The following is a 72,089-nucleotide window of genomic DNA, read 5'->3' as shown; positions in this document are numbered from 1 at the left end:
CACACCACAATTCCACGCATCTGTCCGCCATCGACTCGGCAGCGGTATTCCGGTTAATTTCTTGAATCATTAGTCGCTGAGCAGTCATAACAATTGCCATCCGTCAGTATTCCAGTTCTTCATCGTAACCGTTAAAATTGAATCACCATCGTTCATTCTTCGTCAGAACCGTTTTGAATCAATATCAGCTTCGAACGCTGACGTCGATATTTTCCGTCCAATAAGACAAAGGCGTCTTTCGTTTCCAGAAGTCTGACGGCGACACTTCTCCTCTTACTGAAACAAAAGTTTCACCATCCGCCCGGTTCACATATGTTTATCATCGGCACGAGCATCAAAATATAACCGCCGGATGTCGCTTCTAATACACGCGTTAGCGTGATAATTTTCACCAATCAGCCACGCGTCAAAAGAATAGCAATATCGCCTTATCGATCGTCAGTCTCCGCATCGATCTATTTACAGTCGACAATGTTATCGCAGCCTTGATACGTTTAAAGTTCTTTCAGCGAAGTCATCAGCAACATCACGAATGACAGCGGGGAAAACGACAACATCTCCAGCTTCATCATCAACCTGATTTTTCGCTTTTAAAAGTTTTTCGGCAGCTATCATAACAGCCCGAAACCGATGAACAAGCTTTTGCAAGCGCATTTTGTTTATTCAACTGATAACGTCGTTAGAAATACCTCGGAGATATCGTTAAACAAACAATGACGCTGAAGTTGCCGACGATGACTTCATCACCTAGTCCCCGCCGTAGAATATCGAAATTTCGTCGGTTGTAACATATCTTCGCGTATCTATGACGCATTTATCGCGCATGTACAGCCAGTCAGTGAATTCTCCGTCGCTAAACCGCAGCCGCAACAAATAATGGTAGATATTTCAGTTCTTTCGAATCGAATCTTTACGTCATATCTCCGGCGCTTCGCCATAGCTTTGCGCGAAAGAAACATTACGCATCAAACCATTCAGTTCACCAGCCAACATTTTGTTAGCGATAATCGTCCGCCGTTCCACGCCAGTAGAGAAGATGCGCCAGCGGTTCGTTCAGCCTTCATAACACATTCAATGTCGGGGATGCTCACCTTGTTCCATCTGCCAGAAAGCCGATACATTGAGATGTGACATGCTCATCACAAATGAACGACAAACACGTCCTTTCGAGAAAGATAGCGTATTCAGCCCCCAGTAGTTGTTCGTTCGGTATCGTTGAAATGATACGCAGCATTTGCCTGCTCGATCGTTTAACGCAAGTTATTTCCGTCGGTTCAAAAGGATTTTTCGTTTCGAACGACTCAGCCAGCGTCGAACGGTTCGTTAATTGCGCCCTTTATCGTGACCCATTATTAAATGTCACCATCAGTTCAGAATAAACGTCGTAGCCACCGGCTGGTTGATATTTCATGCATGCCGCACAAACCTTCAATATGGTTGTCTTCAATAGCTGGTGCCGCCGCCAGCCCGACATGAACGCCTATAGCGGCGTCATCGGCAGCGGTGAAATGGTTCGCGGGAAGCGTAACATAGAGTTACCGTTACGTATCAATTCGATTTTTAGCAGTATTCGTCGATGACGGCTGCATGAACAACAGAAAGCGTAATTTTTCCAACGAAAAGCCAATATTTTTATCGCCGCCAAGAATGTACCTTTACAAAGTTGTTGAACACTCGCTCATACGAAATTTCCAGTATCAATAACCAGAACCATTAAAAGATTTACTGCGTTTCAGCAAGTTTACGCAATGCCTGTCGGGTATGTACCAAACCGTTCGTTGACTTCTAAAGACCGTTGATAGTTTTCACCGAATCGAAGTTTTGTTAACGGGTGCCATCATCACCATACGCCTGTCGCCTTCATCATTATCACATATGCGTACAATACTGTACACCTTAATATCCGTCGCAGTTTAAATCGATACACTGTAGTGGAACATTAAAAGCCCGCACTTATAGGTTACGATATCAAACTCCAGTGACGTTGTCAACAGGTGCTCGTGGACGGGAAGTTGGTATTCAGTACCAGTTATCGCGGAACATAATGCGGTCGCACGATATGCCGCAGTTCATATTCGCCGATTATCGCGGGATGGATGCCATGATATTCTGCCAGCCGATAAACGCTTCAGACTTTTCCCTATCGCTTTCGCTCGGAAATTCAATGTCGAATTTTCTTCTTACGCTTATTATAGTGCTGAAAGCACTGCATGGTCTGTTCAATGGCCTCTTCATCGCAAGCTAGTTTTTCCCGCCACAATGTCGCTTTACGCCAAATACCGTCGTCACGTTAACAACACCGGCAGCAAGCCTGCCCTCCTCAATACTACCGCTGAGGCATCGCTATCTCTACCTATAAAGCTCAATGAAGTTCACATCACTCAACATAATGCCACGACGTACAAGTGTGATTCGCATATCTCTTTACAGATGACTCCACGCGCGACCGCTTTTAAATGGAGTAATATCGACCGCTGTATGGGGTCGCCACGGAAATGTCTGGCGACGTTCCAAGAATAGGTTACAGAACGCACGTCAGTTCTTTAAAGATATTGAATAAGCTCGCCAACACGCATACCGTTGTCTTTGAACATTTTCTTTGACGGCATCAATGTCAACATAGTTATTGCAGACCGTCTGATCGGTCGCCTATATCGTCGGCACGCATGTTACCTTTGAGAAATTGAACATTTAGTTGCTCGTTGATACATTATGGTACCGAAGCATTACGTTGCAGACACGTCGACCAGCCGGGTCGCCTAAACATGTTCATCTTCGAAGACGCCCTCAAAATAAAGCTTTCCAATAAAATTCGAGGTTACACAAATGTCTCGTATACAATATATTTACTGGCCGCGCATGCCATCGCTTCATATCTATTTCAATAATACCTTCGGACGCCATGTTTACATTTTTTCATCATTCGCGCGATGAACTATTCATGGCATTCCGCAGATGTCACGACAATTTTTGATATAACATTATCTGTTCCGAAATTTGCTTAAACGTATTCAAATTTTCGCCGCCCTCTTATAATACGGGATGTGGAGAACGCACCGTGAAAGCGTTATGAGGAACGGTAATTGTTACGTCGGTCGTTTTCGCGTCATACCACGCCGGCTCATTTTCGTCACTGCGGGGCATGGTAAATTGTCGCGGCGTGTTGCACATATTTGGCATCGGATTGGAGACGCTCGGTAGGCAATGTATCTAAAACGCCGCTATCGCTGGTCGGCCTTATTATTAAGGCCTTCGACGTTATCGCGATTCCAGGTTGCTGCGCCGGAGGTATCAACCCAGCCGCCGAGACAGCTTACACAGTACTTCAAACAACCAGCTCTTTCAACCTTTGCTGGGGACGACGATGCGGTATTTTCAGTTTACTATTGAAGAATGATCAGCACTATGAAAGCAGTGATGGTGTAAGTGGTGTTTTCATGTAATGTCGGTTTCTTTTTGAGAAATTCGTTTTCGGTAGCCATTGTCGGTTGTCGGCAGTCTTTCCGGAATCAGCATTTTCTACCCGTAGTCTATTGACTTTTCGTTTTCGGGCCGAATATCATTGTTCATCCTCTAAAAATGTCTTTTTGATGCTGGTACCCGCCAAGAGTTTGAGCAGACGCTGGTTTCCCTATACGCCTGACCCTTTAGCTGACTGACGCGCAAAATATTTTCGGTCTGGTTCACCGGCAACTTTAACAAAATTCCTCTTTACTATCGAAATTGTACCGGTGTTTCGGCGGCACGGTAAGTGGTTTCACGCTTAGCACCGCAGCGCCGGGCAGAAGATTACGCGTTCATCGGTATCACGCCGCTAGTTTACGCCCTATGATGGGTGGCGCGTTACGTGGAAGCCGTTTTGCCACTCCTGGTTACGGCTGAAGATGTTAGCATTACGGTTCGTTTTCTCGAAATTACGACGAACATTACGCCGGTCGCTTCGACCAGGCGTTATTTCAGCAACGTTCTCTGGTTATCATGCTTAAACAACTGCCGATACCGCCATCTTTTGTCGCCGGGTTGCTGTCGTTTATAAGACGGCCCAGAATTCCTGAAATCGCCGTCACGTTATTTTTATTCAAAGCAGCCCGGCAAACGCATTTACGAATGCCTATAACGATGGTCACTTGTAATTATCGTAAGCGATTCCTTGTTGACGCCGAGCTGTCCGTTATTAACCGACTTTCAGCGAATAGTCGTAAACAGAGCGTTAATGGCGACTATGGCCGTTCATCAAACCATCGAATCTTTAGCGAGCAGGTTTGACGAGAACTCCTTTTTCGTTGCCCAATTCCCGCCAATTTTCTAATAACCGGGTGAATCAAACCCCCCATTGTTATCATAATACGTAATTTCAACCATTTCAGCCGCTATATTAGTTATTGTCGATATTAACGACTTAAGTCGAACAAATTCAATATCGTTTTCCTGCGCCGGTATAGTCTGCTAATAATTGAAGTTTCAATCAGTGTTCATTCGACGACAGAAAGCAGTCCGCCGTATATACAATTTCGTCAGTTCCGGTACGTCATAAAGTTCTTTCATCAGTTCGACGCTTTGTCGTCGCATTATCTTTATCCGTCTGCGCTTAGTAACGTACCCAGTATGTTAACCGATGTTAGCCATCGCATCACGGGGAAAGGTCATTAATTGTTTGTAGCCGACCGCCACCGGTCGACCGGGTTCAGGGCCGCCTTCCATCAGAAGAGACAACATTTTCCGGCAGTTGAACGCTAACGACGACGTCCACGTCGTCGTCACAGTCACCGGTCATTACCATTCAAATGTTCGTTCGTTAAAGATATTTCGGGAGTTATGCATATGAACGCAGACGAAACGGGAATATGCCGTCGATATCCATCAATCCAGTAAAGAGACACCGCTGCGAAGAATGGTTTCGTAATAACCACCGTCGATAGTTTATGTTTCAGTCACTACCGAAGCGAAAGAACAATTTGCAACAATTTCGTCAATAACTCCGCCCGGCATAGGTACGAAGACAATCGACGTTATTATCTGCCGTTCAGCAGCGTCTATTAAGTAAACACGAAAGTCACCTGATTGCGGGTGAGGTTTGATATCGTCCGCCATTAACTCCTGCTGACGAACGTTTTGCCTTTTCCGATATCAATAATGCGAAATGAGTAATTTCGTCAGTTAGAATTTATCTACGCCGGTATCGCATCAGCGGTAGGGTAACGCCTGACCGAGGGCGTATCAAATGATACCAAAATCTTCGCCGATTTATTGTTTATTTCGTAGTTCATTCGGCAGAAGACCGACCACATGTTTGATCAATCAAATGCTCGCTATGACCGGTTGTTCGGTATCGTCGCATATCGCCGTCGTCGTTATACAAAGTTATCGTCCTCGATAATTTAGTAATGCAAACTCAACGACGAAGAACGTAGACGTCGTAGACGTTTACGCTAGTAATTACGCACGTCGTGATGACGTCGGTATCAGTCGTCGTCATAAAAGCCGGTTGTTAATATTGTTATCCTTGAAGTTCGTCGTGAAGCCATCTATCGTCGCCGCTCAGCATTATTACCGAACGCAACTCCCTGAAAGCGTTATGGCATCCATTTCATTCACTTTTGCTTAGGTCGGTATCATATTTTCAGTTAACTGGTTTCATCGACTGTCGGCGTTAAAACCGGGTGTTCCATATGATTAGCGCAGTTCTTCTGTTTATCGACCGTAGTTTGTTCAGTTAAATGTTTATCTATCGTCGGGTCAATGCGCGCACACTTATTTATCGTTTCCATACGTCGCTAGTTTTGAAAGTCAACGCAGTTTTCATCGTCAATTATCGCCATCTTCGATCTGCATTTGCTTTTGTTATGCCGCCGGGTAAGCATCCGTTGGCGAATCGCCCGGCAATTTTGTAATACGGACTTTCAGCATGTGCTTCAGCAGCTTTTGTCGACGTTGTACTGAAATTAATTTCGCCAGTACGGTCGATGATAGTCGCCCGATACGCATTGAAACGCTATAAGTTTTCCTCTTCAACACGACGGCAGAAATCTTCTTCCACGCCAGCAGGAGGAAGGGGTAAGAGGCGTAACGGCAGAAGGTTTACTATGTCGCAGCGCGGCAAAAGCGTTGAAAATGGCACGAAGATGATTGTTTTGTTTGTCGAAACACGAAGTAAAGAGACGAGAAAGAGTGCACTGACGCGTTGGGATATTGGTAGTTATCAGTACGCACGCCGATAGTTTTTGTCGGCTTCCATTTCATACGAATAATACCGGAAACATATCGGGAACGGTGTATCTTAACGATACTTATAGGCAACATTTTCGACAATAAAACGTGTCGTTTGAAAGACGATTCATCGTAGATATCAGGCATTTATAGTTGAAGAAGAGTTTTATAGCTTAATTATTGAGATGCATAAGCATGACGTTTTGTTAAAACGTTTATTGAATTCGATGTCCGTAGATTTATCATTGAAATAATGTAGGGGGAGATCAGGATCACCGGAATATTTCAATATGACGCTTTATCAGTATCAATATGCCCTTCAGTTTTACGATTCCATTGTTCATATCGCGTCGTTTCAAAGGCGACGCGCTATTCTAATACCACGCCGTTCCAAAGGACAGACTATGGATTAGCGGGTCCACGAGCTAATGACACGATTTTGGAAGGGTCTGTCATACTTTTGGAACAGCGTGTGTGTAATTATTAGAATAACGCGTCATACTTTTGAAACAGCGCGTCCTTACATTTGGAGCAGTAAGTGGAAATTTGGAAGGACGTGTGACACTTTTAGAATAAAGCCGCTGTCGTAATTTTGGGGGGAACAGTGTGTCATGCCTTCTCGGGTGTGGTTATACATTCTCCTACATTTTATTTCCAGTAGTAAAATCTACGGACACTAGAAAACCCTGGTGACAGTAATATCGCTGCTTTAACAAAGACACGGCGTCCGGTAGCGCTTTGATGAAGATTATTTATACGGCGCAATGTTAGTGGTTAATTTACGCCATTCCTCCATGGAGATAGAAATACCTAAAATTGTCTCTTTACCAGCTATAAATTGCCTGATATCTACTGATGGGTAAATAAATTTTCTTTCAAACAAACGGAAACACGCTTTGTTGTCCAAAGGCGTAGCTGATTGCGCATACACTCGTTATCCGTTAGATTCACACCCGCTCCTCGCGACAAATGACCCGGGGTGTTGTTCCGTATGAGTGGAGTGTAAAGCTATCAGCGTGCAGCACGCGATAGCTACCAATAATCCCAACACCGTCAGACACGCATGCTTCGATACACATCGAGTCTCTTTCTCTCCGCCTCTTGCCGTGGTTTCCATTTTCAAATAAAGACAATCCTCTTCGGGGTATTATCGACATTTTCAACGCATACACGCGCGCACGCAACACAAATACGGCATAAGCGTATTCCTCTCTACTTTCGTACACTCTTACCCCTTTATATACTGGCGGTTGTTGAGAGAGAGAGACTCCCCTTTATATACCGTCGTGTTGAGAGAGAGAAGCCCATAGCGTTGTCACCAACTCCCGAGTAAACATGGACGACTATCGCTGACGGGCAGAAACGCCTAGTCGACAGAATTCATTTCCAATTGCCAAAGATATTCAGACTCTTAATAGGAGGTCCTAGCGGTGCTGGTAAAACCACTTTCGTGAAGCACATGCTAGAAAACGATATAGATGGTCCGTGGCCTTTACTACAAAATTACCAGACGTTATAGTATGGGTCTACAGCGAAAACGCACCCGTATACTGACGCCATAAAAGCCATCTGGCGTCACAGGGAGGTATCGACATTCATTTCGTGCAAAAGATTAGTGACGACGTAGAAGGCCACGCTGACGCTACCAAGTATAACTGGCTAGTCCGTAATTGACGCCGCAGTATGATTTGACAAAGGAGGACGAAAGCAAGAGTTACTTAGATGGTTCTGTTAAGAGATCGCATCACAGACAGACCAGCATACCATAATTTACAACAGAATATTTTATATACGAACACCGCTCCATAGAACGATCAGCTTAAATTGTACGCACATTGTTGTGTACAAGAATCCCGGATAGAAGCCAGATAGAGCATTTAGCTGAACAAATATTTCCGGTCAGTCGGCTTTATAAGAGAGGCTTACTTCCAAGCTACGTCACAACCGACACTTACTTATATACCGCTAGATTTGAATAATCACCGAACACGTACGACGAGTTTAGAGTGCGTGGAAACCAGTTTAACAGAGAACACGGAGAAATAGGACGATATACCGACCTAAACAAAAGTGAATAGAATGGATTGCCATAACGCCTCAGAGTTGCGTTTCGGGTAATGAAATGCTGAGCAGACGACGGTCGTGGGGAAAGCTACTGACGATCGAAGACCAGGGATAGCAATAGTAGCAGCAGCACCTATGACGACGACTATTCTTCGACGCCATACTGACGACTACAACGATGACTCTAGTAATTAGCATAGACGATAATGACGGCACGCCTACCACCACGAAGTTCTTCTTCTTCGTTAGAGATTCAGCTGACGCGATTGCTAAATTGTCGGACGATGTAGCTTTGTATAATCGACGACGCATGATAGCAGCGACGATACCGAAAGACGACGATACAGCCGGAGAACGTGGTCACATTCGCGGGCGACGAGGGTGGTGCGACGCCCGTTGCACAACAGCAGAGGGTCAGATAATACCTCCTATACCAATACCCAAGATTGTTCTGAAAAGGAAATAAATAACCATAAATACGAAGATCGTGAGTTTTAGTCGCTCATTTTATTGTACACCCTCGGAGTAGAGCGACAATCTCTACCCCTGACACGAGAGTAAATTCACCGAAAATATGCGTCGTTCTAACGGTAAATTACACTCGACCTCGCGCTGTGGCGCGCTGAAGAGAACACCGGGTGGTAAGAGAAAGGTGTCGCCAAAGGCGATTCGGTCAACAGGGTTAAAGCCAACGCTGACATTATACACTACCCATGTAGAGCCCCACCCGCCGTCAGACGCCAATTGTTAATTGTTTTACCCCAAAGAAGTCATAGACGCTTTTTTAGGCCGAGACAGCCGCTAATGTGTATTCCCGCAATTTACCCATGAAGGATGATCAGGAGACTCGGGTTAAATCGCAAGAAAAAGAGCTCTTCATACCCTATGCCAGAGACGCGAGAGTTTCGCGACGCTGGCAAGAGGAAAATATTGGCACAAAGGGGTGGTATATTACCATTGTTGTTGCCTCTTTTAGCTCCAGTCGTAACAAACCCTCATATCGAGTGTGGTAGGGTCTATTACAGGCTCCAAATAACCACGCTGATGTCCCTCCTTTACTTAAGATGGTCGGCATACCTCAGGCAGCCAGATTCTCGACTCAGACATTCTCTCGCGACGAATGGCCAGGGTCTCGGTCAAGATACTCTCCTCCTCTCCAAAGGAAATGCTCTTTAACGAAAGAAAGGCGAGACGATTTAGATGAAATGAGAAATATTGTGTATGACGACGAGCGGTAGTAGGATGTTGCTAATAGGACGCCATCCGTGGCCGGTTAAACTACACGAGAAAATGTATGCGCTTATAACGCCCTCATTGGAAGATGCCCTAGATTTACAGTCGAGAGCCCGGCGTGGAAGGGGTAAACGGAGTCGAGATGATACACATTTTCCCCGGAAGCCATTAAACGACACTAGTAGTAGCAACGACTGTAGCTCCCATGGTTACGGCAGGGAGTAAATAAACATCGGGTTTAGATGCCACGCTTTCTAAGGTTTTGACCGATTTACCTAAAACGCACTAGACGAGATGCTAAAGATATTACCGACTTTATTAAAAGCGATCCAGACTTGGGGTGTCGGACGGCGAACTTTGAGCTATAAGGGTTCGTCTCTTCGGGACCGGGAGACCTTTGGGCGAATGCATTACACTTTAACTGGACGAAAAAAGGGGGTAGTATATACAACGAGGAAGCAAGCTTTCCTGTCAAATTAGAGAATGGCAGACACTGGTGCGCAGCACTGGTTGCTATTAAAACAGGCTATACAATCGAGGTGACTACAATTCTGGGAAGTCGCTAAGGAAGAAGAAACGAAGTAAATGAGGAAGGCTGGAGCTCGGACAATGCCGAGGGAGTGCAAAAGAAAGGGCGAATAACGGTGGGTCGACAATTATCGACAATAGCTGAAAAGCTATTAAGCCTTACTGGCTGAAATGGTTGAAACGCACGTATTATGATGTATCGAGGGGTTTGATTCACGGGTTGGCTTCTTAAGAAAATTATCGGAGGCCAGGGCAACTAAAGGGTTCTGTCAAACCTAATTCATGCTCAGGTGATGGTTTGGTTAAAGAGACAGCCCGCTTACAGTCTACATAGGCCTCGCCCGTAGCGCTTTCCCAGAACACGCCCTATTCCGCTACCATATGTAGAAAGGATCAGTTGTGGCAGGCTGATTTGTCGGACTTTATCATGCGATTAGCAAAGTCAACGATGGTTACAAATTTATATTATGCTATAGACGTGTTCAGTAGATGCCATTTGCCTAACCGCCAAGGATAAAAGGCTAAAAAGCGTGACCGACGGTTTCAAAAAATTCTGAACCGTGCTAAGCCTCGTATTTTCCATAGCTTAATGACCCATAAAGGTAGCTTAATTTGTCAACAGCTGTTTTTAAAACATGATATTAGGAACGTTCTGGGAAATGTTTTATACTAGTCAGAACGATGACGTGAAATGTTCCATCGGGAAAGATTTCAGAGAACTCTAAAGACCCACATGTGGGTAGATATTTCAACACCTGTGTCGCAGAACCTCAGTATGTCGGGTATTACTAAAATATTGAAAAGCCTACAATAACGCATACCACACATCCATAGGACGTAAGCTCCAGCTTATCGCGGATTACTATTCTCTCGACGAGATAGCGGTATGGAACCACACGCGGTAGCAGCAACGCAGAAGTCAAAAGATTCCCCAAACGTGAGAAATACTTATTTGCCGCAAAACACCAGTCAGAATTTCGACGAGTAAAGGGAATTTTGTTAAAGGTTACGAGTACAATTGGACCAGGGAAATATTTTACGTGGTCAACAAAGTTAGATATAGGAAACCGACTGTCTATAAAATACGCTGACTACAATAGAAACGCCATATAAAAGGAACATTTTACCGGGATGAGTTATTAAGTCGTTAGGCCGTGAGCCAGAGGCGCACGAAGGCGAAAAAGTGTTAAAGAGAAGGGTCAATAAGACTACGGGTAAAAGAGAAATACTGGTTCGATGGAAGGGATACCCGAGCAAAGAATTCACCAATGGCTACCAGAAAGTCACATGGTAGGGATTTCTCAAAAGGCTGACGCATGAGGAAGCTACCACTACACACCATCCTGCTATGCGGCTGATCGTGATGCTACCTGTCGCTGAAAGGTACCACATCGTCCGATCTAGCCGAGGATATAAAGAAGGTTGAAGAACCGCTGTTTGAATTACTGAAAGTATCGCTGTCTCACGCTACCGGGTTGATACCCTCCCCGCCCTTTAAGAAGTCGTAATAGCAACAACCCTCGCCTGTCACCGAATCCGCCAGTGTGATGGGAGAACATCACACAGATTATGAATAACGGCACGAAGCTTAATTAGATTTTTACATTACCCTACCAAGCGATGCCAGTCCCGAAACTCGACCGGATAATGTACAAATACACTTACACCGTAGATTTACCATACCCCTGAAGGTAAACAGAAAGGATAATTGAGGGTTGGCGTTAGTACTGTGCAGATACCCGTGACATGGCAATAATTTACCCGTTCCTCATAACGCTTCAGCGCGTTATATGACTGTCCCCGTCACGCAGAGAGTGTATAAGAAGGGCATGGTGAGAAAGGATAGATTCGGTTTAGAAACTAAATTTCTGGGGCAGATAATGTTGCCGCAAAGGAATTATAATGATCGCGAGACTCTTAGATACCATGAATAGTTCCATCAACGCGCCGGTTGGAAGCGTGGCGTGAAGAATATCATAAACATAGCGATGCAGGAGGTGGTGTGGAAATCGATATAGAATTGATAACGCCTAAAAGAGACTAGTAAATATGTGTACCCCAGGACGATTTAGTCTACATGGCCTCGGGCTTTGTGGAAAGCGATTTTGAGGGGTCCGATGCTTGAAGAGGTGAGACATGTTTTAGGCAATTGTGGTCCTAGATTCGACGTGTCTCCTTACTTGGCTTCCATGCTGGTTTCACAAATCAGAGTGCCCGAGGCAAGGGCGACACCGCGGTATGCGTCATCGACCCCAGAACGACCCCCGTAGCCGATAATGTGTTCCAATTTCTCCAAAGAACAACTTTTCCAAAATATGTACGTCTATGCCGACATTATAGACGACCAGATAGTTGGTCACAATAATGGCGCCTCTGTTGACATTGATACCCGCCAAAAGGAAAATGTTAAAAGATGTAGTATACGCGGAGCTTAAAAGAACCCTATTCAATATCTGTCTTTAAAATTTGACGAGATAATGCTCTGTGACTATTCTTATAAGAGACGATCGCGGACGACCCGTGATCATTTGCATAGCGGTCGGTCGGTGGTGATACTTCCATTTTAAAAGCGAGGGATAAACGCGTAAGACGTCTGTAAGGGGATGTACGGGAATCACATACCGCGTACGTGGGCAGGCATTATGGTCAAGGTGGTGCTGGACTTCGGTAATATTTTTAGGCTTATAGGTAGAATAGCCGATGCCCCCTGCTAAAGTCAACGGGTAAAATACTTATTGAGGGAGGGAGCCAAGGCTGCCGCGGGTGTTGTTGGCGACGTGGTGACGGGTAGCAAAAGCCGCCAGAAAGCATAAAAACATCGTAGTAGCAGGGCTTTAAAAGCACGGTGATGAAAGGGAGCGCGTGACTCGCGAGTACTGGGTACTCTGACACCTTCGTGTAAAAAAATACCGCCTAAAAGAGAGAATTCCGGCTGTTGGATCCCTCTCCCGAGCAGAAAGAAGCGAGAGAAAGTCTAAGAGGCGCTTTGGTATTTTAGTAGAGATATCATAGCATCCATCACGATGTCGAGGGATATGGAACACGCGCACGCGTAAAAGCTTAACTGGATTTATTTTCATTACCGGTATGGTTTCCACGATGACGGATTCACACTGGACCAAATATAGCCCCGCTTACAGGCCTCGGGCAGTTGGACGGGCACCATAAGGTTTGATATCAATAACCCTATAAACAGTTACGTAGACTTGGCTGAATGTTACCTGAGAATTGTATAAGAATTTAAGACGACGGATGGTCGTGCTACAGTCGCTGACAATGTGATGAGCGCTTGATGGGGAGACGGTGACTAGACGTGAGACGTGCGCTCCGTGACAAATACTCTACATTCTCTATTTCGGGAGGTGAGAGTAATAGCGGGCTCTAATCAACTAGAATTAACAGACAGTTTGGGTACATACCCGTACAGAGCGTACATAGAAACACTACTGAGCTGCGATAAATCGCAAATAGACAACAATTTGGTAGTACAGAATTTCAGTAAAGATAAGGCAGGGTGTTTTAATAACTTTTCTCTAGGCAATGAAGATTCCAACCCCGCATTTGCGAAACGACGGCAAAAATGTGTGCCCAGTAGGCCCTTAGAACTCGTTGGAAAATTACACTCTGATTTGTTCATGCAGCATAGATACCTCATAGACGGGGTACCTTTAAAAATCGAATTGATACGTAGCCCGAATAACTTCTATATGTTACACTCCACTACGGACGAGGGCCGGTACTCGCATACCCGGTTATGCTTGCCATATACTCTCAGCCGAATTTCATGTCAGACAAGTAAACGTAGCACCAGCTATTAGAGATAGCCATATTAGAGGTTTGACGCGTGGAAGTACCGCGAAATATCCAATAGCCCAGGTGAAAACTACGGCACACGACATTCCCCAAGGCCTGAGAGAATATAATTCCGAACATTTAATAATGGGTCACATTCCTAAAGAATAGTACTTTCGGTCTCGTTGACAACGAATCCTTTGCGCGGGTTTCGAACGAAAATCCTTTTAATTTCCAGCCTTTTGGATTGACGGAAATAGCCGCTAAAGTAAACGGTCAGGAGGTAGGCAAAGATGCCATACCGTCAATTTCGAACCCGACTCTACACGGATGTATCAGACATACCTAGAGCTGTTTAGAAATACAGGGGTTTGGGGAGAAATTCCACGCACACAGTAACTCTCAAAGAGTTTTAGACGGCACTACATTGTTTGTGTTCGATTTAACGCACGATTTAGGTGCTGACATGTCACATGTGGTATCCGGAAGAGCTCTGGTAAGGTCGGCATAGAATTGAAATTTTCGCAGCCAACGCCCGAGCTCTGACGTTAGTGTGTTATAGAGAGCTGGACAGCGTAATAGAATTTGACCACTTTAGAAATGCCGCCATACACCTGACGTAGACGAGGGACGAGTTACATATCCTTCTAAAATGTTGTATGGTCGAGATTTGGAATGGTTTGGTCGTAATGAGCCTTTCCTTAAAACAACTATGGCGGCATAAGTAGCAGAGATACTTTTGGAAGAGGTGTGTGGTAATAAAATAGTCGGGATGAAGAGACTGAAATATCCTATATTGTTTATTTGCAACACGGACAGAAAAAGCGAACCGGGAAGTCACTGGCTCGCTTTTTAAGCCGTGAGGCACCCGGTAGATTACACATGCACGACTCGTACGGTATAGATTACACGCGAATATGGCCCGAATTTCACGATTTTGTGACAAAATACGGTCGTTTGCATTATTCCTACAACAGAGTTCGTGTGCAAAGTCTATCGTCAGTAGCTTGCGGTCACCATTGTTTATATTTCGGTAGCTGGCGATCTCGAGGTATTTCTAACGGCGATATAGTTAGTCATTTCAGTAAAAGTAATACGCTTGCAAACGATTCCATGGTTTTCAGATGGTATGATAATGCCAAGAAGAATATACTCGAGAACTTTAAGAGCTATGGATTTTGACGAGGGAAAAATTAGGTTATTGATAGAGCTGTAGGAATGTTGTCGATTTTTTTCCCACGCCATTTTTCGTCGCGAAAACCCGGTCTTACTAGGCAACCATACAAGGAGGTGTCAAGCCCGGCTTTTAGCGCCACGCCTGTCAGGTACTCGCAGCGATAACGACTGTGTTCGATGTAATAGGTATAATTATGTCCAGGGCCGGATTTGACCCCTTACCGTCCAATGGCAGGACGATGCGCTTTAGGTCACGCCCCTTCTTCTTTGGCACGAACCGCTGATGGTGTCGAGAGTATCACGCACCCCAGCACGCAGTAGCTAGTTAGAAGCCGACTGCCCGAGAGCGAGGTTGTATATTTTGAGTAATTCCGCACTTCACGATGTCCTGCTGCTACGTTCCCGATTCGTATAATGACCAGAGCGATGGAGAAAGATGTAAACTTTTCTTCAATAAGAAGGGGAGAAGTATCGCCATCAAAGGACTCTGAAACGAAGACACCTTTGTCTGTGGACGGGAAATATGGTATCCAACGTTTCAGCGATGATAATGTGGATTCAAAAATTACCGTTTCACAACAGGGAGAATGGAGGAGAAACGGTGATAGACAGTTGCGGGTACACGCGGAGACACGTGGAGGAACCTAGGAGGCTACTGACGGATTTAAGCCAGAACTACTGTTGCGAAGCAATGCTCAGCGGCTACGCCAGGATGGTTTCTTTCCAGGACTGGCCAGAACAAATGGTTCAAAAGGGGAGACAGCTAGCCCGAGAGGATTCTTTATACGGGTGTGGCGGACAAGGTCGTGTGTGCATGGTGTGGATTAAGACTATGGAAATGGTGTGCAGAAGACGACATAGACTTTGAACACAACAGGTTCAGCCCGTCGTGCGCATTTCTCAAAATCACGTGCCCCGTCAGGTTTGATACTGACATGAGAACTGAGTTGCTTTGTGGGTAGAAATGTAGATGTGCATATTTACGAATAAAATTTGTGAGATGTTGTTTTTACTAGTCTCTGTTGTGTTTTATATAAAAGTGTTGACGTTGTCTACCCTCGTGGGTATATTTTGGGGTGGTTTAAACAACGAGGGATACGGTGCTCGCGCGGTCTAGTATTGTAGAGAGCTTTACATAGACTGTCCGACTCAATATCTTCTTTGTTGTATTTGGTAGAATATAACCGCCTTCCGGTGTTGTATTGTAGAGAGCTTTACATAAACTGGAGGGTGTGTTATTTTTTGAGTGTCTTGTTACATTTGTTTTGCTGCCTAGTATTGTAGAGAGCTTTACATTGGCAGTACGACATTTACAGACCTCCTTCAAAATTATTATTCGTTCCCGCTTTGGGTTTACGATACGAGGTAAAGAACGTAACACTCGGTACCACTCTTGCTGCTTTGCCGTTTTCTACCTCACATTTTGTTTCACGTAGAATATCACCGTCTTACCGTCCTGTATTGTAGAGAGCTTTACACAGACGGGGTGGTCGTGTGATTAAGAGTGTCTAGGTGTTTCTTGCGGTCTAGTATTGTAGAGAGCTTTACATAGACAGCACGAGATTCCCTAGCCTCCTTAAAAACTCAAATATTATTGGCACGCTAATGGTGCATTTATGAGGTAAAAACGCGTCTGAGAGTAATTGAGAATTTAGCTTGACGGATGGGATTCTTATGGTCGCCATTTTTGTTTGTGTGACGTCATTAGTAGAGGTCACATACGCGCGCGCGCACACACACACACACACACACGTACATGCACGAACACGTACTAGACGACCATTACCCTTATTTGTGACGGTTCAATGACCACGTGACGTCAATACCGTCGTTGTAGGGCGTGACGTCAGTGTGGTAGTATATTTTCGAGGTTGCGTCACCATCAAGTGACGTCACTACCTTCGTTTGTAGGTCGTGACGTCACGAGACCTATCGTCGTGACACGTCATACGTGTATGACGTCAGTGTGGCCGTATATTTTCGAGGTTGCGTCACGTTACGTCACCTCGGAAATGTGCAGTCACCATACTACTGGAACTCTTTTTCACAGATTGAAATAATTGGGAGATATACTCATGCCAATAATGGTTGTCACCCCCTTCCTTCAATTGTTTAATTGGAGAGGTGTGTGGGGGCTGAGGGAGGGGGTGACAAACCATTATTGGCATGAGTATATATCGCTCTTAAAAGATTATTGGTGCATGACGTGAATTTTTCACGTGTACAATGTTCATTCAGTAGTGTGCTATTCCACCAGACACCAAACACTAACATCTGTGTAATCGACAGATCCAAGATGATTGTCACAAGTAATGGTCTACATTGATTTGTTGAAAACGTCAAAACCAAGAATGACACCCCATGCACGTGTATGGGGCTACTGCGTTGTGCACGTGCATCCCATGCGTTGTGGTTAGGTTTGGTGATAAAGAGAAATGGTGGTGCGTTCATAAGATGTCTGTCTTTGAAAAGTTTGTTAACGCTTATACTTCCTTGAAAGATCAAGTTCCCGTACTTTTTTAAAGGTATAGTTCAAACAACATGGAAGGCAATTTTGAGAAAAGCTTTTTCATATACGCCCTGATTACACATAGAGTACTCAGTTTGAGGATAGGTGTATCTAGGGAAGGTCGTTTAGTTGTATGTTTCCACGTCTGTTCATGATCACAATGTGGAGTAAGGCATGGTATGTGTGCTGATGCAGGGTTGTTTGGTTTTCAGCCTGGGTAATAATACATTATGGTGAGTACGACAGTCAAACATCACAGAATCAAAGTAAGTCAACAAGATAAAATGTGTTTAGGTATCACTAACACATTGATATGAGAGGTATTTAACTATAGAACTGCTCCCGTCACAATATGGCTGAAATACTGACCATGCAATGTTAACTTTTGACTCACTGATAGGGCTGCACGGAATTACCGGTATACCGGTAAACCGCAATACGAAATTGTAACAATTACGTATTGCCATACGTTTACGACGTACCGGTATACCGCCAAATATTTATTTGTTCAATTTTAACCCATTCAATACCGCACATAAGACTTCCGCCCGTATATCCCCTAAATTTTAATGGTGAGGAAAAAGATATATATATGTATATTCAGGTAATATGGGTGGTGGTGGTGGTGGGTGGGGAATGGGAGGAATTTTTCCAAATGATTGGCAAAGTGTCCACTTAAAAATTGTCAAAGAGCAAAGTATGGACGTTTCGAGGGACTCATCAAAATTGAATAAACTAATGAATAAAATCAACAGTTTTCATCAAAGTTGTCAAACGTACATCTAAGTTACTATTTCCATCTTTTCGTGCGATCATGTGATGTAAGTCAAGTGACATCTCGACTTTCTTCACCTTGATCTTCATGCTCGGACACGATGTTTAATGAGAAAACATTTGCATAAAGAATGTTTGTCACGGGTTGCCACCTAGCACGATACGTCCAATAAGTTCCACAATTTACGTATATATGGCGATATGTTGCTTAACACGTTCAGAATAAAATTATTGTACCGAAAACTTTTGTCTTTTTTTCGTTTATGAGGAAATGTAATAACGTTATGTAAATTCAAATCGGGGTACTAATAAATAAAAAAAACAAAACTTAGTAATTTGATTGCTCAGTGGTAGTTTGTCTGCTATTTGCTACATGTAAGTCTCTTGAATCTGCTACTCGTCATCAATATCACTAATATCACTGTCATCAACATCGACGCCAAGTTCGATGACAAGTTTTTCGATTTCATCCTCTAGGGCAATTCTCGATGCCAGTAACGATCCTCAATTTCCACCACATGTCTGCAACAGTCTGACCATTCTTTCTGGCCAATAGATGCAATCGTTCTTCGCAAGCACTTTTCTTCTCATGTTCTTCGCAAGCCATTTTGAAATATAAATTCTGGGACCCAATCCAATTATTCAAATTCGCTTAAATTACGTCTATGGCATTGATATCGGCGTGATACGGAGGTAATCGGAGAACAGGATGCCCATGATGGGTTTTCAGAATTTCATCGACATGATATACGGGGCCGCGCGGACGTGATTTCACAAGTGCAAGCAATTCAGCCTTCACCATTGAATGTGTAAAGGGTATATCATGCCTTTGTAGTCACGATTTGATTTCATCTTTCCGATTGGCAGTTGTTGGAGCTATGTCTATTTGTTTGCTATGGTAAGGGGCATTGTCCATTATAACTACTGAGTTTTGGGGCAGTTTAGGAATAAGTTTTTCTTGCAACCACTTAGAGAAATTGTTGAAAATCATTTCGTCATGGTAATCGCCGCTCTTTTGTTTGGCTTTAAATATCAAAGAAGCATTAGGAATTAACCCCTCACATGTACCAGCATAGACTATAATTAATCTTGGACCTGTCCGCGATGGTACCCGAATACCGCCAACTGCTCCCCCCTCATCAGTTGGCCAACATTTTGATACTGTGTGATGGGCGTGTACCCATGTTTCGTCGATGTACACGATTGGACGGTTTTCATTACGGTACTGGCGTATCATTCTGAGATATCTCAAACGCCATGCAACAATGTCTTTTCGCTCCATTAGGACCTGTCTGTCTGAACGAGTTTTCCGCCATTTGAAACTAATTTTTCTTAAACATTTACGCATTGTTTCTTTACTCCCTGTATATCCCAAATCATCAGTAGCCATTTTCATAATGCTTGTCAGTGTTGGCATTGTCTTGGTTACTGTGTAGCAGTGTTGAATGTACTGGTGAATTGCGCATTTATCAAAATCATCAAATTCAATTTTCCCTTCGGTACGAGTACGCACATTCCCTAGGCTTGTGAACTTACTGGTACACATCGCGGGAACGCAATTACCCTCATCATTTATTTTGCGCAAGGTACTGACAGATATAACAGTAGCATCGCTGGCTTTTGTAGTGCAGTGTGTGTGCTGTCGGAAATAGTACACATGTACTGAATGACATTGTAGGCAACCTCATGTGTTTGTGAATGAATGACTTGACACCGTTTACCCAATTTAGAGTGCGACATGATAAGTTTCCAATACCCGCAGAGTTTAATACTCTTTTAACAGTCCACTTTATAAGAGACTAGTATACAAATGCTCGAGCAGAAACACGACGCTTCCGAATCATTGCGTAGAAAGTGATTACCTCAAGGATCACAAAAATCACATGGGCGAAGTTTTCACACCTGTTCCCCCTTCGAATGGGTAGTGGATCAGTTCACGTCACGCCCCCTCCTTTTCACAAACGCGTCTTTCACGCACCTCATTCTAATCTTGGTTGGACAGTAAAATAGCGGGAGTCTACGTCTCCGTGATTTATATGGACATTTTAATTACTATTAGAAATAAATTTATTTAAGTTGAAGTTTGGTATTTATCAACAGTTGGATTTGACCTAAAAAAATTAAATGGTGTATGACATAGCAATAATGTTTCACGAGCTGATATTTTCCTTGATAAACGTAGGCTTCTGTCTTATTATAAGGTTATGTTTTTCATGTTTCATATTTTTTCATTATTCTATTTAGTCTAAAGAAAGTGTACTTTACCTGATACAGAGTGACTTTTGCCCATCGTGAGTGTTTTGTTAAATCACTTCTTTATGTGGATGTGTACCACGCGTCATTCATGAAATAGGTAATGTTAATACTACTTTTATTCATAGACAAAGGTGCATAAATCATCGTTCCCTCACTCACTCCCTCAATCCACAACCTAGTATTCATGAAGAAGCTCTTGACTGCTGTATCCCTTATCCTACAGGATATTACACACATAGATTTTCTCCCTTACTGTTGAAAACGGTGTGAAACGAAATTCGGTCACTCATTCACTCACTTTTCATTTGCAGGAAGTCCTTTAGTGCAGCCAGACGGGCAAAGTGTGGTGTTGACCAAAGATACTCTCGAAGATACTGAGAATGAAGATTAAGAGACCGAAATAAAGAATTTCGTTCGATGCATTCCTTTCGCGATGCGACGCTTTGATGTGGTATATGGTATATGGTACTACTCCCCTAGTGAGATAATTACATTTTAAGATCACACTGGTTGAGCCATGGTCTCATAAACGTTGTTTTTTTATGATATGAAATATAGTTGTTTCGCTTCAATTCCCAAGTTGAAACTAAAAAGTAAACATGGAATTAGTAGAGCACTATGTTTGAATCTAACAGGCAGCAAAGAAATGTGCTGTAATTAACAATTGTATTCTTAAATGAAAAAAGTTCTCGAACAAACCAATTGATATACCAGCAACAATATAATGATTAAGAAACACTTACGATACTTTCAAATCTGTCTTCACAGATGGATCAAAGGATGGTTGCAGTGTTGCTAGTGCTACTGCCATTGGATCCAGAACAATTTCTTCAAAGTAACTCGAGTGACGGCTCCAGTTGTACAGCAGAGGCTAATGCCATATGAACAGCCCAATAATATATGAGTAGGCAGTCTAAATATACACATACACAGTTGGTCATATATCCACAGGCTATTAAAAACATGTCTTCTAAACATCCACTTTTAATAGTAATTATTGAACTATTTAACGTTCTTGCTATTGGCAAATACGACATCGTTTTTCGTTGGTTACCCAACAGTGTTGGAATTTCTTGTAACAATATGGCTGATGTTGCAGCTAAAGCATTCTCTTCCCACAGAGGTTACTTGTCATATCTTCGTAGGGAGATATGACACATAACCTCTGTGGGAAGAGAATGCAGCCAAAGCAGCACTCAACCAATTTGTGAGACTACCACTACTTCCCTACACTGATTACAACCCGATCAATACAACTTACAACAAATGTGTGACACTTCCCCTACTTCCCTATACTGATTACAAACCGATCAATACAACTTACAACAAATTTGTGACACTACCACTACTTCCCTATACTGATTACAAACCGATCAATACAAAACTTACAACAAATGCCCCAAAAGTGGAACACAAGTAGGTATCAATAATTTACATGAAATGAAACCAACTATTGGTTATACTAATGAAGAAGTTCTACTGTGACGATGCCACATTGGTTATTCTGGATATACTCATGATTACCTGTTGAGAGGCGAGGAATATCCATTATTTATCCCTTGAGACGAAATAATCACGGTAACGTCCTGCTTGACGGAACAGATTTTTCTAAAACATGGGATCAGTATGTCAGTGTAAAACATCAAACAATGGATTTTTAAAACAAACAAGGTTATTATTTATGCCATGTCAGTTATCATCTAATCTTTTTAATATTTACATGCTAGTTTTATATCTATATCTGTGATATTCTAGCTGTTTCTACTGTCCTTCGTTGGCAGGTTTTTATAATTTAACTTTATGTATTATAAATGTATAACTTGTTTTGAGCCATGATATGGCTGAAATACTGCCAATATAACTTTAAAAAATCGTAACTCACTCATTCACTATTCCATTACATTTCAGCACATTTCACCACAAAGATATCACTATAGCAGTAAAACATGTCTGGTACAGTAAAAACTCGTAGGAAGTTTAATACAAGAGCAGTGATTGAGACAATGACAGTTATATTCACCTCTAAGCAACAACAATTCTACTATGGCTACGTGAAATACATGAAGTTGATTGGCCTTAAAATAAAATTAGACATTTTATGTTACTGCATACATACACAACTTGAGATATCGAATAGGTTTGAAGCATTTCCCAAAGAACTGACGTCACACCTTCGACACTTTTTATGCGGAACTTCGCAAGATAACAGTCAGGCGAGACACCAAATCTATGCTTCTCATGTTTGTCCCGTTGCATCGTTCCAACAGTACATGGCAAAAACTGAAAAAAGAGAATTCTGGTTTCTGTCGGCTTCCCCGCAAGACTGTGACTGCTGGTGATCCATCTCCGTACACGTTAAGAAACTCTTGACCACAATCCTGTTTGAAATAATGAAAACAATTTTCAGTAGTGGCGCAGTTAAACAGATACATTGTGCATTTAATGATAAAAGCATAAAACATTTAGTATAGTGCCAATTTTCAGATATGGGTTGGGGTAACCTAGTGGTTAAAGCCTTCGCTCGTCACGCCAAAGACCTGGGTTCGATTCCCCACATGGGTATAATGTGTGAAGCTCATTTCTCGTGTCCCCCGCCGTGATATTGCTGGAGTATTGCTTGGCGTAAAACCCTACTTACTCACTCGGATATGGAGGCACTTGCGCATGCGCAGAAGGTTTTGTTTGTTAACATCCCAGTCAGCAATATTCCTGCTATATGTAAGCAGTCTGTAAATAATCGACTCTGGATCAGACAAGCACGTTATCGACATCACGAGCATCGATCTACGCCGTTGGGACACGATAACATATGTCAACTAAGTCAGCGAGCCTGATCTACCGATGTCTAACCTGTTTTCTAACCCGAATCTTCATGGGTCTAAAGTTTGACATCGGCCTCCCACGCACCCTCGATCGCGAGGTACACACACATACCTGTGGCAAGCCTACAGTAGATGTTACACTCAACATAAGGAAACGGGCTGTATTCGCGGAAGGAGAGAGCGTGTATTGATGTGGAGTGCTTGAAGAATGTCAGCGAGGATGTCGCCTCTTATCACAAGCATGGATTCCAGGGCCTAGATTTTCTCTTTGCGTTACGATAGTCATAAGTTAATGTAAATGTATGGAACTTACGACTATCTTAGCGATAAGGGAGCTTCGAAAATCTAGGTCCTGAAGTCCAATTTAAACTCACACCTTCACGAGCGTGTGCAGAAGGTACATACAACTTTGCCTTTTCTCGCTACTCTTTTAGATTTGGAAAGGCCACCAATACATAACAGGGAATTTTATGTAAAATGATAAACCCACATATTCTGGTCACATGTCTTGAAACTAAAGGAGAGTGAGTTTTATTAACATTTGGTCCTTACATTTGTGAGTCCTGTGCATTTAATAAATGGTACATAACAATTGATCAAAGGGAAGATCTCGTCGTCCTTATGACGTCACAAAAGAAATGGTGGCAATAAGGAATGCCCACTTTGGGGATCGTGTGTGAATGTGCGTGCGTGTGCGCGCACGTGTGTGTAAGTGTGTGTGTGTACGACAGAGAGAGAGAGAGAGAGAGAGAGAGAGAGACCTGACTAGTTCACCCCATGCTTGTTTGGGCCATTCATCTTCCAGAGGATAATATTATGACTATACGAAGTTATATTACTCAGAACCAATAATTCCTTACAGGGTACATGTACAGACTGAATAGGCCAAGCTACTCATTATTACAACCGTGATTTAACGTTATCTTCTACAAATCCAAAATCGTTGTATTCCGTAGAGGTGGATATTTACGTTCATATGAAAAATGGTACTACAGAGGATCCCAAATAGAATCTGTCTCGTATTATAAGTATCTCGGACTTCATTTTACACCCAAACTAGTGTGGACAAGATCGAGACAGGTGTTAGCACAGCAGGCGGATAAAGTATGTCTACACATATACAGACTTCACTATATGTGTGGCTGATTACAGATCAACACTGCAATGAGGACTTTCGACAGCATGGTCTTTCCAATACATACATACGGCGCCGAGCTCTGGGGATATGAGGTGGTAGAACAAATTGAGAGGGTACAGACAAAGTTCATTAAACGAATTCTACATCTGCCTTTGACAACCTGCAATGATGCGGTGCTTGGTGAAAGTGGACGACCTCTACTATTTGTTTCTTATGTCACTAAATGTGTTAAATATTGGGCCAAAATAATCAACATGAATAACGACAGATTACCGAAGCAAACCTATCTTATGCTATATGGATTAAACAACGTCAACAGATCTTCTTGGGCCACAAAAATCAATCATATCTTATTCCAGTTTTGATTCGGGTACGTTTGGGTTATGCAAGATATTGGACATATTGATATTTTCATGTCTGAGTTCAAACAAAGAGTGTCTGACTACAACATTCAACGATGGCAGGCTTCAATAGCATCTAACTCCAAGTTGACAGCTTATTCAACTTACAAAACAGTTCTGCATGCGGAATCCTATCTCTCACAATTCAGTTCCCCGCCATTGAAGCAAGCGTTAACCAGATTCAGATGTGGCTGCCACCAGCTAATGATCGAAATGGGGAGACGTTTGGGCATAGACATCGAGAACCGTTTATGTAGATACTGCCTTCGATATAATATCCAGCTTGTCGCAAACGAGTACCATTTTATCCTTGTCTGCTGTGCCTTCACCGACTTAAGAAAGCAGTATATTGAGTATAAATACCATAGTACCATACATTCGCAAGCGCACGGTCACGCACGATCCCCGAAATGGCGAGCATTTCATTAATGCCACCATTTTGTTTGTGACGTCATAAGGAGAATGAGATCCTCAATTTGATCTACTGTTATTTACCGACTCCATTGTTATGCTAAACCTCTGGGCCAACACGTTTGCGAGTTTACGAGGAGATCGTGTGGTGCCAGCAGATCTCCAAGCTCATAATATTGCGTCACCTCGGAAATGTGCCAGCATCATACTACTTTTCACCATCGTGTAAAGTGCGCATCATTTGGCTGTGATGTAATATTTCAGGGCAGAACAATCAAGTGGTCAACATCATGAGCATCGATCTACGCAAATGGGATACAATGACATGTGTACATCATTAACGAGGCTGACCACCCGATCAATTTAATCGCCTCTTGCCATAAACAAGGGTTGTTGGAGAACAATTCGAACACGGATCTTCATGAGACTTAAGGCTCACGACAGTCTTTGAAATACGACCACTTTGTGGAACGGGGTCCAACTCATATATCCGTGCTTTTCAGCAACCCATGCTTGTCCCAACCCAAGATTTTCGGACTTGGTTCTGTAGTTGAATTACGTTTAACCAATGTTCTGATACCAGTGTTCTAGTACCAATGGTCCTGGGCTATTCCAGTGGACATCAAGGGTGGAGTACTGCAAGGGGATAAGCTACGTGTTATTGTCTCAGGGGACACAACAGTACTTTGATAAACATGCAACTGTGTTGACGTGTTTTCACCTGTAACATGCCGATGCAGACGTTGCATGATCAATATGTTTACTTCCTTAATGATTGCATGTGTTTAATAAACTGATGCTAAGAATACTTGTCTTCTTACAACCAAGTCTGGATGATAATGCTGAATGTGGCATAGCACCCAATTTCCTTGCCGAGCTCACGTGCTTCATGATTGCGCAATGTTGTGTGTTTGGAGGGTTTTTTTTCGTTCCGAAATTCTTTGCTACATGAATTAATAGATTTCATTGGTGTATGGTCGAGTTGGTTCGCCTTAAAACAAAATTCCCCTTCCTCTTTGTTTTATCAAAGCTGCTGTCCAACAGATTCAAAATGTCCGACCTAAATACCACACATGTGATGTGGTGTGTGCATGATAACTAGATATCGGTAGGTCAGAGTGACCCATCTGTCTCCAGCCTGTACATAGCAACAACGTTCTGAACTAACTGTGAACTATGAAGATAACGCCAGATTGGGATATCGGGTTCGAATCCCCGATTCGTCTTGAGGGTGAACCCTGCATGTGATTTTCAACACCGCAAGATCCATAAAACATTCATCACTTCTGTCTTTTCTCCCAAACTACCTGTACTTAACTAATGCAAGTGACACTAAGTTCATAGTCTCCCCACTTTCATTCGAACAGTATAAATCAGCTGGTCATAAAATTGTGTGATCCCTTCTCGACAGCGAATGCATGTTAAACTACCAATACGGTACAACCCACGACCATCACAGAATAGATACAAACATATCAGTATTGTTGTTAATAAGGCCTTGCCTGTCAACTTTAACGGGACACAACATTGAAATACATATATTATTGTTAAACAATACCCAGTCGTAACTATACTCATATTCCATCCGGTGGAAAGTGCCAAATGGCCGTGACAATGTTATGGATGAACCACTTAAAATAGGTGAGTGAGTTTAATTGTACGCCGCGCTCAGCAATATTCCAGCTATATGGCGGCGGTCATGTTATAATCGAGTCTGGACCAGACCATACAGTGATCAACAGCATGATCATCGATCTACGCCATTGGGATATGGTGACATGTGTCAACCAAGTCAGCGAGCCTGACCACCCGATCCCGTTAATCGCCTCTTACGACAATAATGGGTTGCTGAAGATCAATTCTAACCCGGATCTGCACGGGTACTTAAAATAAGTGAGAAGGCTAAGTATGACCTCAGAAGCACATGGTCACCACTCACCCCGTTCCACAATCAAACTGAGGAGCGTATTCTTAAAGTTGGTTTGTCATAAATCCCTCCTATCCTGATTGCTGGAATTAGACGCGAAACAACGAAAAATGTTCATCTCTTTTAAATAACTCAGCCATACTACCGAGAACAGTAATCTTTATTTAATGTACCCATATGCCCTTTCCAGATTACGCTCCTTTAAATCCTTCGTAATAATTTCAAGTATTGCTGACCGCCTCCGTGGTGTAGTGGTTAGAGCGTCCGCCCGGAGAGCGGAAGGTCGCGGGTTCGATCCCCGACCGCGTCATACCAAAAGACGTTAAAATATGGTACTTGTTGGTCCCTGCCTGGCGCTTGGCATTAATGGGTACAACAAGGACTGGTCGGCTCGGAGTCAGTATAATGTGTCTGAGTGGGGTATCCATGCTTCACTGCGGCATGGTATCTCAGTGGGCTAGCACTATAAAACCAGCTTCAGTCTGGGCTAGTACAAGCAGCCGCACATACACACACGCATGCACATCGTCATATGAGCGAAATATTCTCAAGCACGACGTTAAACCCAGTTTCACCCCACCTCACCTTCATATATTGCTGACAGTGGTGTAACAACCTTTCACTCACAACAATGTGTGTTTAAAATTAGACGTGTTTCTAGACTGGGCTGGACATTGCTCCCAAACTATACTGTCATCCTCGTGTCCTGGGCCTAGATTTTCGAAGCTCTCTTAGCGCTAAGATAGTCGAAAGTGCTATACATTTACATTAACTTACGACTATCTAGGTCCTGCTTTTTAGCTTCTTAGCGTCAGTGTGTTTTATCTCAGTTCGATATATATGTATGTTATGTATATGGTCGGGAATTAAGTATCGTGTACAGTTGGTTATGATATAATATTCTAGGGTAGAAATAGTTTGCTTTCGTTTGTTTGTTTGTTCGTTGTTTAACGCTGCACTCAAAACGATCCGGGTTAGAATTGGTCCTCAGCAACCCAGGCTTGTCGCAAACCCACGACGCGATTTGTTTACATGCTCATGTATCTGAATTACTGGTTGGAACCGATTTCTTGATACCAATGTTCTTATACCAACTGTCCTGAAGTGTGCCCGCCTGTAACATTCTGATGGCACGTATAATGTTCCAAACGTTACACGATCAATATAGTTACTTTCTTAATGATCCATGTGCTAACTGAAGTGATTTAAAGAATATGTGACTGTCCTCTTACAACCGAATCTGGGAAACAATGGTAAATGTGCTTTTTTTGTTCCGAAATGCCTAGCTACATGAGTCAATAGATTTCATTGGCGTATGGTCGAGTTTCACCAGTCAACAAAATTCCCCTACAGCTTTGGCAGAGCATTTTTTGTTTTATCAACGCTGCTGTCCAGCAGATTCCAGATGTCCTACCTATATACTACACATGTGATGTGGTGTGTACATGATTACTAGATATCGGTAGGTCAGAGTGACCCATCTGTCTCGCGTCAGTACATATCTGCAGTAATCTGCACTTCTGTGAACTCTAACCCAGGTCTTTAGATGTGATATATCATAGTTTGTTTTCATCTTTTCAAAGCAATTTCATATACCTTACCCAAATCTCTCTCAGGAACCATCAGGCCTAGAAAAAGGCTAAATTTATTTTAAATGAGAATTCGACAAAAAGCGCAGTACATGTACATTGTCACTCTGTTAAGCTGTATTCTGTTCGATCTCTATTAAATATGTTACATGAGTAATTGCCGCCAATGTCATCCAGAATCATAAAACAGTCTTTATGCTGAAACATGGCAGTCAACAAGGGGAGCCATACCATTCAGAGCTGGAACCAATTAAGGTGTCCTATGTGCTGTGTAAATGTTTATAAGGCTGCCATAATGATGGGCAAAACTACTTTCCTGACGACATACCACACGGTCCTTTTGTCCATTAGGTAAGTTTGCATTCCGTGTGTTATACCACTGTGACTTTTCATACGGCTATCAATGACCTATTATCTCTACCCTTGATCAGCTGATTTCCATGTGCATGGTGCAAGTTAAACCAAACATCGGTGTGTACTGTGCTGAATTGTCCTATTGGTGACTAACGGGATCGGGTTGTCAGACTCACTGACTACATGTCATCGTATCCCAATTGCGTAGATTGATGTTCATGCGGTTGATCCCTGGATTGTCTGGTGCAGATCCGACAATTTACTGAGCGCTGCCATATTGTAGGAATATTGCTTAGTGCGGCGTAAAACTAAACTCACTCACTCTCCCATTTGTTGGTGGTATCACATTGGATTATCTATCAATGAACCAGAGTGATCATAAGGGTGGGCAAAACATCCAAGAATACACACCGTTCAGAGCAAGCCAACACTTGTATGTGGCGGCTAACACATGATCGAGTGATCAGATTCACTTTCAAGAATACACACCGTTCAGAGCAAGCCAACACTTGTATGTGACGGCTAACACATGATCGAGTGATCAGATTCACTTTCATGTGTGATGCATATCATCGTACCGTAGATCGAAGCACATTCTGTCAATCACTGGAATGTCTGGTCCAGACTCGGTTAATGACAGACCGCCGCCATATTGCTGCAACATTGCTCAGAGCGGCGTTAAACAACAAACAAACAAGAAAAGTACAAAAGACATCGGTTAACCCACTTGTATGTTTGAGTTACTTCTTCACTGGCTCAGTTGAGTGCTGGTCCAGGGATTATGGATGGTGAGTAAAACCGTCTTGTGTTAAGGGGCACTGATAAAGAGAAATGGTGGTGCATTCATACGATGTCTGTCTTTGAAAAGTTTGTTAATGCTTATACTGCCTGTTCAAATTGACAGTTCAGGTTCCCCAGCTTTTGACTGGGTATTGTTGGAACAACATGTCGGGCGATTTTGATAAAAACTGTTTCATATACGTCCCGAGTACACATAGAGTACACAGTTTGAGGATAGGTGTATCTGAGGAAGGTCGTTTAGTTGTATATTGCCGCACATTTTCATGATCACACTGTGGAGTAAGGCACGGTATGTGTGCTGATGCAGGGTTGTTTGGTTTTCAGCATGGGTCAAAATTCCGTATGGTGAGTACGACAGTCAAACATCATTGAATCAAAGTGTTAAGAAAACCAACAAGATAAAATGTCTCTAGGAATCACTAACACATTGATATGATACCGGGTTTTTGTTAAAAGGGGAATATTAGTTTCAACCTACAATGGCAGTGGCACGCATAAAATGCTTTGTGTTATTGCAATTATTTCTTTTTTGTTCATGATTTTTCAAATCATAGATAATCTACAATACAATCAATCAAAACTACTTCGTTTACACATCCAAAATGTTCCGTCTTTTTCTGTGGGGGTGTTTGTTTTGTCATGTTTTTGTTCAACGCATGACATTTACCATTATGTGAAGGCGGACTTTAAATATTTGAACCAGACAACCCACACAACTGACAACATGAGCATTTATCTACGCAAGTAGGGCGAGATGGCATGCAACAGTTTAGTCACTGAGCCTGAAAAGCATGTGTTACTGAAGACTAGGATGGTGCAAGCTAGCTTCATCTTATAACATTGCACAGAGACCAAGAAGGGGTGATTTAGAATGTTACATATGAGTGAAGAAGCGGAGGCCCACTGAGAATATGTGCCCAACAGTCTAGTAAAATTAGTGGAAAAAATCAGAAATTGGTAAAGAAATGGTTTTGTCTTTATATCATTTACAATAGTTATGTAAACAATAAATATAAATTACTCCCTTGGATGTTCATGTTATGTAGCTTTTGGGGGGGGGGGGGGGCCGGGGGGGGGCAAAAACTATGGAAAAGGGTATTTTTAAAATAAAATTATATCTGAAAATGAGTCCAGAAAATGGTATAAAAGATTGTCCAGGACTTCTTTTGCCACATATTTTGTGCATTTTCAGTCAGTATTGATCAAATGAAACAGAGCGTACTTATCTTTGTGATGAAGCTCCATAATCGAAAAGATGTCTGTTAACTACCATTTGGATTGAGGGAGCATTTACATTTTGGGTATGTTTCACATTATTGTAAATTAATCATTTTTTTTCTTTTCCTGTACCTGTAATAAATTATTGTGAAATTATTGGTGTGTAACGATCGGCCAAGCTGACTATTTAAGACGAAACACTGAAACTACATGTAGTACAGGATTTCGTGTCTACTGTAAAGGCTAGCACATTTCCGAGGTGACGCAATATTATGACCTCGGAAGTGTGCTGGCAAAAAACGACATCCTCGTGATCTCTTCGTGACCCCGCAAACGTGTTGGCCCCGAGAGTGTTTGTTTGGCGTAACCATGGAGTCGGTAACTAATGATGGATCAAAGGGAGGATCTCATCCTCCTTATGACGTCACAAACATTGTGCTTTGTTACCTAGTATTGAAATGTGATTTAAACTATTAATGTAATGTGATTTAAACTTTGACGAGTGAAAGTACTTTAAGGTACTTATCGCCCTTTATATATAAGTAACATAAATTACATTGCGGTAACGTAGTTTACGTCAATAAATGATTACCGATGTTACTTTTCTGTGCACTTTCATTTCAATTCTTTTGCTGTTAGGAAATGTAATTAGGCATCTAAATATTCGATTTGTTGAATGGATTTTATAGGGTTATCTACTTCTCATCAAAAGTTTGGACATACACCACTTACATCAGGCAACTGTTCTCTACTAATTTTGCAAAATATTCCATACTGTTTAAAGGTACTGTTTACACATGAACTGATGTATTGTAAAACAAATTCGTAACGTTGAAAAGATTATTGTCATGAGTTCAGTAAGTGATAAAAGTCAGTGTAAATTGGCGAATTCTTAACAAAACTATACACCACAACGCAGCTGTTCACATGCACGAAGAGAAGTATTTTATTGAATGTTGAAATAAATTTCTAATTGATGAGATGTAAATTAGCCAAGGTATGAAGGAGTTTCAGATAGTATCAAGAGTTTGAGTATTATTTGAAATTCTTGTGTTAAGGGGTTTGCATGGTTGCAATAATCCATCGAACTTATTGATTAATTCAGTTGTGTGCATTTACGAGTGTTGGTAAGTACATCGTTATCATAGCGTAAATTACTTCATGACCCCATGAGATATTCAGGCGTGACTGTTTCCAGAATGGTCGATTTAATATGACAAAAACGTTGTCATACCATCGATGTCACGTATATAACAATGTCAAGTGGATTTCTTTTCAGATACAATGGTCAATTGATGCCCAAAAGCAACATGTGTATAGAGAGACAGAAATGGGAGCAGCATATCTCAAGATGGAGACCGAGCTTTTATCGATAAAAGCGTTATAGTTGTGATGATTGACGATTTTGTGTCGTTTTCATAAAAAAGATATGTGTTACAGACTGCTTACTTGTTTTCTTGCTGAAATACATTTTGATTCTGTTATCAAAAGTGGTTGTCATTAATGAAATTGTATTAGCAGTAGTAACTTACGTTACGGCCGAATAACATAATTTTCCTGAACAACCAACAGATATATTTGTACTATTGTCGATTGTTTGTCATCGACCAGCTTTACAGTTTCGCCCTCGGACAGAAAATCATCAACTGATATTTCTATTTTTGGTTAGTGCTGTTGGTTAAATCTTTTACTGATATCATTACACAGTTGAATAAGTAGTTCACAATTTTAATTACTATGTGTATATATGTATTATATTTGAAGCAAATTAATTCACCCCCATAGTTCAATGGATCTGTGTACAATCTTGATCTACCAACTCCTGAGCGTGTCACGCAATTCAGTTTGAATAAAAGAGCGTAAGCATATAGTAATAGTTTAACGTAAAATATAACACGGAATTGGTATTCATATATTTGTGGACACATATTGTGAAATCTGGACGTGCCTGAGTGTGATTATGTTGCAGAACATTAGTTCAGATATTGTACTAACTGAAAAAATGACCGTGTGGCGGATTTCATTGACTGTATTTTTTCACAGTAATAGACCCCAATGGTCGTGGTTTTCTGAGAATAGGTGTACGTGTGTGTTAGTGTCGGGGACACAATGACGTTGACACATGCAAATGTGATCACGTGGACCCACCTGTGACACGCCGATGGTACGTAGAACTTCCAATCGTTGCATGATCAATATGTTTTCTTCCTTAATGATTGCACGTGTTTAATAAACTGGTGCGTGTCTGGATGATAATGGTAAATGTCATATAGCACCTCCTTGTCATTGCCTCGCCGAGGTCACGTGCTTCATGATTGCACAATGTTTTGTTTTGGAGTTTGTTTGTTTGCATGATTCTTACAACAGAATATATGTCTTCGTACAGCCGAGCCTGGATTACAATGGTAATTATCATACCTTCATGTAAACTACTTTAATTTCATTGGTCAATGACGCTTTAACAAGTTTCCGTGTCACCCCTCCCAGGAGGGTGACAACTGGAAATAATATTACCTGCTGCCACGGTAACCGCTAAGCTCTCCACCGAGAAGCTGAAGCGTTAACAATCGTACGACGTCGTAATATGACGCATGCCGTGCCCGGAGTTCGAAAACCGTTCGATCAGCTGTTTTTTGTGTTCACTTTGTACAAATATATTTTACCGACTTTCACTGCTTTATTTTAGCTATTTTATACATTATTGAGTGGTTTGCACACTCAACTTAAACATAATTAATCATTTTATAGCAGTTTTAAACTTGTCAGAATATGTTTCACTGATTTTAAAAATCCAGTCGAGAGGCAGACGCCATTTTGTTTACATGTTATATAGTCCGTCGCGATCTTTAACATAAAATATAATGATGTTTTGTACCTTTAACATGGCGGTAAGATAAATACGTTGTATGCTTCTCCCTCGGGTGACACTGCCACAAAAAGGCCTACATCAGACCGTATTACCCTCGAGAGAAGCATACAACTTATAATGTCCCATGGCACATGTTTTCACTCTTTTTTTGTTCCAAAATGCCTTGCTACAGGAATCAATAGATTTAATGGTATGGTCGAGGAGGTTCGCCTCAAAACAAATCAAAGCTGCTGTTGAACTGATTCCAGATGTCCGAACTATATACCACACAATGATGTGGTGTGTGCATGATAACTGGATATCGGTAGGTCAGAGTGACCTATCTGTCTCCTGCCTCTACATATGAACAACGTTCTGCATTAACTCTGAACTATGAAGATAACGTGAAATCACGGCTGTAACAAGGAGTAGCTTAGTTTTTTCAGTCAGTATATGCTCCGTGTAAGGAATTATTGGATCTGAATACCCTAACACATTGTACACTCAACAGTATCCTCTGAGAGGTGGATTGCCTGAACTCGCATGGTGTGTGAACTAGCCAGGTCAAACTGAAGAGTCCATTTTCCTTTCGAGCGTATAGCAGCTCTATCACATTACCTGTCATTAAACCAGTCAAAACGACATTCATTCGCCCCAATTTATTCGAACAATAACAGTGTGCGTTCCCTTTCAGACACAATAGATATAAGGAGCATGTCAGCTGATGAGATCACATTGCCTCTCGTTAGCGTGGTACACACGTGGACTGCACAACATATAAAAATAAACACGTTGGCTTTAAACAATACCCAACCTTGACTATCCTCTGATTCCATACAGTGGTAATGGCGAAAGCAGCCTCTAAAATTATATACCCACAAGGACAAGCATGTCCTGCACTAAAGGTAGTATCCGCTAGCCAGAGTTGTAGTTTTTGCTGGACGCCAAGTGACCGATTGAACTAAAATGCAATAGCAAGAAAGTGCATTTAATGAGTTTAGAAATAAAAAACTGATTTGCCACGCATAAGTGTACCGATCACAAGTTCTACTTGGAGATAACTGCACTTCGCTTCTTACGCAAGTGATGTCAAGGCTGCTCATTAACATGTGACGCTGATAGCCCTGACAGGATGCTTTGTTTGTTTGCATGTGACATGTTGTACTTTGTGCAGGGGGTGTCTCCCTCAGTTGGGTATATTAGGTCTGAAAGTTCTGGGCTGACGGAGAGGTGTGGAACATCCATCCAGAACCGTCTCCTGTCTTCTGCGACCAACTGTGGCTGTCAGCGAGTGGAGCATTGGACAGGTAAGGCTCAACTGCACTTTATTTCCTATTGCCACTTTATTTGTTTAAGATCCGGGTTAGAATTGGTCTTCAGCAACCCATGTGTGTCGTAGGAGGCAACTAACGGGATTGGGTGGTCAGGCTCATTGACTTGACACATGTCATCGTATCCCTATTGTTCATGTTGTTGATTGTCTAGCTCAGGCGCGATTATTTCAAGAACGCCACCGTACAGATGGACTATTGCTGAGTGCGGCATTACAAAACCAACCAACCAATTAATCCTGGCCGTATTGACTTTGAAATTATCAGAGAAGAATCATGTGTATCTTCAGACAGGCAGACTATGATAGATGTAGACAAGCTGCACCAGAACGACGATGCCAGTTGTTCCTCGAGATTCTGAAGAAAGAAGGAGTCGAAGGGTACAAGGCATTGTGCGCTGCCCTTGATACGTCACAGCCATTTATCAAGGCACAACTTGATGCTACTGCAGCTGAAGAAGGTATTCGAATCCAGGACACATTTCTACGAAATAATTTCATGCACTTTGAAATGTTTCAGGTGGCTCCTTTGAGAAAATATTGAATGTTGATTTCTATATTGAATCAATACAAATAGCCAGTTCACCTTTCACATTTTACTTTTCCCATTTGAGATATCAGGACATATCGATATCATGAATCATTTAATTCTTCTTATTCAGGTGATGAAGATCTCGTCTATGTTAACGTAGACATAATGGAAGACCGGTATAAAGAGGTACTTGCTGAGAAAGATGGAGAGATAGCCGACTTGCGCTCTGTAAGTTACAGCACAATCCTGGCTACTTATCAAGGGAGAACTGCCTTACTGTTGGAACAAACTGAATATTGTGATAATTTGTCAGCAAACATGTGTTACTTTTATAATTTTTCAAAATGGTATTGAATACTAAAATGCAATTTTCAATTATTTCGCAATTGTGTTTCAACACGTAAGGTGTCCCATGTATGTGTATGTGTATGTGTATTTTACCAATCGTTCACGTTTCTTTCCAGTCAGTGCAGAGACAGGAACAAAATCAACAAAAGTCCCTGGACCAGGCTGACCTGAAGGAGACAATTAAGAAGGATAGAGAGGAACACAGGTCACAGATAGAAAAGCAGAATGAGGAAGCTGAAGCCTGTAAGTTGACATTTATGTAATATATCAGAGAAATTACATTTGGTGTAAAGGTTAGGGTGGTGAAAATAACAACTGAATATTTAATCCTTTGCCTATCAACGTTTTGTTTTTGTGTATCAACCAAACATCGAACCGAAGATCGATTCTAACTCGGATTTTCACGGGCACTGTGTTGTTGCTCTGGCAGCGTGGTATAGATTCCGTACCATTAACAAAATGTGACAGTCTGGTGGACAACCGAATCGTCATGAGTGTTATCCTTCTAAAGATATCGTATACTGACGAGACTGTATTGTGTTTCGACTATCATTTTCGTCTTTCGTTTTGCACCGTTCCTGTTTGCAACATTGTACTTTGAGATTCACAACTGCCAGTGCCCAGTTGCCACAAGCTGCATGGGAAGTCTGTGTTCCACATGCACTAGGCTGTGCTTGGGGGTTTGAATCAAACATGGTTATGGTGTGTTTCAGAACCCTTGCTTTTCGTTGTTTTTGAAAAGGTTTCATTTCACTCAAACGCAACGAATATTGAATCAGTTGCTTCACTGCAAGTTTTAACATGTCGTTTAAAGTGCCCATTAAGCACACAAAAGGTTGCATTTACCTGAGAGTATGAATGACCTCACCACGTTTAAGTTCTTTATAACTATAAAATGTTAGGGCATTCCCATACTTTTTGGTTGTAGTATATATACCATACCGACTGTGAAACAATTTATTAATGCCCTGAATGATGATCCTTTGCCTTTCCCATTTCAGTGAAGATGCAGTTGTCAAACTTAAGCAAGGACTTGCAGCACACCCGAGTCAAATGTGAGACGTTAGAAAAGGTGGGAATTTAATCTTATATGGCTATTCATCAAGAGAGAACTTTCCTTTAGTTGCAACAAACTGAATATTGCGGGAATTTGTCTTGCAAGCATGAAGTACTTTTGTAATATAATAAAATGGTAGTGAATACTAAACTTACATTTTCAACAACCTCAACGTTTATACAAAAGAAGAAGTGTTTTCTTTTGATGAATATTCATAAGATGCTCGAACAACGTGTATGTTTGAAGTTCTATGTGTTTTACCGGTCGTTCACGTTTCTTTTCAGTCAGTGGAGAGACTTGAGGATCAAAATCTACAAAAGTACCTGGACCAGGCTGAACTGGAGGAGACAATTAAGAAGGAAAGAGAGGAACACAGGTCACAGATGGAAATGCAGAATGAGGAAGCTGAAGCCTGTAAGTTGACATTCATATCATATACCAGAGAACAAAAATGTGGAGGAAATGTTATGTCAGTGAATATACCAACAAAATATTTAGTCCTTTGCCTATCGAAGGTATTTTTGGTGTAATCTTCAAACCGGCTACTCGCCTCTTATGGCAAGCGTGGATTGCTGATGATCAATTCTAACTCGGATCTTCGCAGTCACCATTGTTGCTCTGGCAGCATGTTATCGATTCCGTAGCATTAACCAAATGTGACTGCCTCGTGGACAACCGACTCGTCATGAGTGTTGCCCTCCTGGAGGTATGGTATACTGAACAATCTGTATTGTGTTTCGATTACCATTTTCATCTTTTGTTTTGCGCCATTCCTGCAACATTTCACTTTGAGGCCTTGACAGCTAAAACACATTGCTTTTATGAACAGACTGTTCGAGTTTCATGCCCATGAGTTAGTTATTGAGTTGAGTTCTACACCGCTTTTAGCAATATTAATCCAGCAATATCTCACATTGTACCCATATGGGGAATCATGCCTCCTTCTGCAGTTTTAACATGAACGGGCCATCTCCGAATCAGGACCTTCAAAAGGAGGAGATGCTTTCCTATGTAATGAAACATTGATTATTTATTTTATTGAAGGTACTTACGTTTTCTGTTAGGAAATGAAGTATGGTATAACTTGCAAGATGGTTTTACATATATGTTTTGATAATGGTGGATGTTCAATGACTGGTTAAAAATGGGTTGTCTATTACAATCAAATATATTGTACCATATACCAGTCTAACTGTGAAACAAAATATCAATGTCCTGAATGATGATCCTTGGCCTTTCCCATTTCAGTGAAGATGCAGTTATCAAACTTAAACAAGGACTTGCAGAACAGTCGGGCAAGATGTGAGACGTTAGAAAAGGTGGGAATGTAATCTTGTATTATGTGTATGTTTTTACACTTTTACAACAGCAACAATTTAACTGAAATTAGAATTAACTTCTAGAACTAAAATGCATTACAACACATGTGATAAGTCCTTGACAGGTGTATATGATGCAGTGATAATCGTCGTTACAGAGATTACGAGACGAACAGGAGGCATACGATGCTCTAGTGGGTGCTCCAAGGTCACAGTCTCCAGACAGGATGGACAATACAGAGCAAGTCCAACATGCAGGGCAAATGGGTGAAGGAACAGCCTTTCTTATAACTAAAATGGTTACAAACACGATGACATCCTAAAGAATAATGCAAGCTTGAGTAAATTACCCTATATCTGTTCGATTTATTTTTATCCCTGATGTGTTACTTTTCTGCCACCAGGTTCTGGGGAGAGAATGTGCCAATTTTCAACTCAGTCATGTTGTGATGGGAGTCAGCTTCGTCTTCTTCCATGCCTTCATTCTGCCTGCAAGCCATGCCTTGATCACCAAGCTACACAGGCGGAAGAGAATTGCATACACTGTCCTTCCTGTGGCCTTGACTTCACCATGGAGAAGACAACGGTAGATCATGTCAGGCGCAATGAAGCTGCCTATAAAGTCAACGTTGATGGTGAGATGAAATGCAGCTACATCGATGAGGATCATGATGCAAAGGCAGTGGTGTACTGTCACGAATGTGATGACAAGCTCTGCTCCGACTGCCATAAACACCACGACACGCCGAAACGGAATCGAAATCACAGAGTGACTGAGATTGACCAGTCAACGAATATCCCTAAGAGGCAGTGGCTGAAGGAGGCTAGTTGCAGAGACCACCCTGACAACAAACTGCAGCTGTATGACCACACATGTAAGAAGACAGTCTGTCTTATATGTGTGCATGGGGCCCACAAAGATCACAAGAATGAAGACCTGTATCAGGCCTATGACGTAGCGAAGGGTCAGCTGGAGGAACAAGTGAAGAAACAGCAACTTAAATTGGAAGATGTCACTGGCAGGATGAAAACTGTCACAAGCCACCAAACTGAACTGCGAACTACACAGAGAAGACTGGAACAAGTTGCGACTAAAGTTTGCAAAGGTGTTGCTGCAAAGCTGCTTCATCGACAGAGACAACTCATCGAGGAAATTCAAGTGAGTCTACAGTCCCCATACAGAATGGTATGACACTTTACATGGCGTCCATACTTCTATAGTATCAACGATAGACTACACCCAGAGAACACTTGAATCTACAAGACGAGATGAGCTGATTACTCTCACAGATGTACTGCAGACGAAATGTGATGAAAATCTGAAGATGAAGCTTCCAGAAGATGACACACGAGCCACGAGAATCCTTCTTACCTTTCAAGGTCAGAGAGCCCTGGAGGAACTTATCAACACATTTGGTGGTCTCGCCTCCAGTCTCAACATGGATCATATTCCAGATTCTCAGCCTACTTCACAAGGTGAATATATATAAAGACAATTTACGTTTAGATAATACTCACGAGAATGGACCAGTTTGACTTACTGAATTGAGTCTTTACTTTTATGACTCATCCAATTTGAATAGCTTTACTTAAAACAGAGTGCCTGTTAATCTGTAGTAACGGAACACGTATCCAAAGAATATAATTCGTTTAATTGGTTCAGTTGTTAATATACTTTGTAAATAGAAAGTCAATTGCCAATGACAAATTTAATAGATCAGGTCTGTATTTTTTTCAGAGTTGATGACGATGACATTGAGAGAACGACAAGCCAACGAGGTAATATGTTGTTTGCAAAACGAAACCTTATACTATTTGTATTTGACTTTATATTAATAATGATAATCATAGGTACATGGATTGGTTCTCATCAGGAAACGTCAACCCAACTTCTATACTGCATCTTGTAATGTCATGTGAAAGTAAATATAGTCTCTATATATACTCAAACATATATGTGCGTGCGTGTGTTTTTATTTAGACAAACAAAATGTCAGACGGTAGAAAACGTGGGAATTTGATCATATATAATGGCTATTTATCAAGATAGAACTTCCCCTTAGCTGCAACAAATTAAATATTATGTGAACTTGTCCTGAAAGCATATCTTACTTTTATAATATATTAAAATGAAGCAGAAGTGTTTTTTCGTGAATATTCATCAAATGTTCCAACTAGGTGCATGTATGAGGTTCATGTGTTTCGTGCAGGAGACAATTAAGAAGGAAAGAGAGGAACACAGGTCACAGACAGAAAAGCAGAATGAGGAAGCTGAAGCCTGTAAGTTGACATTTATATTATATACCAGAGAAAATACATGTGGAGTAAATGTTATGTTTGTAAGAATAAGAACTGAATATTTAGTCCTTTGCCTATTAATGTTTTGTTCTCGGATCTTCATGGGCATTGTGTTGTTGCTCTGGCAGCGTGGTATAGATTCCGAAGATGCATTTATGTGAAATATCAGGGAAATATTTAGAGTGTCAATATTATGTTAGTGAAGATAGCAACAAAATATTTACTCTGTTGCTGTCAGTCAAAACAAATTCATTGTTACTCATTAACATGAGACTAGGACAGGCATTAAAAGAAGGGTGGCGTAAGTATCCTTCTGCAATGGGACCTTACGTCCTTGCATTGATACAAACTGTGTACACCAAGCTGGGCGAGCCTGTGAGGTGGAAGCAATACAGGGTGTATCTGGACGCCGGGGTCGGATGGTGTGCTCATACAGTCGTGTTTGGAATTATCGACTCTCAACTGTTCTGGCATTTTGGTATCAATTCCGTAGATGCACCAAACAAATTTGATTGTCTTGTCTAATGGACATGAGCTATGCCCTGCTACTGATATCGTATACCAAAGAGACGGTGTCGTGTTTCGATTATTGTTAACCCTTCTGTATCTTTTGTTTGGCACCATTTCTGTTTACAACATTCTACTGGACGTTGTTTTTTATCAATGAATGATAACCTATTACAGTTATTTACAATGTTTTTTTATGAGCAACCCCATGCGAACAAACGTATTAGGCATCAGGATCTTCTTCGTGCTACACTTCCTGTTAAATCTAGTTGAGGAATAGTTTAACTTGCAAGTTTATCTACCTATGTTGTCACTATTAATTGTGTTAAATGCACTATGGCTGGTAAACAATGTAACCCCCTGGATGCCACAGGGACATATATGTCCTTCCCCTTCAACCCTCAATTTGAAGTCGAATAAAAATCAAAATATCCCACGCACACAAATACACTTCACAGTTTCGAATTCTGCGGGAAATTTCCTGTTTCTTGATACCATCCACTATTATTTTAGACAAAGCTCAAGTGCTGAAAATGACCTTTCAAAATAGGCTTCATCGAAAATGGCGACATTTTTGACACAGTATGAAATCGCGATTCACAGCGTTATTTGCTGTATGTTTTGAAATGTGAAAATCGGATAATTACTGTGAGTATTGAATTTCAAAAATAACATATTTATGATCACTGATATCAGTTTTACATGAAATCGCTAATTATAATTCTGAAACGTTGCCGATGAATCTAGAATCGGTTGGGATGTTTTCGAAAATGCACTTACACGAACACCGTAGAGCGCTTTCCGCCATATTGGATAGTGTTTACAAAATCACGTTTCGCGAAGGCCGGTATTGAGACGCCTATTACATCACGTATATTTCATATTCAGCTTCGAAAAATGCATCACTGAATTCCCCATACATTTTAGAATCAATTTGAAACTGGTCTGTGTCACCAATAATAACTGTCTAGATAAAATGAGACGAAACATATTGGGTGTGAAAACGAACGCTGTGCTTGAAAGACTGCGTTTGTGTGAAATGTAAACAAAGACAAATTCCGATTTTACACTGCGTAGCATTTTCTGAAATTTTTCAACATTCATCCGTCTATTCATTGCTTGCAATGGCTCAATACCTTTAGAATATACATGGAAAGAGTATCGTAGCAAGAAATAGGAAATTATAAATAGATACAATGCAATGATTTGATAATTCATAAGAAATTGTCAAAGTTTCCGTGCAGCGTGACGCCATGACTGACGCCAAATCACGCAGAACGACAACGGTAATTATCTGCATTTCTGTCCTTTTCTCTTACGTATAGTGAAAACGATAAAAACATATAACAATACACAGATAGTCAGAATCATTCTGATTACTTACATCTCATATTTATGTACAAACGATCCCTGAATCAGTGGAAGGGTCCTCGCAAAATCCTGTGTACCCTTGTCAGCAAAGCCGCCATTTTGTAAGAAATCGGTCAGCGGTAGTGATGTCATACGTCAACATTGTTCTACATATTAGGCAATTTCTTTGAGGTGAAGGTCGGTTGAACAAGAGTAAACACAATCGCCATATCCTTCCGATTACACTGTCAGTATTATGATGTATATTTTGCGGATAGTTCGGATACTTTTTCATGAAACTGACTTCAGTATCTACATTTAGCCTTGTTCAATATCATATCATACGTGCATATAGGGTTTACGGTGTTTTATTCTTTGAAAGTTTTTGATTGTTTGAATCATATTTACATAAGAAATTGACATATTTATTGCAATACACCATATTCTAAACCTTTACACAAGTGTTAGAAGATCAAACGTAGCCATAACTGCAACTACTTTAGTTCCTATGATGTACAATATTCAATTTATTTGGACTAATATTGCAATTTCATATGAACAGGTTAATGAACGGTGATATAATTCAACCTTATATGCAAAACTGATAATATTAATGACAATGATTTATATATGGTATGAAATGTATATGCACACATATTTAAAGGAATTGTCTTGTTCATTGCATAATTTTGTGTCGTTTTATAGACAAAAGAATGATGCATATAGATCGGCAAGGTGCGCGTTTGTTGGAAACGTTTTATGATTCTCTATCATTGTTTTCGATAATATATTCAATTCATATTCGATTAAATAATATTGTGATGACAGGATATCAAACTCTAACTATATTTATACGAAAATTGTTGAAAAATATATATACCATCTCATGTGTTAATTCGGACAAATCTTATATCCATATTCTAATATATAGTTCCATATATAAAAAGCTATCTTTTTGCATCTTTCATTGCATTCGTATGAAGAGAAATAGCTTCATAATCATAAACAAACACAATTCTTATCCCAAACAAAATATTCGGGTGTTGTGAAATATTATTTTTATTTACGTTAAATTGATGCCAAACAGGTGCGCGTGTTGTTCACAATAAGATACGCTGTCAAACTGTCTAATTGTTGATATATTCAGGACACTATTTAAATGGAAAAATCAGTCATTTTATGTTTTGTCTAAAGAGTGTTAAATTCTGACATAGAAGTCTAGACCTTTTATACAATTAATGGAAATTAAGTAGAGATATATACTAATCAGCATACCAATGTCGTCTTTTTTTTCCGACGTCGCAAAATGCATAAAACAAGCGATGACGTCAACTAAAATGTTGTATTATTTTCAGCAATTTCGTTACATTTGAAGATATGGCTAGTACTCTGGTAATAACGATGCAAAATTAGTCAAATTACATCTACACAAACAGGAGAATATGGGAATCTAAGAACTAACTTATATATCGGATAGGGCCATTCAAATCGCTATTACGTGCTTTCACATGTAATACGTTGTCATCTTTTCTTATAAATTGTGAAACTACCAAAGCGCATCCGTTCACATTGGGGAACTTTGAATTGGAATAGTGTGGTTCACCATGAATATAAAATAACGAAAATATAGCGTCCGTATCCACAACAAATTCTCTCCAAGTGATCTGAGTTACATTGACCTAGTGTTACGCATAACGGAGTTATGCCCCCTTATCATTATACGTGTATGACCTCTCTGTCGTCGTTTGACGTCATAGAAGAAAATACATTTTTGACATTTATTGCGAGTCATTTTTAATGTTGAGCGTATAACGTTATGCACAAGCACATAAACCCAATTCATATACACTTATGTCGTTCAGATATCAGGCTGTATTTTCTTCGCTCACACTTTCCGTAAAGATGCCCCATTAAAAAATTCGTAGCACAGTGCTTTTATCGGTGCGCGATAAAAAGCGGAGAAATTTACTGTTTTTAACGCATAACAAAAATTTGGACAACATTTAGCAAGGTCTATTTCTCAAACCGCCAAGGTAGTTGCACTTATATTTATACCAACGGATAGGAAATTTAATATTCTACATTTCTGTGTAATTTTATAGCCTTACGTAGATCCAGGACCACGCGAGAGCAATTCTCGCACAACGTTCACTTTTCAAAGCGTATGAAAATGTGCGCCTGAAAAAAAACTCGGCAGCCAGGGGGTTAACTGAGTGCAAGTTCTGTAACATAAAGGTATCTAGGTCATAACTCCAAATCTCAGTCACAAGTATTTTTGGCCTGGACCTGGATAAACACACAGACACCATCAATAATATCTGAATATGGGTTCTCTGAATTTAAGTCTTTTTCAAAGCAGTTTTTATGCATTAACGTATCAATATGTTACACCTTTATTTTTAGCTCATAATCGGAGGATTCATCCCCAGTGAGACAATTCCACGTGGTATTACCGTGAAAGGTATGTACACTCTGATATTATTTTCGTTCTTGTGTGAGTCACGGATCTACCAGTAGGGAATGACATTCTTTCTCTGTTCTCAAACACCGGGTATGCTCACTGATTGTTATCAATCCGCTCATAAAGTTTCTCTGCTATTTTGTCTTGAGGATCCAATGGAATCTCTTGTTCATCATAAATAGCGTTTTCAACAACTGCATGCTTGAAGTGTCCAGGTCATTTAAATTGACGATTCCCACCTGTATTACACTGTTGTTGATGTTGTTGATGTTGACGTTAAAACAATTATCTGTGATGAGCATCAACTTGTGACACGATGATCGAGGGAAAACAATGTATGTATGTATGTATGTATGCGTGCGTGCGTGCGTGCGTGCGTGCGTGCGTGCGTGCGTGCGTGCATGCATGCATGCATGCATGCATGTATGTATGTATGTATGTTTTCACACCTTATCTTTGTTCAGAAACAAATGTGATGTTTTAACCTCTTCTTTAACAGGCTATGTTACAATGCACACCATAAGAGAGGACCGCAGTGCTGTCATCTGTAAGTAAATCTTGATCATTCTGAGTACGCCATACAGACCTCTGATGGAGGAGAGTGTAACTTTGCTCAGCAGACATAGTTTTCTCTGAGGTTTTCATGAAGTAGTGAGTGAGTTTTGTTTTCCGCCGCTTTTAGCAATATTCCAGCAATATCACGGCGGGGGACACCAGGAATGGACTTCACACATTGTGCCCATGTGGGGAATCGAACCCGGGTCTTCGGCGTGACGAGCGAACGTTTTAACCACTAGGCTACCTCACCGCCCCCTTTCATGAAATAAGTAACTTGCTCGGCAAAATACACATATCCGATATCACATTTGTTGTATCCTAATAATATATATCACTAAATTGACTACACACTGAATAAAGGTCAATAACAGGTTGGCCCTCACACAATGCAAAGTAACAAAATCCGATGAAGCCAGGAGTAATGACGACCTTTTAATGACGTCCGTTGTAATTTTACAATGTAGAACAATGTTGACATCTTTGATACCGTTATTTGTGATAGGATTATAACCCCCCAATTCAGACATTTTGAAATAATATATTTAGACGCTACGCCAGATAGATTTCTTGTGGATGTTCAGTTTTCACTCACTATTGGATACAGCTTTACGATTGGTTACGTCACTGACACTCCACGCGTTTTACGAAATATCAGCGAGCCATCCTACTATAGTTCTTGACGACCCGGATTAGAAACTGGTTTCCAGCAAGTCATGGTTTAGAGGTCGCAAGAAGGATCGAGTTGTCCGGCCACCTGGCTTGGTCGATTTCGTTGCATCCCAGTTTCGGGATTCTCATGATTGTTTGGTTCAGGTTCAATTATTTACAGACCTCTGCCATATGCCTGTAAATCATTGCGGAGTGCAGCGATAGACAACAAACACTACTAAACCATCACCACAGGTCAATGACAACGGGTTGAACGTAACTAACAATGAAGGCACTGGATATTCCTTCTACACCTAACTATGAGATCCAAGTTAACTTACAAACCTTTAGCTTTGACAAATAACTATAAGTTAGTCAGCGAGTCAAACTGCTGCCCATGTGGGGAATCGATCCCAGGCCTTCACCCTGACGGGGAAAGGCTTTACGCACTCACTAAAGTACTGTCGGAAATAGAAAACAACCTCTTTTTTCGTATTTATATCTACAATTTATGTAGTTATTATGTGAAAGTGTGAAATATATGTTGAACTAAGTTCGGCCTAACTACAGTCTCAGTGGTAGAGCGATGTGAAACGTAGAAATAGGATTTTACTGAGGAGAGTTTAGTGCAGAAATGAGCAAGGCGCATTGTTTCAAAGTCCAAAGCTATCTATTTGAAACAGACCATGACTTTATGCAAATTAGTGTGCGACGATATTGTATTACAAAGGACACTTTTTAAATGCCAATTTCCAAATTAAACTAAGTTTCATTATAAACAATAGCTGGCGTAAACAATAATAACTTTAATGCTGAAACTATTAAAGATGTAGCTGCCATGGAGTCTCACTATCACTATAAAAAGAAACAGGTAGGAGGGGACGTCTCAAACGGTGTGTCAGGACGGTTGTCTGACTGAGTTTAGCTTTACGCCGCTGTTAGCAATATTCCAGCAATATCACGGCGGGGGACACCAGAAATGGGCTTAACACATTGTGCCCATGTGGGGAATCGAACTGGGGTCTTCGTAGTGACGAGCCAACGCTTTAACCACTAGGCTACCCCACCGCCCAAGGGGACGGTTGTCACAGACGGTGGTTTGGGTCGGGCTGGGGGATAGAGATATCAGCTGAAATAAGATAACCCTTTAGGGGAAATAACCTGGGGAAGCAAGTGGCATGTCATAACAATTTACAAATAATATGCAGTCCTGTCGATCACCGGGTGGCCATGCCACGTATACATTTCGAGACATTTAAAACGATGGCTGATTTAAGCTTTTCTATGGGTATCGTACTCTTTTATATATCTCAACATAAACTTTATGATAGAAAGACACGTAAGATATTAATCAATAGATGAGACAGATTCAACATGAGAAAGCATAAAACATCTTTGAGATGACCCCTTGTGTCCGTACGCAGCACATGCATTTCATTCCAGGTGAGTCGACGGTCCGTCGTCATACCTGGCTGAGCGACCTAATCGCCATCTATAGTCTGATCTATTGTTTTCAGCAGCTATTGGTAAGTTTTGCCCGATTTTAGGAGTAAACATGCTTTTCTGGATATCCTATTACGCATTCCACCGGAGGTCCAGTTTGGCCGAAATTTGTTTTTTTGCGATATATGCTGTTTGCAATAGTGTAAATTTTAGGGATACTGAGTGATAGGCTAAAACAGTTTGTTTTTTTTCTATCTCCGCCAGTACTTTAAATAGTCTACACCGCCTCCCCACGCCTTAGAATGATCGATCTTCAGTAACCCATGCTAGGAAGCGACTATCGGGGCGGGTGGCCAGGTTCGCTGACTTGGTTCACACATGTCGTCGTATCCCAATTAAGCAGATCGATGCTCATGTTGTTGATCATTTGATTGTCTGGTCACGAATCCATTATTTACAGTCCGCCTGTAGTTGGAATATTGATGAGTGCGGCGTATGTATGTGCATCACTTGTAAAACCTCTTTTTAATCACTGCGTTATTTTCTAAAACAGTAGTTTCAGTGGTGAAAAGAAGGAGAGAATGTGACAAAACATATTTTATTATATGCCGTTTTAAGAGAACTGCAGAACCAGTAAATATGTTGGAAATGCCTATATACTGACTTTGTCTGAAATTGTTTCACTACAGTTGTAACGTACAAACGCCCCCCAAATAGTTCATTCTATATAGACAGTGTATTTCAGTCAGCAGGGTTAAATATTTATATGTACGTTTCCGCGTTTATTATATATTGTATTGATTTATTATTATGCTGCAGTATTTTAGTGAGCGCATTAGAAACAGTGATTGTATTGGATCATTTATTTAATTAAATCGTTTGTAGTCCGTGTCATTCACAAATACGTATCTCAATCAACACACACGACCGGACAATTACCTTCCCCACACAGCGAGTGTCTTAAAACAGTGTTCAGTGATTGAAGCGGACGTAGAAGTTACCGGTTCACGTTCTGTCTGTTGAACACTCAAATGTAAAAATATCACCATACAGCAATACTACCTGTCTTATTCTCTACTATTTTGTGTGATATGAGTTTAGAATATCTATGGTTATAGATTTATAGTGAAATGATGTTGAAATATTCCCATAATTAGGCAGCAGTAGTGTCTATTTCTGACCGCCGTCACAACAAACTAGGTCAAACTCAGCTGGGTGAAAAAAGTATTTAAACCAGTGTTTATTTGTTTACCAATGCATGTAGAAATGTATGTCAAACAATTTAAATACCCATCTGGATAGTATCATGTCGTTATTATTACTATCTAGGGCACGAGGATCTTTGTATTTACAGACGGACGAAAATGACAGCCGATCATTTAGTGCGCTGTTTTTGAATCACCAACACGGGACAAACAATACAATGATATATTGTAGGAAATACAGTTGCTAAACTCAATAAAATAACAATTGTATATTTCCAGGTCCTAAACTCCAACTGGACGCTGGTCGAGCCAACACACGCTACTGCCATGTTACTACAGACGGGGAGCTGGCCAACTCACCGCCCGCCACACAACACACGGACAGTGGCAGACTACAGAGATTGTACGGCACGTGTAGCTCTACCCCTATCCCCCTTCCTCCATCCCCCTCTAGTGTCACCCCAGTCCCCCACACAACACGATACTGGGAGACCAACACCAGGGTGGATGTGGTGGGTAGACGGTGGTGTCCTGTCCTGGAGGTGGGTGTGGGGGAGGAGAGCCAGGTAGACAGTGGGAGGTTTGTTTGTGACCAGCGCCGCTCCTGGTGTGTCAGTGTATGGAGCTGTGACACACACCGGGGGAGTGTCTGTACCAGGGTGTATCTGGCGGGGGAGCAGGGGAAGTGTTACAGAAACACAATGTCTGTCACACCCGGCACACAGGCCACCCTCCACTATGGCGTTGTGTTGGATGTCGGGAGGGGTAGAATAGGATTTATTGACGTAGACAGGTCGGTTGTTTTAGGGAAAGTTGATGTGGAGTTCAAGGAGGATCTTCTCCCTGTGTTTGCTGTCTGTCCCATCAGTCGCTACACAGTAAACATGAAGGTAGTCAGTGGGGAGGAGATCCTCATGTCTGACATCAAGAAATCACTCATTAATGAAGCCCTGGCCTAAGAAATAAGCTAAACATGACCCAGTGTAAACTTGTAAATATCACACATCAACTTTATCAGACAAATTCAATACAACAGAACTGAAAGAAGCGGACATAGAAGTTACCTGTTCATGTGTTGTATGTTGTGTACAACAATGTGACAAAGTTAGCTAAATATGTCGGTTTTCTACATGACAGTTTTCATTTGTGTACTAGCAGCATTTTACATCCACACAAAAGTATTGTTATGATTATTATTATGTGATAACTGACCAGTTTATGAAACATTTCATACATTTCTGGGACATGTCACAACTAACAACTGAAAACAAAAACTGTTTCAAATCATGAATATCTTGACATATTTCGTTTCCACTCTGTAAAATAAATATTTTAAATACTCATTTGTAGAGGGTAGAAATTAAAACATAATATTTGTAGCTGTAAAATAGACATGTTGATATCAGTTCAGTGAGACAATGAAAGTGATTGAAGCGGACATATAATGTCCCAGTTTAAATGTTGCATGGTACTTGTTTACAGAACGGAAATTTTGTTACTGAATAGGGTTTTTTTTAATCAGTCCTGTTGTGTGTAGAAAGGATTTTGGTTCCCCGCAAAGGGTTGGCTTTGTGGGGTTTCTTGGTCAATTTATTTGCACAAATAATACAGTATTTTGGGCGTTTGCGTATAAAAATTCAAAATGTGCAACATTATAGCCCGTTATGGAGATTTAAATGAGTTATTGATAGTTGAGTGTGAGTTACTGTCGTGAAGCACTGGGTCTGTCTCTTACGGTGGGGTGGGCAGAGATGGGTCAGGGGCTGATGTGTACAGCTTTTTGAGAAAGGGGGGTGCACACTGGTTAGAAATGGAAGGGGGTGGGGGGTTGCACACTTCATTTTCCCGAGAGTTTGTATGGTCATTTAATACACTTTCAGGACACAAGAGGGGGTCGCAACCCTGCACATACACACACCTCCCCAAACCAACCACCCCCCTCTGGATCCGCCTATGTGGATGTGCCACGAGCTTTAAGCCAATTCTAATGCCAGGCTTTATGATTACACAATACCAATCTATATTTGTGGCCAGTTTCTGTATCCAAATTCTGCCTTTATCACCATGGCATAACTTGATACTCAATAACTGCAGCCAACCCCCCGCTATATTGTACTCAGATCTGTCTTAGTAATTTACAAGGTATACCCAGTGGGGTAAATCATCACCTAACTCCCGCTGTTAAGAACTACTTGTATTTAAGTGGTATGTCAAGTCGACAGGTCAACTGTTATTACATGTTATTTAATGTATGTAATACTACATATATCAGTGCCAATACTTTACATTTTTCTTTATATTTTTCTATGAATTATCAATTTTGTTTATGCAATGTGACCCCAAACTACGTTGCTTTATAAAAATCTGTCGAGAGGTTGAATGACTAATCTTTCACGGACTAGTGTGCATCTTTAGATTCTGAATAACTGTCATTTATAAATCTCAAAAATATTTGTTGACCTGTGAAATATATCATCCATTTAACACAGGTTTTCATTATAGACGGTTGACAATGGTTGGTGGTGTCAGTAATAATCTAGATTAATTTTACAGAAAAATCATTACAATCTTGCCTCTTACATTGTTGCAGCTGTTTTATGTAAACACCACGAAGCTGCCCATGTTGTGTATCGTGTAACCAGAATTAGTTAAAGAAACTGTAAACATTGGCAGATTTATTCTCTTAATCGGTCGCAGTATATCTCCAGATAATTGCACCTTGTGTAATATCCCTCAAGATTGTTGCATTGATATAACTCTCACTTATTTGTTCTGCACTGTGACACTGCTCCAGCCTATCTGAAGGTCCTCCTCACTCCCTATCTCCCTGCCCGTAGACTCCGTTCATCTGATCAACTCCAGCTCTGTGTACCCGTCACGGGGACAAAGTTAGCTAGCCAGGCTGTTTCTGTTGTGACTCCAACTCTGTGGAACAGCCTCTCTCAAATCCGCTGACTCTGTTCAGTCATTTCGCCGCGACTAGAAAACCTATCTCTTCAACCAGTAACTCTGTTTAATTTATTTCAAATTTTGTGAAGCACCACTGAGCAGCCAACCGATGGACATTAGGCGCTGTACAAGTGCATTATTAGGGCTCCTTGCTGCTAAGCAGGAGACCTATTGTAATTACTAATGTTTTTATTAGGTCTTCAGACGACAGTCTGGAAGACCTACTATTATTATCCGAATGTTCTTCTTATTATTATTATTTGTACAAATTTTGTACCCGCTCCCCTGACCTAACCGCTGGGTCGATTTTTATGAAACTTTCAGGGATGATAGCCTGTATGCTGAAATTGATACAATGTTGAAAAAATCCCGACTTGCGGCTTCCGGTAAGGGCAGACAACCCAAAATGTCGAAATCTTTGCACCTGAATAACTCAAAAACTATAAGAGATAGATTGACCACATTTTCACTCAATGTAGACAACATCATTCCCCGTCGATTCAACACATACCGGAAGTTGGCCGGCAGGTCAAATTTTCCGCTATTTTGAAAAAACTGAATTTTTTGCCGATTTTCACGATTTGATGGTGCCCGTCTTTAAAAATCTTCTTCTCCAGAACGGCATATAGTACAATCGCGTTCGATACACCGTTGGAAAGCCAACACGCTGGACACCTTAATTTGTTCAAGGCATGTTTATTTCTTGAAGTGTTTTGGAGTTATCGCCCTTGAAAGTTGGTGAATTTTTTAAGACGCATTTTCATAGGGTTAAGAAAAAGGTCTCAACTCTGCGAAAAATCTATGTATTTCATTTTTCGAAGTACCATCCTCTGGGTAATTGGATGGGAAACATTTTTGCTTCACATCATGGTTATGAAAAAATCAATAATAACGTCACCATTACGACACAAACACAGCCTTCGCGATTTTGCACATTTCCGCACTTTTTTGACGGTGCCTGTGTTTAACAATCTGCTGCTCCTGAACAGCAAATGGTACAATAGTGTTCTATATATCGTTTTAAAGCCCACACTCCGGACTACTTAGGTTGTTCAATGCATGTCGATATCTTGAATAGTGTCGGAGTTGTTGCACTTGGAAGTTGGTCATTTTTTGGCAAATCGCATGTTTCTAGGGTTCACAGCTCTGCGAAAACACAATGGATTTCCTTTTTGAAGGTACCACACTGTAGATAATAAAATATGGAACAATTTTGCTTCACATTGTTATTATGTAAAAGTCAATAGTTACGCCACAATTACGCCACAAACAGTGAGGGACATGAGGATTGCGCATTTTTTTCAGTTGTGAGATAGCTGGTGGAAGTGTCGTAAAATCTAGCACCACAGCCCGTGTCCTGGTTTTCCAGTGCCCACAGAAATAGTTTCCTCTTTAACAGGCCGTAACTCTGTTGTTCATAGGTCTACATTCAAAAGAATTAGTGTTCTGGAATTGCCAGGATGTGATCTCTCCAGCAGTCTGCAACATGTACCAGTAATCGCTCTTATAGTATATGTTTTTCTGCAGTTTGTGAATTTTCCGTTTGTGTCAGAAGCATTGAATCAATGCCAAATTATCTATTCATTACGTTGTCATTTAAAAACAGAAAAAGTCATAGCACTAAATTTAAGTTGAGTTGAGTTGAGCTTTACGTCACATCGGCATTTTTCCAGCCATATAGTGACGGGAACAAGTTTGCATTAGTAAATATTGTAAGTACATACTCGGAATGAGTTTTGTTTCAAAGACATTTATTGATTACATTGTCATTCAAAAGCAGAAAAGTCATAGCATCAAATTTAAAGGCTGGCGGTTTGTTACATTTCATAGTTACAATTTATGGTTGTTACATTTCACAGTTACAATTTATGATACAGATCAACTTCCCTCAGGTAGTTCAGTCCCTTGCAGGCGATAAGTCCACGCATTCAAGCAGAATATGCTTGACGGTGAACACCTCATCGCAAGAGACACACATGGGGGGGTCCATCCCCATCCGTTTTCAGCAGATAGTCATGTGTAAATCGACTGTGGCCAATACGACATCGTCGTAAAATTACCTCATCACGTCTTGACTGACAACCCAAGTAGGTATAACCGATTGTTGAAGCAGGCAGTTTGTTAGTCACATCAAACAGTTGAAATTTATAATACAGATAAACTTCAGGTTGTTCACTATCAGATGAGCGCTCACGCGGGAGAACAGACATCTCCTATAAAGAGACTACCACTGTAAAGCGTGGTCCACGTGCAGATATGGGAGACGATGTGAATTTCACCGACAGATGTAATTGACAATGACAAGGAGCTGTCAAATCTGAGTTGGAACGTCATCCAATGCCCACAGAAATAGCGTTACATCGGCATTATCCTAGCCATAGAGCGTCGACAACAAGTTTGCATGAATAAACATTGTAAGTACAGAGTGAGATATGAGTTTTATTTCAAATTGTTTTTTGAATGGGTGTTTAACAAATGCACTATATACACACATAAATCTATGGTTGTTTCACAAGTGCAGTATATGCACATACGTGTATGCCTCAGATAGCTAGGATCACGGCAATTCCAGAACACTAATCGTTCGGACCGTAGACGGCGGAGCTACAGACAGTTAAAGAAAGAACTATACCTTCGATGGAACTACTTAAAAGGTGCATGACCCCCGCGACCCCGGCTGCATTTCACCGATCCGCTCTCGTCTCAAAAACGTGTTCTCCCATGGTTTGGGACGCTTTCTAGCCCTTCAATACACTTCAATCACCCGTAACCCCGAGAGTTAAAATCGACGGTCCAGCTGGCGTCCAAAGAAACGGTAAAAGTGAAGGTAGCCACGGAGGGGTGTATGGGGAGGTCTGAAGACCGTCAGTATTGCCCTGGAGGCAATCCTAGTTATTATTATTATTATTATTTATTATTCCGCCGGATTTTGTACCACTCTTACAAAGAGCACCGCTGGACAGAAACTGTCGAAAAAATTCATGTGGATGCGCATCAACATGAACTGGTGCATATCAAAAATCCAGCTTGCTAGGCCCCATAGCAAAGGGCAGATAAATCAAAATCAATTAAATTTTTTTTTTATTTCAACAGCAAATATCTGCAAAACTACTCATCCAATGACTACCAAATGTCTTGAGCAGATGCGCAATCAAAATGTCTACAATTTCGCCTGGACGGGTCGAGTCGCTAAAATGCACCGTTTGGCCGCTATGTTGGATTGAAATTTTTGGTGATGTTTTTCAGCAAAATCCTGACTGCTTACCTCCCAAAATGTGCTGCACTAAAACTACAAGGGCTACGGCTTTCAAACTTTGCATACTTTGTGTTTATGCAACTTACTACACAGTAGCATCGTCAAATGTGGCTATGTGGATATGATGGCCGCCATATTGGACGCTACTTCTGGGCAAAACTTGTCTTCAAAAACTTCCACGGGCTTCTTTGCCATTTTGTGCCAAACCAAACTGAGCACATACAACACTTTAAACGATTGTTCTGAAGTGGCCTTTGGTTGCTGAACGTTTTCTGTTCTTGGTCCTATGTCAAAAGTCACGTGATGCGGCGTCCATATTGAATTGAAGATGTTTATAAGAAATATGCAGTTTTTGTGGGGTAGGCATTTTTTGCAATCCATAACTCTGAATGTATGAACTGCAGAACGTTGCAAATGTGCAGATATAGATTATATACCTCAAATATTAATAATCTCGAGCTATGTTGCGATATCTTGATTAGCTACGGATACCTAGATGTTTGCTTCTGTTGTTTATTTTGTACTAAAATGTATTTTCAAAAAATCGCAGCATCATTACTTTCGCAACTATGCAGCTAGAATCTGGCAGTGCGTAGTAACTAAGTGTGTTGAACATTTTTTGTTCTTGGGTGCATGTCAAAATGTGCATTGCTTGGCGGCCATATTGGATTTCGTCAGATTCTGATGATACTACATTCTAAACAGCATAGCTGCTCAAGTTCTGCACAGAAGGCAGTAAAACTTGGCAGTATGCATCAACAGAAGATGCCTAACATTTCGTGTTCTTACATGCATATCAAAAGTTTGATCGTTTGTCGGCCATATGGCATTGAAAATTGCACAAATGCAGGGAAAAGGGAAAAAAACTGCTTGAGACGTGCCCCAAATGAAAGAAAAAGAGTACCAAACAAACTGACCCACAACTCCAGGCTGAACACGCTAAATATGACGCAAACAGACTTTCAACAACGTACCAGTCATCATAAATAATGCTTACATAAGGCGCAAGGACGATATCTCCTATAGAGAGACTACCACTGCAAAGCGTGGCCCACGTGCAGATATGGGAGATGATGTCGATTTCAATTGACAATGACGAGAGCTAGCGCTACACAAAGTTAAAATACACTGCAGTAGAGGTGCTTTTAGCTGGAAATTGTATCTACACTCGCCCGAAAATAAACACCATTAACTATAACCTTTACTGCTTTCGACATCAGGTACCAAATGTGTAGAAGTTATCCAAGCCAAGGAGCCGTCAATTGTTGCTCGCAACTTTAATTATTATTATTTATTTTTTTTCAAGCTTTGTAAGGATGCCATGTTACTGGCGACTCTGACGCTTGAACAGTGACAGGTGGTCACGTGTTTATGCGATTCGGTGCAAGAAATGGGCTTCAGACAATGTAGCCAAGTTGGCAACTGAGCCCGGGTTTTCGGGGTGACGAGCGAACGCTTTAACCACGCGGCTACCCCTTAATGCTTGGAGTAAGTGAGTGAGTGAGTTTAGTTTTACGCCGCACACAGCATAAGAATCGTACTGAGCAATTGGGATGACATGTGTCAACCAAATCAGCGAGCCTGACCACCCGATGTCGTTAGTCGCCTCTTACGACAAACATAGTCGCCTTGTGTGGCAAGCATGGGTTGCTGAAGATCCTCAATGTTTGGAAAGGAATGGACACTGAATATCACGAGTTAGCCATATGGTTCGCCTGGTAAGGTGAGGTGAGGTGAAATTGGGTTAAACGTCGTGCTTGAGAATATTTCGCTCATATGACGACGTGCATGCATGTGTATGTGTATGTTCGGCTGCTTGTACTAGACCAGATTTAAGCTGGTTTTATAGTGCTAGCCCACTCAGATACCATGCCGCAGTAAAGCATGAATATCCCACTCAGACACATTATACTGACTCCGAGCCGACCAGTCCTTGATGTACCCATTAATGCCGAGCGCCAGGCTAGGACCAGCAAGTATTTTAACGTCTTTTGGTATGATGCGGTTGGGAATCGAACCCGCCACATTGCGCTCTCTGGGCGGAAGCTCTCGCGTGGTAAGGGCAGGACACATTCGTCATGAGATACAGAACAGATTAAATCAACTATTAAAACAATCAAGAACAGTTTTTAAGGGATGAATCACCGAACAGTGATGTCCGATCACCACACAAGCGAGTGCAAGGCCAGATTATGTTAAAGAATCAAAACGACCTATGGAAACATGTGATTAAGAAAAAAGATACCTTTAACTAAGATTGACTAAAAAGATCGATAACCGGTAATATCGTCTATAGGACTAACTAACTGACTGATGGTTTTACGCCGTTTTTAGCAATATTCCAGCAATATCACGGCGGGGGACACCAGAAATGGGCTTCACAAATTGTACCCATGTGGGGAATCGAACCCGGGGTTTCGGCGTGTCGAGCGAAAGCTTTAACCACTAGGCTACCCAACCGCCCCTCGTCGATAGGAAAAATTATTAATGATTATTGATATGAAGTTTGTGTCTTCGACAATGTAGTAAATAAATCTTTGTGATAAAATAACTTTGTAATTTACTCACGCAATACACAAAGTTTTTATTCATTGGCTGTTTCTAAATTATGTTCAGGACGCTATTTTGTTAGTAATCCATGCAGAAGCACGTCACCACTCACCAGTGATGTGAACGGGTAGTCCCGTAAGTTCGACCTTTTGGTCGAGATAAAAATCATTTGATGTCTGATGTTGTGACAACGGTGTTAGTTTCAGGAATTAAGACACTGGTTTTCTACAAAATGAAAAATGTGTTCACTCAGGCAACGAAATATGAATATGTTTTCAACGGGTTGACATGTGTACCAGCGGTTTTAGTGAGTGCGTTTAGTTACTCAGTTCATTAGAAGTTAGTTATTAAATCTCTCACATAAACTTGCATGCTATAAAAATGTTGGAACTGACAGTTTTCATTGTCATTTCCACAACTTCAGTTATGGCGAATGCACAATAAGTTTCTTCCTACTTCTCGTGATGTAAGATACATATGTGTAAATGGTTATGTTCACTGTGAACAAGAGGAAAAGGGGAGAATGGACATAGTGGAGATGCATTCAGAAAGACTGCAGATCATCAGTCTGAACAGTGAACGACATAATTTCCAAAATACCTGAAGACCACAACCACTGACTGACCTGTACACAACGAAGCACAGACAACAACCTCGAGGGTTGACATGGCCGTCTCAAGAAGGTTGTTTGAAAACTCTCCATCCTCTACGAGATGGCCAAGTTCTTGGCACACGAACAAGGACTGAACGAGGCAAAGATGTTCTAGTACAATGCCGGCCAAAGAAAAAAGCACAGATTTGGAGAGACGACTAGACGCTTTGAAGTTCAGGCTTGCAAATAACGACCTGACATTGATGGAGTACCTGGACAATGTCGCCTATCCTGTGAAGTTGTTGAGCTTCTGGTTCTTGGTTCTGGTACATCTGTGTTGCCTGTATATTCTGCTTTCACCGTATATGAATTGTATTCATTTCATTTAATTCCAAAGAAAATGGTCATTTGTGTTCCTATAAACTATTTTTATAGATAATGTCAGATTATGTACTGTGTGTTCTGTTATTTAGAGTTGCTTATTTTAGCGCTATGAACTTTATGTTACATGTACATGTAATGTTTTATAATGTGTATTATTTATTATGTAGACAAAAGAAATTACGGTTCCAATAAATGCTTAAATGAAAATGACAGTATACAGCGTGGTCCTTGTTCGGTTATTTTCCAGTTTCAAACATTTTAGCAGTAACCGTATCGTTGTGAAAACAGTGACTGCCCATTGTCTAGAATCAGTCGACCTTAAAGGAAAATACGAGAGAATTGCAATAATTTGCTGAGTGAAAGATAAAGTCATCAGAAACATATTTTAAATTGAAAATTATGTATAATTATGTTTTAATCGCGAAAACAGTTTCTGTAAATCTCAACTTCGGCAATTATGCATATTTCCCTGGAACCCACGTGACCTTTCCGCTCGTGACGTCAAATGTGCCTGGAGTCCGCCATACCCTAGCAAACCGACCAGTTTGTTTTTACACCCATCCAAAGGTCGGACTTACGGGACCTAACCGATGTGAACCATATTCATTTCTTTGGAATGTAAAACTAATACAAGCTTGTGTTCATTAGTCTCCATCGCGCTGGTAACGTTATTAAACACTGAAATTGAATTCTCAATATCTGCACACCGTAGGAGCGGTGAAAGGCAGGAAATATTTCATAGCAGGAAGTGAACGATTTATCACGCGTGAGGTGAGCAGGTTTTACCTTTTAGGTGTAGGAAAATTGTCAGCATCGACGTGTTAGCGAACTCTTTGTCTACAGACGTTCGAATTTTCACCTTTTTACCATTGAAATCTATGGAATACTGTAAGGGACATTCTTCTCGCGATCTCGCATTCTCGCGATCTCGACCTTTGGAAACAAGCTAAAAATGCCAAAAGAGCGAGAATCCGAGATTGCGAGAACGCGAGATTTGGCCAAAATCTCGCGTTCTCGCGATCTCCCATTCTCGTGTTTTTGGTACATAGCACTTTTTGTCAAAAGTCGAGATCGCGAGATTTGCTAAATGCTACTTAGGAAATGAAAAGCATGAAAGAAGCATGACCACAGCACTACTAAGATGCGCATGCGCCTTGACCTTACGATATTACGCATGCGCAAAGACAGCGTCAAAAACGCGAGATCGCATTCTCGCGATCTCGCGATTTCGTGTTTTTGTGGCCATATTTGACAAGTCGAGATTGCGAGAATGCGAGATTTGACAGCATGTACAAATGTCGCATTCTCGCTATCAATTTTTGACAAAAAGTGCTATGTACCAAAAACACGAGAATGCGAGATCGCGAGAACGCGAGCTTTTGGCCAAATCTCGCGTTCTCGCATTCTCGCTCTTTTGACATATTTAGCTGGATTCCAAAGGACGAGATCGCGAGAATGCGAGATCGCGAGAATGTCCCCTACAGTATTCAATACCTGGTTGATGCAACATGCGGTACATTGAACGAGAATTGCTTGTAACTGTGTTCGGGGGACCAAATTCCACACGTACATCTAAGGATCGCGCTTTTAGGTGGAGTCAAACCACACGGTTTTGGAAAATGTCCAACTGGCAAATGTACCCCCTGAGGCTCTAGCGTATGGTTCTGTGGCTAATCTATCTCTCAACCAGTAAAGAAATGTTATTGGCGCATGGTCTTTCACGAGTCCAAAGCCTGGACCACATATTGACGTGGACACAACGATTCACACAGTAGAGTTCCCATACATGTACGCTGCAACAAAACAGGGTGAGAGTTCTATAATCGCAAAGAGATCACCAGGAAATGAATCCAAAACAAATGCCAAAATCTGTCGTTGGCACAAACTGTCAGCTGATAATGGCAAAATCGTGAAAGGCGACAAGACAAACTGAAGAAAGAAACACAACAAAAAATACACGAGTAGCCAAGTACCAGCTGGATGGTAATGACTGTTTCTACTAGACCGGAACTATCAGGGGTATTGTGAGACTGGTAGACAATGAATGGTATGTCACCACCAGACGGCCCAGGCACATGAAATACTCTTCCACACGACATACCACAAGGACAGAGGCAGGACTGATTATGTCAGACTGCTATACTGTGTGCGACGAATCCTTGAGCCACGTTTCAGCAGTGGAGTGACTGCATTGACAAGACAGATATGTGGAGAACTGAGTTCCCCAACTAAGGTCATCAGCGACAATGGACCACATTTTGCATGTGGCATCTGGTCACAGCTATCCTCGGTGTACCGGTCTAATTGAACGTACTAGTTAGAGAATTAATTTTCCTTTAAAAAACAAGAAATCAGGAATGTATTCCGATCTAGCTTTATTGTGTCTGCGCAGGACTCCTATCGACAGTTTGATTCCATCTCCATGGAATTATTAAAATTGTCTTAAGCTTTAGTCAAACCTACCATTTGAGGTTGGTAATAATGAGTCCAACAAAGAACTGTCATACAGGATATGCTATCGCAACGTCAGACTCGCCAGTAAAACAACCACGATAGGTTGCGTGGTACTGGATTACACAAGCCCGTGAAGATAAGGGTTAGAATTCATATATAGCAACCCATTCTTGTCGTAAAAGGCAACTAACGGGATCGTGTGGTCAGGTTTGCTGACTTGGTTGACACATGTCATCGTGACGTGATTGCGTTGATCGATGCTCCTGCTGTTGATCACTGGATTTTCTAGCCAAGATGCGATTACAGACTCCACCACATAATATCGCAGAGTGTTGCAAACAAACAAAACATCGTTCACTTTGAAAACATGAGACATTTCTAAATACATGCTCAAATGTACGTTTCTTTATGCAGACAATACTTACGTATTCTATTGCCCTCATTATCACTCTATTAAATGTACACGTGAATTTGTTTCCTAAAACGAATGGACCGCCTCCGTGGTGTAGTGGTTAGAGCGCCCGCCCGGAGAGCAGAAGGTCGCGGGTTCGATCCCCGACCGCATCATACCAAAAGACGTTAAAATATGGTACTTGTTGGTCCCTGCCTGGCGCTCAGCATTAATGGGTACAACAAGGACTGGTCGGCTCGGAGTCAGTATAATGTGTCTGAGTGGGGTATTCATGCTTCACTGCGGCATGGTATCTGAGTGGGCTAGCACTATAAAACCAGCTTAAGTCTGGGCTAGTACAATCAGCCGCACATACACATTCACACGCATTCACGTCGTCAAAAGTGCGAAATATTCTCAAGCACGACGTTAAACCCAATTTCCCCTCACGCCACCTCACCTAAAAAGAATGACTAGAGATATTGAGACACATGTTGCCATTCATTGGAAGGCTTTGTTAATCTGTTCGCAGACGTCTCCTCCCTTGCACAAGCAATCAATACTCAACACATAGACGGATGAATTATGCCATTCAGGTAACTGTTAGACAGGGTGACATTACAATGTCCTCAGCTTATCTGTTTACTCATCGCCTAGCTACGACCCACTTGGACCCATTTTCAAATTGCACCTTAGACTGCTCCATGCACTAATGTATGTGAGATAAGTATTATGTTCTATGAATGTGGTGACCGACCGTCAGCACTAATAAAGGCGGTACAATAGCACTCAAACACCGATGTGTCGAAGTAAAGGCTGCGTCATTAAGTATCCCTTATGTCATCACACTTGTGTCGAGGTTGAAGTGACCCACGTGATTGCTTCGAGTTATCTCAGGTTCGGTATAAACGCCACATAACCTAGGAAGGAATAAACAGGGACCAAACTCTTACTTCGAGAAAAAGGAAGTTCGACACATCCGTAAATTCGGCATATGAAAGTTCGACTCAACTGTGTTTAATTGTATAATTTGCCGAGATTAATCCACACACGCGTTGACCTTAAAAATACTTAATCACATATATCATATTTAAGCTTTGCTGCAGTATTGAACTGACCTGCTTTTCACGGCGACAGCCGTATGCAATAACTCACTGATGCTGGACCATGGTGGTGGTGTGTCATTCACGTCCGTGTTGAATAAAATGTCGGGGTAGCGTAGCGTGCATAAATTGTTTAGAAAATTGTATGAATCCAACAGTAGTGGGTGTCCTGTGAGAGACTAAGCTTCACCAAATCTCATTCAGTCCTGTCATACACAGCAAAGTCAGTGGGGGTATCACAAAGGATTCACCTCTTGAGATAAAGAAAATTGAGAAGAGGAGTATACGTTCAGTTAAATGTTTGAATGTTTAAAGAGACCACCATCTTTATTGTTATATATACGTTAGTACAGTTATATCTACAGTGAAAAGAAAACCTCGGTAATAAGAATTGAATGTGAATTCGATATTTGAAGTTTGAATACTCATCGCTCAAATGAACAGATATGTACTTGTGACCGGTTTTGTAGTTCAAAAGGACCCAGCACTTGACTAGGTAAAGTCGTTCCATGTCGGCAATGTGAATCAGAATCTGAGATGACCTCAATACCCCAGAAGCAAATGTTAGAGGACTAGAGCTTCTAATCACCGTCATATACATTCATACCCTGTCGATCAAACATACAACAATTAACAAACACAAGCTTTGTTACTTACATAACCTTTAATAAACCTTTTAATTTTTTTTCAATTGTTACAACCCTTTAATAATAGTTTCTAGTTGTATCTAGCTGAATTCATTAAGCACAGGTTACATTGAAATTGAAATTTGAAATGTCATGCCATTATGCTCTGAATGTAAAATATATTTAGTACCGTTGACGAGGGGCTCATGTCTTTATAGATAAACTTGTTCTGTTTTGTCCTGTTCAGTGCCAAACATCAATCTATCACAGAAAGCACAACAGTGGTTTTTGACAGATGATTTTGTGATTGGAAGCATCATTCTCCGATTGCCTATGTCCTCACTCTAGCCTTATATTTTCAGTACGCTTCGTTCTGTTTGAAAATGCGTTACATCTCCACATAAAAATCATCAAGACGGGGGCATATTCTGTGATTATTATAAAGTTCTTGGAAGTCATTTTGACTTTGGACAAGAGTTGCCTCAGCTCGGGAAAAAATGGACATTTGATTACATTTTATTTTTTAACTATCTTAGAAACACTACACATGGGTCTCATTTAGCTTATCTAACACTAAGTATGATTCCTGCAACAACAGCAGTATCAATTTACTACATGATTCAAAGACATTAGAATTGATCGCAGATGAAACACAATGTTCCTTAATGTCTTAAGTCCTCATTCTACAATATCATTCTCAAAAATTCAAACATAACGTTGAATTTAACTGATAGGGCAGCAAAGGTTTCACTCCTGCGACGACGACAATCTAAGTCTTCCATTTAATGCTGTTGTGGAAAGTATCTGCGTAAGTCGAACGACGGGTCTTTCTCGATCCTCACCTCGTAGTTGTCTTTGGTGAGACTCTGCAAGCAAATAAAAATCATTGCAAAATAATCTATTATTCTAATAATTCACAGTAGGCATATAACCATGCTATAAGGCATTAGTGTCCTTATCAAGAATGGTAGAATGATATACTGCTACTTATTATGAGTGAGTACATTTGTTTCAATATGCAAAACGTATTACAGACGCGTTGACACAATACGAACCTTTTTGTTAATTTCCATCATTTGCATGATAGCATAGGGAAAGGGCTGTGACCTGTCACAATAGGTCTTCCCATGTCCAGTGGCTTTGAACTCGATCCTGTACTCACTAGGTAGAAAGAAATACGAATTGTATATTGATTGCAATATATGTTGTTTTGAAACGGAAAAAAGGCAATATTGTGGGGGTTTTCAGTGCACGTGTTGTTACTATGACAGTGAACTTAAGACAGCAATTAGTCGTGGTTACATGATCACTGTTTTGGTATTTGTTGATTGTTGTTTTACGCCGCACTCAGCAATATTCCAGCTGCATGGCTTTCGGTTTGTAAATAATCGAATCTGCACCAGATCCGCATCATCATCGATCTTGGCAGCTCGGATTCCGTGTCAACAAAGTCATCAAGCCTGACTACCTGATCCCATTACAAGAAGGGGATTCTGAAGACTATCTCTTGCCCGGACATTCACGAGTCCATATACCACTGATTGTAGGTGAAAGGAGAAACAGTAATGCAAATGAAGTGAATGGATCAGCGATTATCAGTTAGGACACCAGGTGTTCGTGAAACACGCCCACTAACACCCAACGACCCCTTAAACCACCTTCAGCAAGCTTGTGGTTGTATCATATCAGCATGTTTGCAATCATACTTCAGAAGGCAAATGATATTTCTCATTTACAGACAATTTTTACAAAACATCCGATGTCGAGCTATACATAAAATGGTATAAGACATACCTGTTAAATGGAACTATGTTCCATGATGGATTATCCTTGCCTTCCGTGTCGTACCGTAACACATAGTACTTGGTGCTGGAGCAGCATCCCGCGGAGTCATCATAAATGTGAACTGAAACAATTTCAGAAAAGATGCTGATTCTAGGTACAATTAGAAACGCTCAAACCGAACGATATAAACCACGAAAGTACATAACTGTACCATTACATCAGTAATGTTACCACTGGTAGAGGGGACAACAGTAATATCACCACTAGTGTTGTAAATAACAGGGTGAAGGGTATACCAATACTATTAGTGCAGGACTCAACAATATTGTTGCATGGTTCAGGATATACCAATATACCCATTAGTTAAGGATATGACAAGAATATTACCATTAGTGTAGGATATGACAAGAATATTACCATTAACGTAGGATATGATAATTATGCTACCATTAGGGTAGGATATGACACCAATATTACCATTAGCGTAGGATATGACACCAATATTGCCTTTAGCGTAGGATGTGATACAAATATTACCATTAGCGCAGGATATGACACCAATTTTCCAATTAACGTAGGATATGACAAAATATTACCATTAGCGTAGGATATGTCATAAATGTTGCAGACATTAACATAGGATATCACATGAATAGTACTGTTATCGATGGATGTTAAAATAATATTATCATAAGCGTAGGATAAAATATTAATAGTACCGTTAGTGTAAGATATGACAACAATAGTGAATGAGTGGCTCACGATATAGCATTTATACAATCATTAGTGTAGAATCTAGAAATAGTTTACCATTTAGCGGTTCATACGGTTCAGTGGCCATTTCTGTGAAAATACTGGTTTAGACCTGGAAATGAAAACCAATAATACATTATATTATCTTAAATTCTACCTCTGTGTAATGCGAACAGTTTAATAAGCAAAGTAACTTTACGGGTATTTGTGCGGACATATTAATGATTTAAATGATACTATATAAAACTTTGCCATAATCAGAAATTATTTCCCAGTAAAACAACGATTAAATTTCTCTTTTAGCCTCAGCATATCCTTGAATTTATTATCCTGGCAATCATTTCACGTTTATAGCCAATTTTTGTTAGGTTACTTTTCATTTTATATCAGATTTCATTGCTAAAACATTATTCTACGAGCTGCAACTCTACAGCAGAGAAATTAACAGCTGAAATAAGTTCGATTCATTTCTATCTTTACCGTCGTCATGTCTTAACAATTAGCACCCGTCACTTATGCCGTATAAATATAATGATGTGGTTCTTTTATTAGACTGCTTACATCACTAAGGCTCCAATAACAGTAACAGGAATTACGCAGTCACGCATTACAGTGACTGTCCCGCTATCTTAAATCATTAATACGTATGCTCGGCAAAACTCTACCCTGAAGTTCTTTATAACAAAAAATGTTAAATAAATAGGGCATTATATATTTCATTCTAGATCAGATGTTGTCATTTCTTTTAGAAGGTCAAATCAAAATGCAAATGAGGTCTAAGGATAAATACGTCGCAGTAACCATTTAATAGGTGTTAATTGATCATATTGTGGTTCATAGCTTCATAATCCATTCAGCGAAAATGATTAACATTTATCTCGGCTCATGGTTTTCATCGAGAAACGTTTTAAATTAAAAATTCACGTCAACAGTGTACATGCAAGACGCTCAGTTTGATTTCTTCATTATCGTTCATCACAAATATCTTGCAGTATTTTGAAGGATATATATTCGAAACTGCAAAATGTGTTAGTAACAAAGATTATTAAAATATCACTTTGGCAAATAGTATATACATAGATACACTGATAACCTTTTCACTGTTTATGTAGTTCATTGTTCTGCTTAAAATATAACAAATCGAACTGTAAAAACTCAAGGGTCCTACCTGTCGACTCCTGTACCGCAGTGTGATAAACTATATCCCAAATGTACAAATATGTAAGTGGAATCTCTTCAAAATTCCTGGAACTGGAGTGGGTTTTTTCAATTGAAATGCAAGTGATTCCTAGAATATCATTGAATATAGGTCTTAACTTGGTGCCAACTCAGTCCCGTCAACATGACGTCACTGTCACGTGAGAAAGAGTTGGAAACGTGTGATAGATATCTATTTGTGGTGCTGACCGATATGGGCGTTCTTTGTTTTGCGGTGTCTTCAAACGTCACAGTTTTCTTTTCATTTTACTTCATATATATAAATACGAACACTTGTTACTATTTTTGTAGTGATATATAAACACATGGTGTGCGAATTGCACGAGATGTAGTTTCCTCTGCATGTGAAAAGGGATTTTATGATCATGTATATTTTTTCACCAAAAGACCTTGATTATATTTATGTTTTTACAATTAACTAAAGCACCCTTTTCATTGATGATGTAGCATGGACGTATTATATATATATATTTGTTGGCCGTAGAAATGCTTTAGTGGAGTCCTTATTATTCACTTACATCCACAATGACATAGCACTCGATCAGTTCATTCAAGACAGTCTTATTTATAAACCCACAGATTCTCCATGACATCAGCTGCGACTTAATAAGCAAGGGCACAACGCAAATGTTGGCTTGGGGCCAGCAGCCTTTGAATAAACCCGAAGCATGAAATGACCACCGTAGAACGTTATGATCAGTAGAGTAAACATGTAAAATGTATACCTCAAATCATTTCACAAACAGTATGATAAACTTATTCTCTTCCCCAGTCTCAATTGTGCAGACATACTACATCGTATATATTCCTAAAGCAATCTTACAGGTGCATAATTTCAAAACGCATGGCTTGATATTTGTGTGGGCTGTCTGTGACTTACCGATACACACAGACACACACACTCTCTCTCTCTCTCTCACACACACACACACACACACACACACACACACACACATACATACATACATACATACATACATACATACATACATACATACATACATACATACATACATACATACATACATACATACGCCAATATCTTGCTTCAGAAGCTTTGAAATTAAAAATATTCTTAACAACTTTTTACTTTGTTGCTAAACGCTTCGCTCAAAGGTTTTCCAGCTATATGACAGCAGTTTGTACATAATCGAGTTCACATTGCGGTGACTGACACCAAGAGCATCAATCCATCCAACTGGGAAACAAGTGGTCAACGTCTGGTAGAACAGCATCAATTTCTTTGCTCCCAAATCAAGCTGACAGGGTTTGATATCGCTGGAACACTGTTCAAGGTGACGTTGAACCCAACACACACCTCAAACACAGTAGGCAAGAGATCAAACTATCAAGTCCCATTTCGTCGAATAGTAACTATGGACGTCTTGTATAAGAACCAGATTCCGTTCTGGATTTGTATGTTCCAAAAAGACCCATTAACCTATAAGAAAGGCAATTACTGTTCTTGATTTTGATAAAGAAACGTCAACTGAAAATGATATAAGGTGACTACGTTGACGAAATTTACTGAGCGGAGTTGCATCCACATAGACCTTCATGTGGGTTGCAGTTCAATACATGTTTACCCGTGAACGTCTGTAGTAACGTCGTATCTGTTAGCAGCTACATTTACCAGTACAGACTAGCTATTCTCGAAACGTTCGTAGCCCTACGAACATCTTAAGCCCATTCTTAACACATTGGCTACGATCAAAGTCAAGAATGCTTAGGGCTACGAACGTTTCGCGAATAAGGGACCAGGAAGCTAAGCACACCAACCCCAGATGTGCAATAAATGTTACCTGCTTAAACGTACGATCCATGGACACATTCAGCATACGTAGTGATGTCAAAAAGAACAGTACTGAACATTCAAAATCATGATCAGTGAGAAGGGGAAGGGCACGTCTCATAACTTGTGGAATTATTTGTTTATCCTGCTTTGAACTTCAGACCTGGTCCCTTTGTCTGAGCTTGAACATTTGAGCATAGTAGTGATGTCAGAAACAACAGGACATTATGATCAGTTTTAATTACTTATGGTTTATTTAAGGTGCGTTCTCATTGCACACTCAACCGATTCCGAATTTGGTATATTATTCAGGAGTGAAATCGATGTAGAATTTACATATTGTTTTGTGGTTTCGACAAGACAGAAAGGGGGAGATAGGTTAGTGAACAACAAATGTGCTAGCGCTATCAGAATACAGGTCGTGGAGACAGTCACGTACAATGAGAGCACAATGTAATTACAAGACAATGGTTTAAATAGCAGTACAAGACACAAATTCTAATGATTAAATTACATTCTATTACAAAATCGAACTGATTGGGGAACTCTTCTCATTTTTCCATGCGTTGGTATACTTGGAGTTTGTTGTTTTGATAATCTAAAGACGAAAATAATCTCTGATCTTGGGGTTGTTCGAGTTCACCTTCACTTGGAAATCGTTCCTGGTAGTTTTCTGGAAATAAACCATTCAGGTACAAATTTAAATTGACCTCTCAGCCACAGGGATCAGCATAGTATGCTGACTTACTATGTATAATCAGTTGGCAAATGTTAGTCGACAACATAAAAAAAGGTTGCAAGTGATCCCATGGCATCTGGCTGGATGGCCCCAGAGAAATTATTACTTTGGTACGATGTGAAGTACATTTTGTCGACTTCACTTTAATCTGTTCTGAATTTATGAATATAAACGTTAAAGCCAGAGTGAATCATTTGCAAAAACTTGCGTTATGATAATTATAGAAAGTTAAACAATGACGGACAAAACTGACAACAATTAGAGTTTGAAAGAGAATGATTATTGTTATAAATAATAGTATCGCCAGTCAATGTGGATAACGTACATCGTATGCCTATATACAAACCTTGCTGACGTTGCCCATTTGGTCTCTGATGTTGTCCGGAAAAGGGTCAGTTGTGTGACCATACCTGTGACCACCAGCAGTCGCTCGAAATTTGGCAACGTGTTCCCTAAAATTACAAAAAGTAAGACATTATGTTCCTCTTATGTTGCTGCTCGCGGCCCTTTCTTGCTGTTTTTTTTCTTTTAACAGAAACCTACATCGAATTTTTGCTTCACGATTCCGGATAAATACGAAATGTGGTGAATTTCAGTGACTTACTCGACAAGATCAAAACGATCTTGGAAACATAAGCCGCGTTGCCTAAAAATACAAAACGTAAGAAATTGTGTATTTCTTTCATCGTATTCTATCTTGATCTTTCCTGTTGCTGTTGGTAACAATTAATTGCGGCTCTGATGACATGACGTAAGATAATATACTCCGCAACATTTTAAAGGTCACACAAAAAATAATCAATATGTACAAGAAATTTGTGAAAAGTCCATTTTCCGGTTCGACTATATCAAAAATACAGTCAAACAAAAGTTATCCAAGGTTATACATTGCAAAATAATGACTTAAATAGCAAAGAGCAAGGACCAATCGTTTATTTTGAGACAACCATGTGTTCGTCACATCACAGTTCAGAACACAACAGTGTTTGACTTTGAGTCATGAAACCAGGCATTTGCGAAAACGGTGACCCAAGACATGAATAACATTATAACCTAACAACTCCACTGACCTTTTGTCTTGGTTGTGTGGGGGCAACTCATACGAACATTTTTGTTAATAGCTACTTTACAAAGCTATTTTTAAGCTGTCGAACAAGTAAAACATACCTATCTTTGGGGACAATGTCCCATGAGGCCTCCGTCAATTCCTTCCACATTATAGTGAAAGGTCTGAGACTTTTTCCCCGGTACACATTGAACTGAAATTAAAAGCAGAAAATACACATCAAAACTGTACCAACAAACTACAAACTCTGAATAATTCCAATGACCACAATAGGGACAAAACATGTGTATTTTTTAGGTAGTTTGATGTTGAAAACATGTTAAATGCTAACATTTTGAGACGGTTTCTAATTGCCTTATTGAAATAAAAGGTATGACAACGCTACCACAATACTACCACAAGAACACTTTTATTACCATTCGTTGAGGATATAACAGTTATATCACGATTAGTGTATGGTACAACAATAATATAACCATGAGTGTAGCGTGTAACAAGAATATTAATTTCGTTGATGATATAAACGTGATATTATTAATGTAGGATACAACAATAATAGTATAGCTAGTTGTAGGATATAACAGTAATAGTACCGTTTGTGTAGGGTATAACAATAATACTATCATAACTTGATGATATAAAATAAAATTATTAGAGTAGGATACAACAATAATAGTATCACAGGTCTAAGGCATACCAATAATAGATCAATTATCATTGGTGTAGGGCATTATAATAATAATAATGATAGTATTGTTGTGGGACAAAACAATAATAGTACCGTTATTGTAGGAGTTTACTAAACATTGAACCCTTGGTGTGGGATATAATAATAGTACTGTTAGTGTAGAATATAATAATACTGGTATATTTGATGAAGGATATAACATTCTAAGATGCCTAGCGGTTAGAACAATCGAGAAAAAATACATTATCAGACAAATAAAGGTATAGTTTTTGATGACGTAACAATTGAATGACGTTTTCCGTCACTGCGCAATACTAGTGTGCCCCTCGTAATCGAACCATTTTACATTACGTCACAATGTAAGCGACGTCACGATGCATGTCAGTTGTCATCGCCTCGTAATGGCCTCCTACAGTAAAACTACACCGTTGCATCCAGTTTCTTGGTTTGCTGTTGCTTCACGCACCCTAATAACATCACTGGTGGAAACTCACAAGTTCAGCGACACGGTAACGTTCGTAATGTTTACATTCCCACAATGCAATTGTGGAATGTCGCTTGACTACTCAACTTCCTCTGGATGTACTTTCGATCTAAATTTACGCTGGTAGTAGAAATGCAACGTTCATATTGCCACAT

The 72,089-nt window shown here is 40.7% G+C and overlaps 4 protein-coding genes and 1 long non-coding RNA gene across 6 annotated transcripts; 3 read left to right on the top strand and 2 right to left on the bottom strand.

Annotated features, from left to right (window-relative positions):
* Nucleotides 1–35,596: 35,596 nt before the first annotated feature.
* On the top strand, nt 35,597–39,826 carry LOC124275194 (protein PML-like). Its single transcript, XM_046710681.1, has 8 exons — nt 35,597–35,839; nt 36,041–36,138; nt 36,375–36,501; nt 37,260–37,330; nt 37,600–37,729; nt 38,564–38,634; nt 38,793–38,901; nt 39,039–39,826. The coding sequence occupies exons 1-8, from the start codon at nt 35,656–35,658 to the stop codon at nt 39,824–39,826; spliced, it is 1,578 nt and encodes a 525-aa protein (XP_046566637.1). The 5' UTR covers nt 35,597–35,655.
* Nucleotides 39,827–39,831: 5 nt separating this feature from the next.
* Nucleotides 39,832–41,689, top strand: LOC124275197. Its single transcript, XM_046710685.1, has 3 exons — nt 39,832–40,110; nt 40,373–40,413; nt 40,845–41,689. Exons 1-3 carry the CDS (start codon nt 39,960–39,962, stop codon nt 41,091–41,093), a joined length of 441 nt encoding a protein of 146 aa, XP_046566641.1. The 5' UTR covers nt 39,832–39,959; the 3' UTR covers nt 41,094–41,689.
* Nucleotides 41,690–45,115: 3,426 nt separating this feature from the next.
* Nucleotides 45,116–50,212, top strand: LOC124275196. Its single transcript, XM_046710684.1, has 3 exons — nt 45,116–45,250; nt 45,750–45,797; nt 49,384–50,212. Exons 2-3 carry the CDS (start codon nt 45,761–45,763, stop codon nt 50,061–50,063), a joined length of 717 nt encoding a protein of 238 aa, XP_046566640.1. The 5' UTR covers nt 45,116–45,250; nt 45,750–45,760; the 3' UTR covers nt 50,064–50,212.
* Nucleotides 50,213–61,193: 10,981 nt separating this feature from the next.
* LOC124275193 lies at nt 61,194–62,729 on the bottom strand. The gene is made up of 2 exons (XR_006898235.1): nt 62,141–62,729; nt 61,194–61,767 (listed from the first exon to the last, which is right to left on the bottom strand). It is a non-coding gene; the product is annotated as an uncharacterized LOC124275193 (long non-coding RNA).
* A 699-nt stretch (nt 62,730–63,428) lies between these two features.
* LOC124275195 lies at nt 63,429–68,122 on the bottom strand. 2 transcript variants are annotated; one of them, XM_046710683.1, is made up of 6 exons: nt 67,116–68,122; nt 66,005–66,059; nt 65,204–65,315; nt 64,465–64,570; nt 64,204–64,275; nt 63,429–64,082 (listed from the first exon to the last, which is right to left on the bottom strand). In XM_046710683.1, the coding sequence occupies exons 2-6, from the start codon at nt 66,033–66,035 to the stop codon at nt 64,080–64,082; spliced, it is 324 nt and encodes a 107-aa protein (XP_046566639.1). In that variant the 5' UTR covers nt 66,036–66,059; nt 67,116–68,122; the 3' UTR covers nt 63,429–64,079. The 2 variants fall into 2 exon arrangements, with proteins under 2 accessions (XP_046566639.1, XP_046566638.1); XM_046710682.1 differs by having other exon boundaries at nt 63,429–64,275.
* Between the last annotated feature and the right edge of the window lie 3,967 nt (nt 68,123–72,089).

Source organism: Haliotis rubra, unplaced genomic scaffold (assembly GCF_003918875.1).
Source record: "Haliotis rubra isolate DU_JTF1 unplaced genomic scaffold, ASM391887v1 Scf1992, whole genome shotgun sequence".
Classification (NCBI taxonomy): domain Eukaryota; kingdom Metazoa; phylum Mollusca; class Gastropoda; order Lepetellida; family Haliotidae; genus Haliotis; species Haliotis rubra.
The sequence above is the reverse complement of the archived record's forward strand: the minus strand, read 5'-3'. Positions and strand labels throughout refer to the sequence as shown.

What these genes read in the sequence shown, in the direction of transcription:
- LOC124275197 (XM_046710685.1), top strand. Translation starts at nt 39,960, where the DNA reads ATGAAGCTTCCAGAAGATGACACACGAGCCACGAGAATCCTTCTTACC. An exon ending in TTCTCAGCCTACTTCACAAG is followed by an intron (nt 40,111 to 40,372) that starts GTGAATATATAT and finishes TATTTTTTTCAG; the next exon opens with AGTTGATGACGATGACATTG. An exon ending in GAGAACGACAAGCCAACGAG is followed by an intron (nt 40,414 to 40,844) that starts GTAATATGTTGT and finishes TGTTTCGTGCAG; the next exon opens with GAGACAATTAAGAAGGAAAG.
- LOC124275195 (XM_046710682.1), bottom strand. Translation starts at nt 66,035, where the DNA reads ATGGCCACTGAACCGTATGAACCGCTAAATG. An exon ending in AACATAGTTCCATTTAACAG is followed by an intron (nt 64,571 to 65,203) that starts GTATGTCTTATA and finishes CTTTCTACCTAG; the next exon opens with TGAGTACAGGATCGAGTTCA. An exon ending in TGATGGAAATTAACAAAAAG is followed by an intron (nt 64,276 to 64,464) that starts GTTCGTATTGTG and finishes ATTTGCTTGCAG; the next exon opens with AGTCTCACCAAAGACAACTA.
- LOC124275194 (XM_046710681.1), top strand. Translation starts at nt 35,656, where the DNA reads ATGTGTATCTTCAGACAGGCAGACTATGATAGATGTAGACAAGCTGCA. An exon ending in TGCTACTGCAGCTGAAGAAG is followed by an intron (nt 35,840 to 36,040) that starts GTATTCGAATCC and finishes CTTCTTATTCAG; the next exon opens with GTGATGAAGATCTCGTCTAT. An exon ending in GATGTGAGACGTTAGAAAAG is followed by an intron (nt 38,635 to 38,792) that starts GTGGGAATGTAA and finishes TCGTCGTTACAG; the next exon opens with AGATTACGAGACGAACAGGA.
- LOC124275196 (XM_046710684.1), top strand. Translation starts at nt 45,761, where the DNA reads ATGCACACCATAAGAGAGGACCGCAGTGCTGTCATCT. An exon ending in GGACCGCAGTGCTGTCATCT is followed by an intron (nt 45,798 to 49,383) that starts GTAAGTAAATCT and finishes GTATATTTCCAG; the next exon opens with GTCCTAAACTCCAACTGGAC.